A 60,948-nucleotide genomic window follows, 5' to 3' on the forward strand; every position below is an offset into this window, starting at 1 on the left:
ACATCCTTCCCATGTTCCCCTTGCTGACCTGCTTTATTACTATTGTCATAATGTACAAAATTTCTTAAGTACCCGCAACGGATGAGTCCTTCTATCTCGTCGCGAAGATTATTACATTGCTCGGTGCTATGACCGTGATCTTTATGAAAACTACAATATAAATTTTTGTTCCTCTCGTTTGGGTTGCTCTTCAGGCGAGGTGGCCACTTTATGTAGGGGGCGTCCTTAATCGTCATCAAGATCTCGGTCCGCCTTGTGTTCAATGGCACGTAGTCTGTCCGAACTGCTAAGGGAGCTTGGGACGGTTGGCTTGTCTTCGCCTCTCGGTTCAGGCTTCTTCTGTCATCGGGGTTAGAGGGCTCACCTTCTCTTTTTCTTTTTTCAACCCCGCCTTCGTTTCTCTGGTTGATATTTTCCTCTGTTCTCATAAACTTGTTCGCGAGCTTGAGGAAATCGGCCATGGTTGCTGGCTGGCTGGCCACCATGTGCCATTTGAACTCTTTGTGCGTCACCCCTCTTTTGGTCGCGGCGAACTATACCGCGGGGTCTAACCAAGGGATCTGCAAACATGCTTCACTGAACCGTTTGATGTAGCTCCGGATGGGTTCCCCCTTTCTTTGGATTACCCCGAAGATACTTTCCTCGGTTCTGGGACACCTTTTGCTGGTAACAAAATGCGCAGTGAAGATCTGCATGAACTGGGGCCAGCTTCTTATTGACCCGGAAGCTAGGTTCTGGTACCAGGTGCGGACCACCCCTCTGAAGGTGGTGGTGAAGGCCACGCACATGCGCGACTCGCTTGCCCTAGCGAGGTGCATTTGCAACTGGAATGCGTCGACGTGGTCATTGGGGTCAAAGGACCCATCATACTTGTCCAGAGAAGGGAGTTTGAAATCTCTAGGCAAGGGGACTACCAAAAGTTATGCTGAAAGGGGAGAAGGAACTTAGAGAATGGGGACGATTTTTACCTCGCCCGAGCTCGTTTCTTCCTTGCCTCTGAGCTCGGGTAGCACATGGGTAGCAGTTCGGCGACTTCGCCGGCGTCTTCTTTGAGTGGGCCTGGTGCTGGCGCTGCTGGCCTCCGTGTTGCCGAGCTCGATGGGCCCGGAATGTTGGCCTGCTGCTAAGGCGCTGAAGCGGTTCTCCATGAGTGGGAACTCGGGCTTGGAGCATTGGGGTGAATTCGTGGGCGAGGTTCTTGACCCACCTGCGAGCTGGGAGGCGGGGGTGATCTTTCTTTGCTTACGGCTTGGGGATGAGGCCTGGCTATTAGGGGGGTTCTGTGGTCGGGAAGCCTCTCCTTGGTGAGGTCGTCCACCTTGAGGGGAGGCCTTGACCGACTTTGAAACAGGGTGTGGGGGGGGGGGAAGCAGTGGTTGGTTCAATGGTAGCTGAGGGAACTATTGTTGATAATAGTGTTGGGAGAGGTGGTGCAACACCTGGTGTTGCTGGAGTTGGTGCTGCTGGAATTGCTGCATTTGGGCCTGCATTGCCCGCATGCATTGCATGAGATCATCTATCTGATTTTGGCGGGCTGCTAGTGGGACAGCAATTGGTTCCGCGAAGTTCGTTTCGATGGGGAGTGGGAGAGGAATGTTCAACGAGGGAGTGTTCAAAGGTGCCACCACCTGTGGCACATTCAGACTTGGAATCCCATCCACTGAAAGGGGGATGGTGAACTGCCCAATGCACACCGCTTGAACATGAAGTTGTTCTCCAATAGTGGTTGTTTCGGTTCCATGTTCGGCACTGCTAGAGGAGGCCATTTCGGTGTTGGAGTGGGTGTTGGAGTTTTTTGAAAGAAGCGTAGGTAAAAGAGATTTAGAGGGAGGCTTTTAGAAGCGTTCCCACAGACGGCGCCAATTGATGGAGAGCGATCCAGTCGGTCTTAGCTATCAACGAATTCGCCTTTGAGCTAGAGCGTTGGGGAGCCTGAAATGGGAAAGATGAGAGAACTTCGGGGGGAACCCGATGTGATAACTCCGAAGCTTAAGTCAGTAATCTCTCTAAGGCAAAGTGTAGACCAGATAGCGCAAAGTTCACACACCTTGTTTGCTGGGGGCAGGGGGCTTTTATAATCACTTCGCGCACTCGCTCCGAGGCTCTTGTCAGGTCGGGTATGACTACCCTTGCGTCTGTCAACTCAGGCATCGTCATTTTTGCTGGGACAGAACCGTCACTGCCTAACCGTCTCTCTAACTGAGATGGCGGTGTCAGGAGGCGGTGGCAGGTGGCCGTTTAGAGTGCGGCCGTCAAGCGTCAGATCCCAAGTCAGTCAGGTGTGGCGCCCTCGGGTACGGACTTCCTCGTTGTCAGGCATAGTGCGGTTTACTTGGTTTTGGTGCCCTGAGGGCGATGTGGAGTGGTGAGTGAGGCGAAATCCTGAGTTCGGAGGTATGTATAGGGCAGGTCAGCTCGACGGGGTGTATCCCGAGCTGTTACAAGGCAGGCCAGTTCGGCGAGGGGTATCCCGAACTGTTATAAGACAGGCCAGTTCGACGAAGTATGTCCCGAACTGTTACAAGGCAGGCCAGTTCGGCGAAGTATGTCTCGAACTGTTACAAGGTAGGCTAATTCGGTGAAGTATGTCCCGAACTGTTACAAGGCAGGCCAGTTCGACGAAGTATGTCTCAAACTGTTATATGCAGGCCAGTTTGGATTACCTTTCTGGTTTGGGACCAAGGGTGAGTTCGGGCCCCTAGTAGGGAGTTCTGACCGCTGGTTTCTCCCCTTGGTGCTCGCGCCTTAGGCTTGCTTTTGTGCCGAGCTGTTACCTTTGCCACATGTCGCATAACTGTGAGGTCGGGCCAAATCTTCCTTCATCAGAGGTGTTCAAGGGTTTGAAACGACGTCAGGGGGTTCCCACTCTGGCACCTCTCGCTGGTACGGCATCGGCGTCGGCCGGTGAAACTCGAAGGGATTAATCTTCGGTGGCTGGGTTACCGAAGGGCCGGGGCGCCAAAGGTTTTACTTCGAAAGTAGAATGGGAGAAGAAACTCTTTTGGGCGGGAAGAAATTAATGGAGGTGTTTGAAACGGAGTGAAATAGAGTCCGCACGCATTACGCCTAATGCGCGTGTGTCATGACACGCGTTGCGCTTAAATTTGGTAGAGAATGTGTAGGAAAAGTGAATAGAAAATGTGGGTTCCATTAAACACATCCACGGCTTTGGCAAGCTTATTAATTGCAGACACGTGTTGAACTCGAACCAACTACGACCCGCGGCTGAGAGACACAGAAGAGGCCCTTTAATGTCCCTCGGCCAGTGATATCAGACAAAAGATTCCATTTGAGGAACCGGACGCCCTAAACTGACGTTGCAAATTAATAATAATATAAAAGCCACGAAGCAAGTGAGCTGGCAGGATGACATGGCAACCTGGGACTTAGCTTCAGTATCTATGTTTAGAATCACCAATCACGAACTTGCATCCACTCTGATTATGCACATGGGTGTGTAGGCAATCATATCCCATCTCTCTCTCTCTCTGTGGATGTACTGTGTGCACCGCATATTGCCTGGAAAGCTAGCAATGATTAGGTGAAAACATGTGAAGCAGCTCGCAAAAGACATCTTCACCTTGTTGAGATAAAAAACGGAAAGAATGGTGGATGGGAATTAAAGAAAGAAAAAGCTAGGTGGGCGTAGAGGTGTTTTCCTTTAACATTTTAACTTATATTTTACAGTTGTGAATTCAATTACCTCCCGACTTGCCTTTTTCAACTATAGTATATAAATATATTTGATAGCAATGGTCAATTCTATTAATCATCATATTTCGTGGAGGTTTTGTTATTGTACCCTCCTAGGAAATAGGATCTGTATTCATTACGTGATAGCAACCAATAAATGGCGTGGTGACCTTGATATACTTTGACCATTGTTGTCTCGTCTGATTGCCTCTATATAGCTCGCGAATTAGCAAGAGTGGACCCCCCACACAGGGGAAGGTGGATGGATGCCATTGCCAGCTGATTGGATCGTCCGGATGATACGCAATCAACATTTTGCTTTTATCATATCTCTATTCTATGCTATCTAACATGTAATAAGCTTTCTTTTCTCCTTCCAATTTTTTTCCATTCTGCTCTTCGACAGGTTTGTAATAGGTTATTATTATTATTTTATTGGTTACTTCACCAACATGACAGCCTTGGATTTATTATTATTATTATTATTATTATTGGTTATTATTATTGTATGGGAATCAATAAAGGAAGCTGACGTCATTTTTTCATTTTTATTATTTTAATATTTTCCTTTTTCTTTTTCTCTCTTTCTCTTCATCATCTCAAGTATTTTTTTTTTACGAGTGACTCGAGATCGAACCCCGCCAATCCCTTATTTTAAGCAGCGTTTCAAACACGGAATGACACGATTAGCGATGTTAAATGTGCAATTTTGATATGACTCTGATAAAGTAGGAAAAAAAAAAAGAAACTAAACTAATATTAAATCTTTATCCATAGCCTAAGTTTTATCAATCTCACAATCTGGGCCGTCCATCCAACAATGCACCAGCACAACTACCCAAAAAAATCAGAGTTCGATTCGTCTACGGTTCTACTTGTAATATTTGGGTCAATTTACAACACCCCCACCTTGTCTGCTCCATAGACGTGGGGCCCATGCATCAGGCTGACATGCTGAACCATGATTGGTCCAATATCCTAATATGTCACATTGAATTTGAATTAGTGGAAGTTTCCATCCGACCAACAAACCCATTTAAATCCAGTGGCTAGAGAAATTGCAAAATGCAACTCTTCAGCATGCCGCTCTTCTGTAAAAATCTATGATGCCGGAAATACGTTACATGATACTGAAAAGGTTTTGACCAGCCAAAACGTATAGAGTATCAACGGGTTGGATTTTGGTCGAGATAAGGTATTAGGATAAAATCATAGACCCAGATAGGGGTGCAATCGAGCCGGTCGAACCAAATTTTGGTATGTCTTAATTTCGACTCAAAAGCTCAAAAATAAATATATTTGTATATTTTGTAAATGATATTTTTTATAATATATAATATATTCTTATGTTATATATAAATATAAAAATATATTTTTATAATATATAGTATATTTTTTAGGTATATATATATATATATATATATGTATTAATCAGGTCAAGCTTGCAAGCTTTCAAGTCAAACTTTTTATTGGTTGGACTCAAACTTGAATAACTAATTGAGCTTACTCCAAGGTTCAAAATTAACTCAAATTTAATTAGAACTGAATTCAAATCAACCTAATCAGGTTTGAGCCGAATTATTCAATTATAGCTTGATTTAATTGCAGCCCTAGACCCAGAACCATCTTGGTTAATAAACGGGTTTATTAGCTTAAGACCCGATTATACTAAAAATCATATTTGTTTATTTAAAAAATAACTTAAAGTTTAAATTTTGATAATATAACCTTAATAAATAAAAAAATACAAAATTATTTATATGTTAATATATTAAAAACTTTTAACTAATACTATCTTATATATATATATTTTTTATTAAATTTATCATTTCAAATATAAGATATGATAAAAATTATAAAAAAATAAAATCTTATATATATGTATGTATATAATCGATTATGGGTCTGAATCGTTCCAAACAGGAAAGAAACAAAGCCAACCCAATTAAAACAAAATTGTATAACTATAAATATTATAATTGATCCGGCTCCATCGGGTAGACCCGATTGATTGACAACCCTTTCAAAACCCCTTGCGAATTTTGATAAAAAGTTAAAAACCCACCGGCTACATTGGCTACCATTGTGATGATGCCAGTTGATTGGTTATAAGCTTATCTAGTATCATTTTTTTTCTGGCATCATGAACCCCACACTTATTTGCTGGTGTGTCAATTGTTTTTGCTTTCTAAAACAAAATCAAAGAAATGCATTGATGAAATGGGAGGGCCTTTTAACTCATCATTCGACTCACTTTAAATAAATTAATCACGTGCACTACATTTTGATCAGCATACTTTGATCATAAACAATAATCCAAATTAATAAAAGGAGCCTTTGTGTGCGGATATCAATGCAATGATGGGACAGGATAAGTTTAGAGGGTGTGCACTGTGCTATGCTTTAAATTAAAATTAATCTCTAAAAAGTAAAAATTAAATTTAACAATTTTTATGTATTATTTATTTGTATTAGGGAAAACTAAAAAAAAAAAGAAAAGAAGAGGTCAAACCCTAATTTTGGGGGCCGGGTGTTTGCACTCCGGATCCGGACGGAAAGGCCCGGTTCTAACGGAGATCCGGACGTCGCAGAAAACGTCTACTTCATTGGATCTAAAACGAGATTTTAAACTTTTAATCATTCAACCATCAATCGCCAACTGCCTGGATGTGTCTCTCACATCGGGCGTTGACGGTAGTCGGTATTCCGCCTCTATTCATGCCGGTTGAACCGGTCTTTCCAATCTCCCTAATTACCGTAGTCCTTCCTCAATTACCAACCTGCCCTTATCCTAATTTTCCTTGTATTTTCACTAAAAATAATAAATTATTTTCAATGAAATCGGATAATATAGTTGAGTTGAATTGAAGAAGCCGTACGTTAGCAAGACAGGAGGAGAACAAGAAGATGAAATAAGCACATAATTAGTAATTCACAGTCCACACGAGCCCTGGAGGCTGAAGCCCATCATAGAACGATAATAACCATTTTCATCATCCAGACCGGACACGTTTTATTTAATTTTTTTTTAGATCGTTGACCACATTTTTTTTCATTGACTACCCAAACCCAAAATGACATAGATAGATCGGAGGAAGCATATTGAGAATTGATTCACTGATTGCGAGACACGTGGTTCCTTTGATAGCGCTGATATGAATTACATACAGTGACCAGTGATCCGTGAAAGGAACCCGTACAATCCAAACAGAAGGTAGGACCCACGCAGAAGCAACAAGGAGAGATGATGGGGCCCATGAGCAGCAAGTGGGCGTGTTGTGTCGTGATTTGTTGGACGCCTCGTCACCCCCTCAGTGAAACAAACGGGGCTCGTATACAAAACAAGTTGCCTCTGTAACATCTAGCACCGGATCTTCTCTCTTGTAAGTCGCCTTTCTTTCTTTTTAAATATAAGCGCTGCAGCTGCAGCTGGCCGACATGTGCGGTGGAAACTCTTTGAGCGCAATGAGCGAGGGAGAGAGAGAGAAGGGAGAGAGAAAGGTGGAGAACAACTCGTCTGCTTAGGTATTTCCGAATGAGTATATTTTCTTAATAATATAAAAATTTTGGAGAAAGAATATTTCATCGACTATTTCTCAATTGATTGGGGGCATTAATGTCATTTAATTCGGCTAACTGTTCTCACAGTATTCGGAAATTCAGTACCATTTCCATTTAATTCGCGTAATTTTCTGTAACGACAAATACAACCTGTAATCTAATTTCACAAACTAGAAATGATTTCGAATTTTACGAATTTAGAAAATTCGAAAAGAATTAAATAATTATATAAAATTGTTTTTTTGATATCAGCATTTTATTTTTGCGTTTATTTATATATTTATCTGTTGATTTGAACTCAAGACAGGCGCCCTTAAAGCTATCCTTTCTGTCATTTTGCTTTTTAGGATGATGTCGTTTTTGCAGAGTATTGAAGGCATGAGAGAATAGAGAGATAACGAGAGAGAAGGTAGAGTGTAGAGAGAGAGAGAGAGAGAGGGAGAGAGAGACTGAAAGAGAGAGAGGGAGTGAGGGAGGGAAGGAGAATCATGGAGTTTAAGGCTTTGGATTGGTTCATCTGACTTATTATATCTGCAGAAGAAGCCGTAAGGTTTGGTGGGTATTTTAGATCTGTGTTTTTAATAACGTACAATCTGAATATATTTTTTTCTCCTCCGCCCTCTCTCCCTGTTCTTCCTGTTTCTTAGTCAATCCGCCTAGCAAATCAGCTTCTATTTACGGGTTCTTTAGTGTTCAGAAGTTGATTTTATTTTTCATGGACGGGTATTAAGACGTGTCTGCCTCAGTCGCTTCCTTCTTCAGTTCTTATATATTTATCAGGTTACGAGTTTTTTTCCTGAAGAGGCGTTTATGGGTGCTTGCTCCTCCACTCTCATGAACTAAAAATTTCAGCGTTAAGCCCAACTTTTGCTTCAATTTGTTTGAAAAGATGGTCTTTGCAACGGGTTTCTTCTAAACCATGAATAGTGTTTTCTTCCATTTCTTCGTTACTGTAAAACCATATTCTAAGCTCAGGGAACCCGTTAGAGTGATGTGAAGCTGGGATTATGATGCCAAGGTTTTGTGTTCAAAAGTTTTCATTTAAAAAAAAGTCTCTTCTTTTTTTTTTTTTTGATCAATAAAAAAAAGTCTCTTCTTTATCTTCAAAGCTGATTTGGAACACTATTTAACATTCTTTTGATTCTAAATACTGGGTTCCTACTAGTTTCTCTTACTTATGATTGTTGGTAAGCTGAGAGAGTGCTTTTTTTCTTTGGTCCAGGAAATAAAAAAAAGGATTCTTCAATTTTATTCTCTTCATTTGTTTGAAGAAAAAGAACTCCTTTTCCATGCGGGTTGTTGGTTCAAAACTTCAAATCGTTTCTTTAAATATCTTAGTTCCAAATAAAGAAATAAATGCATATTTTGGTTGCTGAAACCGTTCTGCAATTGTTGATTCTGGAAGCTTTTTCTAGGGTTTTCAGAGCCTTCATGTTGTAGTTATCTTTCCTTAAAAAAAGCTACAAGTAATTGGGTAGTGTTTTAAAGAAGCTTATGCGCCTTTTAACGGGAAGTTCAAATACTATTTATGGTGTGAATTTCAGAATTCGAGAGAAATGATACAGATAGTGGGAGTATGAAAGGTTTTATTTTCCGTCTCTCTTTTTTCATCTCTACTAGGTTTTATGGACCGGGGTCTCTTTCTCCTTGGTTTTAAGTGTTGAATCCATTCATATCCTTCTTCTTTTACTAGATCTGTTACTTTATTTTGTTTGCCAAGCTGCAACAACCTTTTTTCTTCTTTTTGACCTAATATTATCTGCAACTTTTTCTTTTCCTTGTTGAAGTTTTCGTTTCTGAGTCTCTGCTCGTAGGTTGTTTATCTTGTATTGTTGCTTTGTTTCTCTTTTATCTTACAGGGAGATGCAGTGTCTGTGTTTGAGGTGGTGCTTTTTCAATTTCAGAGAGATGCAGTGTGTGTGTTTGAGGTGGTGCTTTTTCAATTTCTTTTTAGGTGAATCTCTTGTTTGTTTTGTATTTGGTTGCAGAAAATAGGTTTGAAATGGATTTTTCAGAGTCTACACGAGTTGTCTTCAATAGAATTCAGAAATTAGAGCCCGATAATGTGTCCAAGATTATTGGCTATCTTCTACTGCAGGACCACGGCGACCGGGAGATGATCCGGTTGGCTTTTGGTCCTGACAATCTGATCCAGGCCTTGATCAACAAGGCTAAAGCCGAGCTCGGTTTGTCCTCTAAGCCAGTGTCCTCTGCTCCAGTTTCGCCCTCTTCCATGAATGCGGCCCCTGTTACAGATTTACCCTTGCAGTTCACCCCTTTTTCGCCAGCTTCATCGCGCCCTTTTACGTCTCCGGCCACCTTCCGGGTCCCTGCTCCCTACTGGGACCCCCAAGTCACAACGGACCAGCAAGCCATAAGTGGCATGGACTTCATCCCTCCGGCTTATTCAGATTCCATCTCCGATGAATTTCGCCTTCACAATCAGGCTCAGTTCTTGAGTTTGGAAGAACAGTTAGATCCAAACTCGGTGGGTCTGGACTTTTCTAGCAATTACTACTATCCAGAACCTGCACTGGGCGGGCTAACTGCAAGGACAAGTAGGAGATCTCCAAGCCTACCTGAGTTCCCAGTGAAGGCTTGTCATTACTTTAACAAGGGTTTCTGTAAGCATGGAACCAACTGTAGGTACTTCCATGGTCAAACTATTGGAGATAATTTCTCTCAGATATTCACTCCAAATCCTAATGAGCTGGTTAATGAAGATCATCTCTTCTCCCCTGGGTCTCTTGAAAAGCTGGAGTTGGAGCTCACAGAGCTTTTGAAATCTAGACGAGGTGTCCCTGTTTCAATAGCCTCTCTTCCGATGATGTATTATGAGAAGTATGGGAGAACACTTCAGGCTGAGGGGTACCTTACAGAGAGCCAAAGACATGGGAAGGCTGGTTTCAGTCTGACAAAGCTTCTTGCGCGTCTGAAGAACAGCATTCGACTTATTGACAGGTGGAGTCTTTGATCTTTGATTTGGTTCTCAGTTTTAATAATTGTTTTAAGCTTTTAACGGTTGGATCTTGTGAATGAGTTTCAGACCTCATGGACAGCATTCAGTAGTTTTGGCGGAAGATGCTCCCAGATACATGGAATACAGGAGTGAGAGGAATGATCCTGGTGCCATTGTTGCTGGGTCTCGTCAAATTTACTTGACTTTTCCTGCTGAGAGCACATTTACTGAGGAAGATGTTTCCAATTACTTCAAGTATATCTCAATGCTGTTATCATGTGAAGTTCCAGCCATTTTCGGATTTTTCATATTGGAATTTTAGTGTGTGTTTCTCATGCTGGTTTCCTTTGTTTGTAGGAGCTTTGGCCCCGTTCAGGATGTAAGAATTCCTTGCCAGCAGAAAAGGATGTTTGGTTTTGTTACTTTTGTCTACCCAGAGACGGTGAAGATGATTTTGACAAAGGGGAATCCCCATTTTGTCTGTGGGGCTCGTGTACTGGTGAAACCCTATAGAGAGAAGTCAAGGATTGTTGACAGGTAAGAGAGAAACCCTCTTGGAATTAGCTGAATGAGCATAACCATGGTTGTTGAGTTTCTTTCCTGATAACTTTCATGTTTGCTGGCAACCTCATAAAGGTAAAGTTATTTTGCATCTGTAAAATGCCCAACAACATTAGACAAAGGGCATTTCATTTTCTCACTACAGTCGTTTAGATTTCCGGTGAAACAGATCTGGGATATGATTGGAAGTTTTTTGGGCTATGTTTTTTTAACAGCCTTTTTCTCACCAGTTGATGCAATACTGGTGAATTTAGTATTTTTGAGAGTTGCCTGAATGAGTTCACTTGGGATGCGTTGGGTTCAAAACTTAGCTCAATTTACAAAAATATGTGGGAGGGGGGAGGGGTTCCCAATACACCTATGCCCTGTTTGGAAGAAGTTATTTCCTGCCATTTCATGATTATCTTGCTTTGGAAGGAATTCCCGCTTCTTTCATTCATGTGCTAACTCCTTAAAATCTTACCTTTGAGAGTGTTTCTTTGTTTCAGGAAATATACAGAGAAAGTCGAACCTCCAATGTACTACCCTTCTCATTTGCTGGAAATGGATCCCGAGTTTCACTCAAGTAAGTATATTCATGTATGAAGTTGTGGTCTTCTGTAGTTATACTAGGATATATTGCTATATACTTAACACGCCATGAGAATATTATCTTGTCTTTAGTAGTTGGCACATAAGCTTGCACATGCAAGTTCTCGGCTCAAATCGAACAAAATCCCACCTAGGGGACAAAATACCAAATCATCTGATCTATCGCATTCTGGAATGCTTGTAAAAGAGGAATAACCCACAAAATTGCTAGATTGGAGGCTTTTGTTCTTTCAGTTGGGCCTTTTTGCCTAGTAAATCTTCATGGAGCTAAACTGATATTGAATACACCTTTCTTGCCTGATTGAGCATGTGCCACAGGCTGTTGGTAAACACTTCTTACAATTTACCCAGTGATTGCCTTTCTTTTTAGGTCTTTAATGACAGTCCTTTCCTGTCATATCTTATGTATATTTTTCTCCAGTGCCTCGACTCTGCGATAGTTCCAGAATACTCAGGAAGCAGATCATGGAAGAGCATGAGCAGGCCCTTGAACTTGAGAGAAGGCGGCTCACAGAGTTGCAGTTAGCACCTAAAGCACTGTCCCACCAACCTTATTTTGGTTACATGGATGAGTTGAAGCTCTCAGAAGGTATGTCTAAATAATTCTTCTAGAAAGTAATTCAACATTCCTTTTAACCTTCTTTCTGTTGTGTACTGTTTCTCTGGTTATTCTCCTGACATTTTTTCCATTTTTGTTCTGCATTAAAGCCCATGCAGATCACAATGACTTTCCATCTGCAGACCGTTTCAATTATCTGCTGGATGTTCTGAATAATGGTTCAACAAGCGATGATAAAACCAGACACACAGGCACCAATTACAGTGATCAGGAAAGGTAAGTTATTTAGGGAAAAAATATGAAAAAATGCATGTCATGGTGTCATTAACAACCTTCTGTAGCTCAATTGGGTTCTGCTTAGGTTATCTGTTGTTTGCATGTTTCTAATCCAAGTTATGGGCTTAAGAATTACTAGGTGTCAATGACCTGCATGATAAAAAGACATGTTTGTGTATGATATTTGTGTCAGCTTTAAATTATTGGAATCAACTGTAGGCTGAGATTTTATATTCTAATTAGTAAGAGGGAAATTTTAGAATTGATGTGCTCTACAATTATATTTCCAAAGGTGAACCTAATGTGCTTGGTCAAATTTAGAGTTGATAAAAAGATGAACCTTGTGGGGTCTAGAAACAAGCAACAAGAGGAAACATAGATTTTACTTTTATGGCACTAAATATGACAGTAAAAATAATGTTTCCTAATAGAATTAATAGAGGATTAAGCAGTGATATTTATATCGATTGATGCTTCAAATCGTTTAACTTTCATGCTTTTCTAATTCCTGAACTTTTTTCTTGTTCTGACTTTTTCTACAGCCAAGGGATTAATCTCCCGGAGAGTCCATTTGCATCTCCAATAGCAAGCAGCATTTCTACAGTAATATAGAATTCAGAAACAGAGAAGAATTATAGAGGTAGACTACTGGATTCGAAAGTTAATTGGTTCGACTGGATACAAAAGCACCTTTTTCCTTTGTTTATTTGTCAACTTATCTCAATGGATAGATCAAGCTCATCGTGAGTTCATACTAAACTGAAGAAGAAATATTGAAGCTTCTCCTCCTGTTACTTGGGGTGGAGCAGGTTCCAAAGAAGAATGATATAGAAAGCTACATGTAACAAGTTTCTACACTTTTTTTTAATGTAATCACAGAAAGCAAGCAAGAGATATGGGTCTTAGAAGAGAATGTAAAATATAGTCTGCCCTATTGGTAGGAAAAAAAATTACATGACAGTGCAGTGTTCAGAGAAAAAAAAGGTGTAGAATCTCTGCAATACTGAGAAACAGATGGAAATAATTTTACTTTAAACGAAAGGTAGTTTTTACTGTTTATCACAAGTGCATTATATAAAAGCTTCTTTGGATGTTAACTGATTATTGAAGATCAGTACCGTATCTGATTATTGAAGATCAGTACCGTATCCAAAGAAGAATGATATAGAAAGCTACATGTAACAAGTTTCTACACTTTTTTTTTTTTTTTTTAATGTAATCACAGAAAGCAAGCAAGAGATATGGGTCTTAGAAGAGAATGTAAAATATAGTCTGCCCTATTGGTAGGAAAAAAAAATACATGACAGTGCAGTGTTCAGAGAAAAAAAAGGTGTAGAATCTCTGCAATATTGAGAAACAGATGGAAATAATTTTACTTCAAACGAAAGGTAGTTTTTACTGTTTATCACAAGTGCATTATATAAAAGCTTCTTTGGATGTTAACTGATTATTGAAGATCAGTACCGTATCTGATCAGAGGGGTGTAACCAGATCATGCCGCCATTCCCATGTGCTCGTGTGCTCAAAATTACCAGAATCTCGGCTCTCTGACTCTGATGTAATTATGGACCATATAGATAGATTGGTGTAATTTGACTAATTTCCCATCAATTTCCAATTGGGTTGGATTCGACCTTTCAATTATCCAATTATTTTTTAGTGAGCTGGGTTTTTCCCATCAGCTTATTGCTCCAATGATTACAAGTATAATACATTTGACGAATTGATACTCTGAGTCTAATAGACATGGGCTACGCTTGTTGTATCACCATGAATCATGGTCCGTGATCGTCAATCAACCTATAGTCCATAATGGGTAATAAGGCTTGGCTGAAAGTCAAACAGGAGGAATGGTGGGGAGATGGATATGAAAGTGAAAACATAGGAGAGAGAAACCCCAAGAAAAAAATTGGCTTGACTTTGAGAACATAATAATGCCGGCAAGAAAGGGAACAGTGGCACTGATGATTTTATTTTCATGTTAAATGAGGATGATAGTGATTGTTGGAAATGGAAGAGGCAGGCTACGGCACTTCTGTTCTGCTCTGTTTCTCCAGCTGGCTCGGGTCGGGTGTCCTTTATTTTCTTTCGATGCTAATGCTAAACTTGTTAAGAGTCCTAGAGAAGTGAAATTTGAATTGATGAGATTGCACAATCGAGGAGGTCAACAGTCAACACAGCAGTAAAGAGTTGATACTCTCACAGGCATCTTGGGAGATGGAGGAAGGCTATTTTCTGGCTCTGACATTTGATCATTTTCCAATCTTTCTCTCATCTCTGTGCCAATGGTTAGCAGTTACATCATCACGTATTCATACTCGTAATAGATCAGTGAGATATTGTTCTCTAGAGAAAAAAGTAATCTCAAGTAGTAACCAGTAATGGGTGTCGATCATCTCGTAAGCAGCGATTTTGGCGACAAGTCATGAAGAATTACGACAGCGACAGTGCAAGGCTCAGCTCTCACACTGGGGACTGGGGATATTGGAGGATCCTGTTGATAGAATAGCCAACTAGCCAAGGTGGTGACCGCATCTGCCAAGGTTTGGCCGAGAATTAAACGTGGATCACAGATTACTTTTCAAATTCCGAACTTCTGCTATACAGTGCACAAAAAACAAACAAATGGGTTTCAGAGTTTGGCCACAAATTAAAAGAATGGAGCTTACTTAAATTCATGGTGTTACTGTTAACGTCAAGGGTTGATCGCTCATAGAAGGACAAGTTGTATTATCCAAACTTTAACCCGTTATTTCTATTTATTTCTTTTCTATTGGCTCCATTTCCAAATGATCTTTCGAGTTTTGAGGGGCAGAGAGGTGCCGGAAGTCACCCAGATGGAGATGGGTTCCCACTGCAAAAGTTTTCTTGGCCGAAATGAAATTAATAGTGACAATCAATCTCTTAAGATGACACCGATCGATGCCCAACCAATCAAACCACCGTGTGGGGACGGGGAGGCTCGAACCGTAGAACGACATGCAGCAGAAGATAAAAGTTGTGGTATCCTTTTCACATCGGAACTCTTTTTATATTTTTTTATTTTTTGGGTAAAACACAACGGAACATCACATGCAGCAACATAGAGCGTGAAGTCATATTCCGGGACAAGAAGCAAGCAAGCTGGGTTTATAACAAAAGGAATATCCACAGGTTTGCCTTTGTCAATGAAATGATTTTCAAGTTTCAAGTTTCAACCAAAATGTTATTTTTTCAAGGGATTACTTCTGTCTCTCTCTCTCTCTCTCTTTAGTCTATTTTTTTCTCTCTCTCTCTCTCTCACACTCTCGTAATTGCAATTTTGTTTTTTTCATTTTTCCAACGGAAAGTGGCCTCTAATCAGGCATCAAAGGAAACTGAGGTATCTCAAAAGTTGTGCTTAAGAAAACTGTACATGGATCATTATATAACCTAGAACCTTTCAGTACGGAGAAGAGAAAACTGATCGAAGTAGAGAAGAAGGTGAATGTGGTACCGAGTACGTGGGAAAACAATTAATCTCACAAGATATTCGTAGTATTTGTCAAAATACTGTTGCCCAGTAGCACCACCAGTACCTTTAATACCTTTATTCGTACCCAACTTGACTCCGTGAATTGGAGTTTCCACTTTTCACCTTCTCTGTCCTTACAAGCCTCGATATTCCACAGGCTTTTGTAAAGGGGGGTTAGTGCTTGCATAACATCTGATCTGCCAGTAAGTTTTTCAGTGAAGATAAATGGAACCCAGCCCCCAGCTCCAGGCTAAAATTTTAATTTACAGCAGCAGCAGCAGCAGACAGGTTTTTTCCATGCGAATTGTTCTCCCAATCCCAAAGGTTGATAGGAGTTTCAGGCAGCATTGAAGAGTCAGAGTTTGTCATAACATATCACCGCTGATGGGTTTGAGCTCATTACATCTGTTTTAAGTTAAAAACTGAGCGCTTGGTTTCTGCTTCTTTCTGAGTAGCACGATTGACTTATTAGCTAGTGCGATTATTAATTGTTGGCCAAAATTTTGACCTTGAATACTAGCTAAATGGGGACTTCTCCTTAGCGTCAGCTGGGAACAGCTTTGATCGGTGAAGCGGTACAGGTGGCGCCATGTCGAGGGGCTCCCACCAGGGATTGCTTGGTGAACAGGCTCCTTTCCTTCTTATACATTTATATTCATGTTCTCTGATAAATGGTCTTTGACATTTATTCTTGGAAAGCATGGTAGATCCTATACATGAAAATTGTAATTGACTGGTGGGTCTTTGAGAGAGAGAGAGAGAGGACTGGGGAGGGAGTAAAAAACTAAAGAGATTTGTACGTGAAGAACTGTTGCTTTTCCAGAGTTTCCTTGGTGATCTTATCTGGATGGATAGGGGGCGAAGACATTGGGGTGTGTAATTAGAATTTCCGCTTTCCTCTCAAAAAGCTTTCACAATGATTTAATGGATAAAAGCTCAGAAATCCTTAGTGTCTTTCTGTTTCAACTCATAAGAATTTGGAAGTATAAGAGAAAGATTCAAAATTCAATCCAGTCACAAAGGAGAGCTAACAAAGCAGATCAGTCAATACTGTGAATTTAAACAAAAGGGGAAGTATGTCCATGTTTTATTTGCAGCAGTTGTTAACCCAAGCAGGAAAAACAAAAGCGGTAAGAAAAAACTGGGGACACCATTAAATGACTTTGATATTGTATTTCATTAAGTGTCCGTTAGCATTTCCGTAAGTTATTTATCCGGGTAAATGCACTTATCCAGGTAATTGTTTTCTATACGAAAGATTTATCCCAGTAACTATATTTATTCATGCTCTTCTATTTCCTCATGTAAATAAGGCAATACCCATTTTATACATAAAAATCTATTGTTACAAGGGACATTTTTGTCCCTTTCAAGTATTGGCAATACCCATTTTACCCACCTAGGGGTAAGGGATACTCTGGAAAATAAAATTTTCCTGTTCCCTAAGTAAATCTGAAAAAAGAACACGAGATCTTTGGTCAATTGAAATCCAAATCCCTTTGATTAACTTTCTCCCTCTCAAAATCCAGAAAAAGAATATTCCCTAAAAAAATGAATTGAAAATAACAGCATAGAACTTGATTACGTGACAATTTAGTAAAAATAGTACAACATTTAAATGGCTCATTTCCTCTTTTGCTTCTTCTATATGTTTTGTACGTATTAGCAGACAATACAATCAAATGGACCATCTTTTTGCTTATTTATCATGTAAGGGTCAGCTTAGTTTACAGTACAGATCGACAAACTCATCTCATGTAATCGTCTCTATATAAATGAAGCTTAGTCAGTTTTGTCTTTTTTTTTTTTTTAAACATAAATTTAAGTATATATATTTGAGCATATACATATACAACAACAAATCAAATTGGATTTTATCGGAACAAATGGGGGTGGATTCATAGTTGATCCGACCCAAATTCGAATTTGGATAAACGGATAGCATTTTAATTGCAGTCTTATCCGGAGGTCAACTATAAAAGACACATTATAGAAATGACATGATGTATAGGTCTAATTTGCCCAATTTGTCTTGTTGTTTGGTTAGCTTCTATCTAGTTGAAAATTTAAGCTACACCTACTACTTGGAGGGGGCCACGAATAAAGTAACAGGTGATCCTTTTATTTTTATATTGAAAGAGATATTTCATTTGTTATGGTGATTAGCAGGCATTTTCCACATCAGTAATCCAACTTTAATTTGGTGATTTTGCAGGGTTTAAAATCTGAGTAAGAGGTTTAGATGATGACGATGATGATGATATTCCTGTCTACCAAAAAAATTAAAATGTAAAAAATCTTCTAGTTCTTTATCTAAGTCTTTTGAATTTTCATTCATTGCGCACATAAACAAGAATTTAGAAAGTTTATGTATGCTCTAAATTATATTATCCCCCAACCATGATTCTTAATATCTTCTTATACATCACAATGGCCCCCACTATGTACAGGTCTACATTAAGTATTTTTATAATAAATATAATATATCCCATCTCTATTTTTCCTAAAAGCAAATCAAAGCATTACTCAAATCTATAGGATGCTCTCATCCACATTATGCATTTGTGGGACCATATATTATCTACAATGAACTTGGTCCAAGTACAATCGCTGTTCTCTCCTCTTTCTCTCTCTCTGTTCTTTACTCACAACTACTAATACTGAGAGTTCATTATGGTTAACTACGAGAAGGGGCGGACATGCTCATGGGACCCCCACACTAGAGGACGATCAAGTTATCAGAGTTGCAGATATTTGATTCAAGAAGTCAGACTGTATCTGATGGTTGGTAAGATATAAATTCCAAAAAGTACTTCAGTAATCACTAATAGGATTGATGAAAACTTCTGATTGATCTTTTAGGCGATTTCTATTTGATGGGTATCATGGTGGGCCCAGATTCTTTCTAAATGGGAAAGGTGGTAAGTAAATGGACGACACCTCATGCTACTTATCACTCATCAGTGCTATAACGACGAGAGCACCTTCACTCTACAATGCTCCCATGGACTTTAGTGGCGTCGTGCAGGGAAGAGAGAGAGAGAGAGAGCAGAAGCTCGTATATATCAAACAAAGTCCTCAATCTTGAATTTTTTAATCAGAAATCTAGTTCAGCTGCTGGTGAGTGGTGACGACTTGTTGAGGGAACCAAAGCGAGCGAAAGATGACATGACAACAACCGATTTGAGTTTAGAACTATTTTTTGATTGCGTTCCCACTAGAATTTACCAACCGTGGGGCATTTGGTTGTATATATATATAAAAAAAAGCATGATTAAAACCCCAACACCGTTGTATAATGACAATTGTTATAATCGACGATGACATAAATAATGGTCATGTCATGTCAGGACTGAGAGACATACTGTAGTTTATTCCAATCATGTCACACAAGAGTCCAAACTTTCTTTTCAAACAATACAAGGGTTGCACAAATGACTACGTGATTCACATCTGTTTCTTTGTTCTAGAAGATCTCAATTATTTCAGAGGACATAGATGTAGCAAAATTGAGAACTTCTGCGTATTTTGTTGGTCCCAGGGCCAAAATTGAAGTCATGAACTCCAACTATGCCTGGAAGGAGTATTAATCAAATGATCCATTATAGGGATCGGAAGATTTAAGTGCAGCAAAGAGGCCCAATCAACAACAGTCATTGGATTCTTAACGATTGTCGAGCTTTTCTCAACAGATTGAGCAAAGATTTTGATCTCAATCATTTGAGTCTTTAGGATGAAGGGAAGCAACACGTAGTGTTACACCATCGTCAACGAAACAAACCTATTATCGTCAGTTTTATATTTAATTGATGTGGGGACCCATGAAAGTTTATTTTCCTCAGTATCTTAGGTGGGTAAATTAACTTTCCTATATAAGGGAAAGTTGCCAATACTTGGATAAGACAAAAATGCCTCTTTTAATATAGATTTTTTTTGTTAAGATGCTCATTGCCTTATTTATATGGGAAATAAAAGAACATGGAAAATAAAAGAACATGGGAAAATGCACTTATTCAGGTAAGTCTTTCTTAGGAAACACTTAACCAGGTAAGTGGCTTACCGAAAAGTGAAAGGAGCATTAGTTTCAATTTTCAACTGTGATGAATATTTAATTTCAGCATGTTTAGTGTCTTTTAGTTCTCTTTGCTCTAGAATTTCTACAAGTTGATCATCCAATGTCAAAATTTCCTAACCTCTCATTTGTGGAACCCAAATTACAGTTAAAAAAGATGATAAAGAGAAATCTACCCCAACCCATTAGAATCGCTCACTTAGGAGTGTCAATCAGATCCAAACCAATGTGAGTCTATTATAAATGGACCGAGTCCAACCCAATCCAATAAATATTTTGGACCGGTCTAACTCAATGTCTGGACCGTCTAATCTGTTTAAATCTGTTTTGACTTAGATTGCTTTCAATTTAAACCCAGTCCATTGACACCTATATTCTTATCTTATATCAATGGACTAGATATTTGCTTAATCCAACTCAATCCAATATAAATTTATTACTGACGTACCATGTCTAATCCAATATAATAAATATTTTGGACCGGATTGGTCCAATCCAATATGTCTTATTGGTCTGTCTAATCCGTCCAAATTGATTTTGAACTGGATGGGGTCCATTCCAAAACCAGTCCATTGACACCCTTACACTCACTTCACTGGTAAACCAACATAAATGGATGGATGGATGGATCATTATTGGGATTTGTTCAGATTTTGATTTAGTTACGTCCCTTCTTACTTGCCACACTAAGCTTTGTTTCAATTATATGGGGTTGGCTAGGAGAATCCTATTTCCTCATTCTATTCTGTTTAATATTCCATTGTTAAATTATGAGACATTAAATCAACTTTTACTACCTTAATCCATGTACTTTTTTGGTTTGTCCTATCTCTCTCCTAATCCCTTCAACTTGTGACAGATAGCTTGTTCTATGCATCATACCCAAGGTTCAAAGTATCGATACATATTGGTCGATATGTATCATGACGGTGGCTTCCTGATATGCCCCTACAAGGGGTGTATCAGGGTTCTGACCGATTCAGAGGGTAGAGGAATCTTGAACTGCCCCCCCCCCCCCCCCCCCCACCTGAATTGATTTTGAAAAAAAATATAAAAAAAGCAAAAAAATACTATCGATATTGCCTGATATGCTCCTACCGGCATATCAGTTGTATCGATATTTTAAACTTGATCATACCAACTTATTCTGTTTTCTCTCATTATACCACCTATTAGAGATACACCTCGGTTCCTTCAAATGGGTTCAGTTATGACCTTGCCATTTCTAAGCATCTTAACTCACCCACATATCTCAATATTTCCATTTCTCCAACACATTTTTTTTTGGATATTTTGTCTCATACCCAATGCTTTGCTCCATGCGACATGTCTGGTCTTACAACTCTCAAAAATTTCTTACCGCATATCCCCCCAGTCATAAACTCTTGCACGCATACCTTTCCTTTACTCACGGTAAGACCCTTTTAATCGTGACTCAGAAATCGTGGGGCCAACCAAGACCATCCGTCAGATAATCACATGGATTGTCAATTTGTTCATTCCCAGGTCTATATCAACTCGGTATCTTACTATTGTTTTGTTTATACATAGTTACATACAACTGAACTGACGAGGGCTGAACGGCCCTTTATACGGATCTGCTACTGCCCACTACTTTTTCCCACATCCCACCCACGGGACATAACAGCCGCGCATTGGGAATATCTCCCTTTTCATTCATAAATTCATAGAGAGATGTGGGAACAAGTAATGGGTAGCAGATCCCATCTATCCGTTCACCTGAGATCAATAATATGCAAATTCCTTTTTCATTTGGCGACTAATCACCACCAAAATCTGTATATAATCAAAACCAACCGTTTCTTTCCATTCAAAGATAATTTCACAATTTAATGCATTTCTTGATAACAAATCTTCAATTTTAAGCCTCAAAATATCCATCGTATCTGTGCATATCGTACAATACATATCACTTTCAGGGTCATCGATATATAGAATTGGGTGAAATCAACAACTTCAAGTGTTTATAATCATGTTAATAATTAACTTTAAAAGCTTTCAGATTAAAGAAGTTGAAAGAAAACAGGTGAGTTGAAGTGTTTTCATGCTTGAGCATATTGATACTTTGAACCTTGTTTGATTCAAAGGGTCATTACTTGGTGTAATGGTAAAACCTCAAGCTGGCAAGCATGAGAACACTCTGGTTCAAGTTTGAAAGCAGCCACTTTGTGTGAAAAATTGTCTAAGGTTAGGGATCATAAACAGTACCCCTCCTAAGACCCTAAATAGCTGGGACCAACATTGGGTAATGGCCTTTTTACTTTTTTTAGTAATCTTTGATTCAAAGTCAGTTCTTCAATTACAATAAGAAAGCCATTATAATATGGGCCAGAGAGAGAGAGTTTAATGATCATGGCGTATCTGATGTGTAACCCGTTAATAGAACACAACACCTAATCAAATGAAACAAATATGAAATAATTCCATTGGACTTGTGTGTAAGAAAAAAATCAAAACAAGTCACTCTCTCCTCTCATTTACGATTCTAAGGTGGCCTAAGTCACATTTATGTAACAGAATATATAGTATGAATTAAATTGATAAATAGTAGTATAAGTATTCTTAGCCAAGATAATTTGCAAAGCACAAGTTGCTACTTCAAACCTTTTAAAGATGAAATCCCAAGTGATTGCAATTAGAACACAACCTGTACACACGAAGGTAGTTATATTACAAAGCCTAACAAATCATAAAGAAATTGAACACAATTCACAAATACATCATCAGGAGCAGTTATAGATCTACATGCATTTCACTATCTCACTACTTGCAAATAAAATGTCATGTTTAAAGAATATAAAGGTAAGGGACCATTATTTGGTACAAAGGTAAAACCTTGGGCTAACAAACTGAGAACATGGGCTTGAACCTGAGAGTGGCCATTTTGTGGAAAAAAAAAGAAAAGAAAAAGAAAAAGAAAAAGAGAGAAAATGCCAAAGTCAGGTCTGCATCCAGTCTACCCAAGGGGGTGCAACTTGGGATGGAGCCCAAACCCAAACCCAAAGTAATTGAAATCCTTCAACTCAGGCAACGCAACTTGCACCCCTAAGTCTATCCCCACCCGCTTCCAAACCCAAATAGCCAGAACTATCATTGTGCAATGGCTCTTGGAAAATATGAGGTAAATCACTTGGCAGACAATAAAGGCAGGCTTACAATGGCAGAGGCATGTGTGGTGCACGTACAAGTTTATGTAATCACCTGGTTCAGTATGCTTTTGAAAGAAGGGGCACATGGTGCCCACCAAATGGGGTCCAATCCCCTGAGTGTATGCGACTAGCAAGCCAAATTGGCTCTCTTTTTAGATCTGTTGATTTTCTCCCTATTAAATTCATTTGTGTTCATCTCTACTTGAATGATCAATAATTTAGGAGCCAACCTCGTACTCTTAAACTGGCAATCTGACACCTGGAATCTCCAACCACCACCAATTAGCTACTGAAAGATAACCCACTTCTACATGCACAAATTGATTGAGATACAGACCGGAAATCTGCACAAATTATAGTGCTGACAATATGTAAGAAACATGTTAACAAGCCAGGAACTACATAATATATAATACATAATAAAGATTCAAACCTATGTTTTGTGATGCAGTCGACAGGCTTTGAAGAATAACCACATATGTTGAGTAAATTGATTGAGATCCTCCACTATTCAAACCCTCGAGTTAGGACACCTAATACTTGATTAGAAGGAACTATAATGGCTACCTTTTTCTTTCATACTTCTTTGCAAACTCCTTGAGTAGCAAACTCTGCCTGAATGCCAAATACCTGTCTAAACTAGTTCCAGCCCACTGTTGACAAAAGCATTCATCTGTTGGAACCAATGAACTTAGAGGAAATGGTCCCTTTGGCGCCTTTTTCAGGGAAACCAAGAATCTATGCCGAGGCCGAATTCTCTGATCTAAAGACAAGCTTAAGTACATAGGATATTTAGTCAAGGACTGCACCTCATTCTGAAGTTCATTCACCAAGTACAAATACTTGGGCTTCAGATTCTCCTCTAGTGATAAAGATAATACCTGTGAAAATAGTTGAGATATTTACTCTTAGATTTCATTACATTTACAGGGAAAATGTACAGGAAGAAACTCAAAAAATCATTATAGAATTAAGAATCTTCTTCTGTTCATTCCTTGACTATCATCGGATTCAATTATACTAATGATATTTGATGAAAACATGGAAAAAGTAAAAGAAACCATGGAAGAAGAAATTGAGTTTCTATAGATTCCTGTGCTGATTGCAATTTTGTAAATTTGGGTGATCACATATTCAGTCAATGAGTTTCTCTGGAAGTTATTTTCTAGTTTTTTGATGTCATAGGAATAGGGTTAATTGTTTTAATGAATCAAATTTAGAGAGTTCTGATCATCAAGTCTTCTCTCAACTATATGGGTTGGCTACATGAATCTTCTTTCACCATTCCATTCTGTTTAATGCTATATCCATTGTTAAATTATTGGCACGTAAATCATTTCTTACCACTTCGATGTCCTTTTTGGTCTACCCCTAGCCCTTCTAACCCCTTCAACTTGCAACTAATCACTTCATATGGGTGCTGTTGATGGTTTTCTATGCATGTGACCAAACCATCTTAATCTACTTTCTTTCACTTTAGCACCTATTTCCTAGGTTCCTTTGAATGATTTCATTTCTGATCTAATCCTTTCTAGTTTTTTCACTCATCCATCTCAGCATACACATTTCTGCCACACTCATTTTTTTGGACACCTTGTTCTTTACTGCCCAACACACCATTCCATAGAGCATACCTGGACTTGCAACTACTTTATAGAACATTCCTTTTAATTTAAGTGCTATTTGCATATCACATAAAACTTCAGATGCACCTATCCATTTTTCCCATCCTGCTCAAACCACTTGGAAAGTTGAATATATAAAGTTCAACACTTTTCTTGCTACCCAAGTTTAAGAAGTCAAAAACTTATCCACTTGACTTGATTTTGGTGCAGTTAAGTAAAATTTTCAGTTACCCACCAAATGAGACCAAGATTTCATGAATCTAATATGAACCAGGAAACTTCCCACCATTTTGATAGTGACCATGTATTTTTCTATGTGAAGAAAAAGGATTAAGTGCAAAGTGAAATATGTGCCTAGTTCTCCAGAAGGTTTAGGCCAGTTGCATCCTAACACAAAATTCCAATAATTTACAATGTACTCATGTTCTCAATATTAATAACTCCACAATCTGGGTCAAGACCTTTAATCTCTTCTCAGATTTTAAGGTTGGTGATTTTTTTTTTAGATCTTGGGGGGCTATAGCTGACTCATCTTCTAGAAGACAGCTGGTAACAGTGGACTGATCACCTCCATCTAGTGTCTGGCTGAAGCCGAACTTTGATGGGAGTTGTGTGGGCAACCCGGGCCCCTCCCGAATCGGAGGGGTAATCAGGGATTAGGAAGGAAACATACATGCATTTTTCTCAGCCCCAATTGAGCAAGGTGATGTTGCCACAGCAGAATTCTTGGCAGCAGTTTTTGGGGTTGAAAAATCCAAAGAATTGGGCTTTGAAAGGCTAATTATCAAAGGTGATTCCAAAATAGTGGTGGACTCGCTAAAGAAGGGGGGAAGAGTGTGTCTTTGCATCTAAGGAATGATCTCAAATGGTTCAAATGGCTTTCTACGGACATGTTCATTTAAGTTAATCGGTTAGAAGATCTGCCAACAGTTTGGCAAATGGTCTAGCTAAGCAAAGGGTTCAGACACAGTCTATGTTTTGGGCTCAGTTGTAATATTGGGGGGGGGGGGGCGTTAGACTCTTTGAGTCTACTTGTTCTTCACAACTTCTCATTGTTCTGTTTTCTTATAATTTTAATAAAATTCTTTCTGAGTTACTGATCAAAAAGAAGATTAATAACTCCACAATACAACTATTTCTGCTCACCCCTGCCTGGTCAATGCATCTATTATGCTCTTTGCTGATCTGCAAGTCCGTGTGAAAGATATCCATGGTCCCTAGCTTCCTAACCAAAATGTCTGGCCTCTTAACATGTGTCTACACTGCCATGTTCCTAGATTGAATTTTTAAGCCAATCAAGTACTACCATAAGTTCCCTTCCACTGCAATACCTCTGCAATTTAGGGAATTCCCCAATTCAACCCTTGAAAACTGCTAACAGTTCAGATCTAACTGAATTTCCTCGGCCAATATGTCCCAAGATGATAGCCGTTATATTATCATGGTCATTCATAACCACCCCTACCGATGTTGAACCGCCTAAGTTACCCAAACTACATACATCAAAATTTAATCTTATAAGGTCCAATGTTGGGGGAGACCAAGTGATGACTACTTCTAGTAGATGAAGATGATGCAACATATTGCCATCTCCTAAGGATGTCACATGTAGAGAAACAGCTAAAGAGGCTTAAGGTTTTTATACAATGAGCACCTTCATCTACCTTCATCTACTAGAAGTAGATGAAAGTGCTCATTGGATGAACTGTTAATAGGGGTGGGAGACTATGGTCCCCTGCTTTGCCAAGCAATGGGGACTCTAAACTGTTAATAGGGTGGCTGCAAACAAAGAGGTTGGGTATATGGAATTTTAGACAGCAAATAAGGGAAATAATCTGCTTGGCAAGGGAAGCTGGAGTAATTTACAAATGGGTAAGGAGGTCAGCCAACTCTGTTGGCAAAGCAGGGGACATTCAGGGAAAACATTTTTTGGGCTGTACTGTAATTCTTGAAGTTGTTTGGGGTCAACACTCTGTCTGAGTGGTTGGCAGTGTAAGATGTTTATTTGATATCCTTAATGAAAGCTACTGTTTACAATAAAAAAAAGCGATAACCTTTACTGAGATATTCTCAATTACCACTTCCTTGCAGATTGCTTCCTCAAGTATTCTATCATTTCTCCTCCAAAACCAGCCATATGACTACTGCCCTTGTGCATCTCTATATAATGTTCCCTCTCTTCTTCGAAAGTGTTAGAAAATATGCTAACCATATCCCTATGGGGAGTATACCTGCATCTACATGGAGAAAACTGAAAGTAAAAACTCACAAATTCTAGAGACAGAAAGGCAGGGGATTAATAAATGGGAAGTAGATTTTTGATCTATAACTGCAACTGAGTATTTCTACATTTGAGGTCTATTTTGGAGTTGCTGTTGGTTTATATAGTTTTAATGGGATTGTTAGAGTTGTTTTAAGTACATGTTTGAGTGTCCTATACTCCTATATAGGATGTCTATGGTTTTTCTTAGCTTTGAAGCTATTAGGTGGTGTTGTTTGATCAATCTTCTACTCAAAATTAGAGCCTGTAAAGGGAGATCATACCCCTATAGCAAGTCTATCAGGAATAAAGCATAAATAGTGGAATAAAAGTTTGTTTTGAAGTTACCTACAGGAAAGAGTGTCTTCCTCCACCCCCCTCTCTTCCCTCTCTTTTCAAGGTTCAATATTTTCTCACTATGTTTCTCTCTTATATTTGTAGAGCCACAAGGGGCACTTTAGTCTTTTTCTTCTTTTTTATTTAGCATAGTCGGCCTACACTATAAATATAAAGTCTGGCGCTGCCAGCCTATCTTTTTGGCTCTCTAACATCTTTCTCCTCTTCTTCTCCCTCCTCTCTCCTCTCTGGATCGAAAGCTCTTCTATCTGTTCCTTTGGATTGAGAATGGAGGATGCTAGTTTGACCTAACCCTGAGAACACTTCGGCTGTCACTTCTTCAATTTCTTGATTGAAACTCAACAAAATAGATTCCAAAAGTCAGCAGATGATTGATTGAAGCTTCCTAAGAGGCCAGTGATTAATTTTTCCTCATTTCTTATTATTTTCTTGGATTGGAACCTCCAGAAACCATAGTTTTCAAGGCGCCAAGGCAACAGGGAGGAGCCTAGTCACCTAGGCGATGGATTTTTTTATGTAGAAAACATAGATCCTAGGGTAGTTCCCTAGGTACCATAACCATATTTCCTTAATAATTATTCATAATTTTCATAAGTATAGAGTTCATGTTAAAGTATAGAAAATCAACATATTAATGAGAAGAAGAAAAAGAAGGAAAAGAACATTCAAGAAATATAAGGGCTGAACCCTTATTTTTGTTATAGGAAGAAGAAAAGTAGTAGTAGAAAATGTGTTGATTAGACAAAATTTTAAGTTCTTCCTTATTGGTTCAGGTTTTAAAGTCTTTGAGGGTTCAAAACAGCATTTAGCAATGTTTGTATTGATTAAACCCTAACAAATAAGAAAATAATAAAAAGAAATTAGTATATAAACACACAAAATGAATATTTTAGTTTAATATTGCCTATTTTATAATTATAATGTCAAAAAATAAAGAATAAAAAAGTATTTTATAATACATAGTACAAAACTGCTTGGCGATTAGGCGAGGTGAGACTCAAAGGGTGCCTCATCGCCTAGGCATCGGCTTGACAACTATGCCAGAAACCTCTCAGACTAAATCAAGAGAGAAGATGAGCCTTTTTTTCTTGGTTCTTGCTATTGTTATCAAGAACAGGTTAAGGTCTGTCTTGACCAAATGGTATAAGGGGAGTTTAAACCCTCTTTGTGGGTCTGAAGATCCAGAACTGTGTGCATGTGGAACCTTTGTAGGTCATGAGTGACCTGGTCAGTGGGCAGGGTACTGCAATAGAGATATTTTTTTGATTGGAAACAATAACTTCATTAAGCAAATTAGGATGTATTGAGTACAACTGTCAACCCCAGAAATAGGTGCTGACCCCAAAAGGCCTGTTTTACAATTCTACCCCAGAAACAGGATCACCCGATCCACAGTTCTAAAAAAAAACACCACAGTGGTTGCAGGTCATCCAGACCTCTAAAACCCACTTACCTGGGTACAAGAAAGGACCACAGGATCCACAGGATTAAGAAGTCTTGCCTTCACATCATCAGAGTTCCCTTCTTTTAGGGATTTCCTGGCACACAACCAGGAAAGAAGAGAAGAGAACCTCAAGGAAAGCCCTTCAGATCAGTTCGGCCTACTGCCTAATCAGATTCGATCCACAGTGGAGGAGGAATTGAGAGATTGAGGAAGAAGAAACTGAGAGGACTTTGTCGCACTGCTTCTAACCCCAGAAAACCTGCTCTGATACCATGTTTTCTGGGTTAGACATATAGAGAAACAGGAATAGAAAGGGAGAAGAAAGGAAGAGAGACGAAGAGAATTCTGGGATCAAAAGTTGGGACTGGCGGCGCCAGTCATTAGCATTTATATTAGGGCATCCCAACTAATAATAAAAGAAAGTAAAATTACAAGAATGCCCCGTGGCACTAAAGAACAGAAATATAACAAAGAATTAAATTAAGGAGACTAACTAACTAACTAACAGATTTCAACAATATCTATTCTTCTTTATCATATAAGGCTTTTCTCCTCCTATGCTACATCAATATTGCCATAGGATTTTTGCAAGAGCAAAAGAACCAATCACTTGCAAGATCTTTGGTTGCAAGAAACTAACAGCTTAAGCTTTTAGGTTGAATGGCTTCTTTGAGATGGTATCAGAGCCACTTTGACAAAGTGGTCTAGTGTTCGACCCTCAGTACCCCCATTATAATTAATTAAGTTTCAGCACAAGGTATGGGTGGGCCTGTGCTTGTTCACACTTCAAGCTCAATGGGTTTTCATGTGAGGGGGCGTGTTAGACAATATGAACGTATTCAAGGACCTCACCTAACAGCTTAAGCTTTTAGGTTGAATGGTTTCTTTGAGAGTTATCATATTTTGAAAATCTTAAAATATATGATTAGGAGCCTCCAAAGTGGTCACTATAATATTTAAAAACACTAGTAGGGATTCTTTTTCTTTTTGTGGGGTGGGGTGGGGTGGGGGGGTTGGGAGGGCAGGAGGCCAGGAGGGAGCCTTTTTATTAATCATTACTGAAAATGCATGGTTTAAAGGAAATAAACACCCTGCTGTATTGATTCTTGTAGTTATAGACCAAGGTTTTTTTTTTAATGTTGTTTTTCTCCTAAGGATGTACCCTTTGTCCTGATTGTACAAGTGTGCACGTAGGGGGGTAGAGGTGTTACAACATATGATACATAAATAGAGCAAAGACATGGCTGGACAGGACATTGGAACAGATATGATGTCTATGTACAGGCTTGCCCACTCTGTAAAGCCAAAAATTTGAATGCTGGATTTCAAACATTTTATTTTTTAGAGGGATATCAATCACTATGAGAAGATGAAAACAATTACCTGTGTAAGACTTGTTATTACTTTTAAGATGTCAGAATCGCGCATCCCTATACTCCTAAGGAAATTGATCCTTGGAAGTATTCCATCTTCAATGCTGTAATGAAGAAGCTGGGGATGTTTTGTGACCATCTTAACTATGCAATCCTTGGGTGCTCCCAGTTCCTTTGAAAGAAAGCCAAAGCGGGAATTCCATGAGTTGTCAATTCGCTGAACCAGAATTTGAGGGCTCAGCTGCACAACTTTACTCAAATCCTTTCTTTTGATACCAACCTCTTCAACCAAATACCTGACTGTGGGTTTTAGGGAGTGCTCAACACTGTACGAAAACAGGGAGGGAGCAGCAGTAATTATTTGTCCTATTCTGGAGTCAGGAACACCCAAACCCTCCAAAAATGCAACATGGGACTTCAGATTGTTTTCTACTCTATACCCTAGAATCTGTGGCTGCCTCAGAAGTATCCGTTTGATGTCTCTATGTTTGACACCGACACTCAACAGAAACTCCAACCTTTCTTGCGCAGAAGCCACATTTATCTGAAGGGAAGGCATGTGTCTCTCATAGATTTGGATGAAATGTGATTCCTTAAGTCCGAATGTGCTCAGGTAATCAACAAGTGGAAAACATTTTTCATCCAAATCTAATTCTTCTGACAATTGGTGAAGCATACTCTCTGTGGATTTCCCAGTCTTTAGCTGCAATCAACAAAAATAATGTGAAACACTTCAATGCTGTCTCTAATATCCCAGATAATAATCAACAGACAATACCTTTTCTCGACCAGTTGTATCTTCAGAACCCATTTCCTGCAATCTGTAATAAGAATCTCTTTGTTTTCTCTTTTCTTCAGTATTCTTGCCATTTTTCACATCCAATTGGCTGCCTGTCACATTCAGATTCTGCCCAGTTTTTGATGATATTTCCTCCGACCCCTTTGAAGGTAGGCAACTGCCTGAAAGATCAAAAGAAAATTTAATTTTATCAAACTAGATCTTGATGGGTGTTCAAAGGTCAATCTGGGGGTGCTTTGGTAGTGGAGGTGGCAATAGTGTCAATTACAAGCCTTCTTCGGCATTTTTAGAAAAATTGATGACTTGCTTGGAAGAGTTGCTTGGAAGAGTTGCTTTCTAAGAATGGGGCCAATACAGACTAAAGACATTTTTAGAAAAATTGATGTTTTAGTCCTAATCTTCTTTCATTAAGTTCCCATTCAGGCTGAGGAATTCTTTTTGTATTTCTTTTCCTAATTAAGCTTTCCTCGTTGACACAACATAGAAGGATTTGATTCTATTTATTCGCAATTTTTAACAGAATAATGGGTGGTGTAGCATACCTTGTTTTGAACTGGGTTTTTTCACTGACTGAAAGCTCCATGGATCAGCCTTGAATTCTTCCATTTCAGAAAATCCATCCTGAGCAGAAACAACATGATTAAGCAGTTACCTCACTTTCAGAAACCATTTAGGCCAAAGAATATACAATGTAAACCAGTTCAACATGGATAAACCTTTATGTTAATTGAGCTAGGCTTGCAAGTTTTCAAGCTGAACTTTTTATTGGACAAGCTTGAGTTTGAACAACTAATCAAGCTTACCTCGAGATTCAAACTTGATTAGAATCAAACTCAAATCGACCCTAATCGAACTCAAGCCCAAACTATTTGATTAGAGCTCGGTTCGATTGCAGCCCTAGTCTTGGGCACATGGCTACTCTAGAGGATTACCTAGTTGTGAAAAGTTTAGTCTAGCCACATCATGACGAAGAGGTGGGTTTTAAAACTTTAAACTTCACCACATAATGAGATTCTTGTTAGCATTGAATTACTCAACTAGTTCTTTCAAGGGTGACATCAAATCCTCCAAAATGGATTATTTTATTAATGAATTTAATAGTGGATGTCATGCCATTTCAAAAGAAGCTAATAATACACATGAGGAGACAACTAACATAATCCATAGATCCAGGAAACAAACCAAATAGATGATCAACAATGCAAACAATTAAGAACATCAAGCAATTGCATGGGACCTACCCATGATGCTCATACACCTTGCATAAAGGAAGTCATGTAGGATGGGAAGGAGGAAACAATGTTTAAAGACTTGGAGACGTGAGGTGAGGCACCAGGACATATAGATGCATGAGATGTAAGCATGGAGGAACATTGCTTAATCTTCATGAGTTACCACTTTTTAAGAGAAACATGTTACTAAATAAGGAAAAGCATTGAAATATGCACAAGAGCAGTTCATGATTATAGAGAAGGATCATATACAAATGAACATATAGTTACCTAAACATGGACTACTATAAGGATATATCTTAGAAACCATTTAAAAACTACAGGAAAACTTTAAAAGCTAATATTTAAATGTAAAATAATAGCTTAAACAGTTTTAAATACATTGAAGCATGTACACATGCACATACATACATATACATTAAGGCATCCCAAGTTGTTAGGAATATGCCTAATACTCACAAGCATGAACCTCAAGGCAAGACTCAAGACATAAACCTAATATGCTTTATGAAACACATTTAGATCTAGAACGACTGAAAACCAACACCCTTACTGAATGGGCTAAAATATATCTGTAACATACAAAGTCCAAGCATATTCCATGTTGGAGCTATACATGTTCAATAACTTAGTAACACAAAATTTCCAAACAATAAAAATTACTAATAAACTCAAATCTATCTTACTACTTCACAGTTTGATTTCGCTTTGACAATACTGTTCATGGATGATGCAACGCCATGCCAGTTTTGCCAACAAAATTCTCAGAATTATTGTCCATGTGTAATTTAGTTTGTTACAGAGCTGTAAATTCAGTTACACGTACATCTCTCAACTTGCACATGCAAGCTGTCTTAAGTCGATTGTATATCTATAAATACCTTTGTAATCGTGGAAAGAAATAACAAACTCTTTTTCTTTTTCATTTATTGTCTGAAAATTTAAAAAATCTTCATAATTCATTCTATCTTTGTAAAATTGGTAACATGACAAAATGGTGAAGAAAAATTGTATCTCCTTCATTAAACTTATCAAATATATAGACATTTATTACAAGGAGCCAAGGAAGATGACGTGGCATTTACCAAAACAGACTCATAACAAACTTCATCGCAAGTGTAAAACTCATCGCAACTTGCTTCAACCGGTATTCTCCTAATACCCCCCTTAAAGTTGGAACATGAGGATTAAAAATGCCCAACTTGGGTAATAAAGAAGCAAACCTATCTCATCCAACAACTTTGGTAAAAATATCTGTAGGTTGAGTTGATGTAAGAAGATGAACAGTAGTTATAGCTTTAGACTGAAAGTGCTCTCGTATGAAGTGGGAATCTATTTTTATATGTTTGGTACGCTCATGAAGCACTGGATTAATAGCTATGTAGAGTGTTGCCTTATTGTCATAGTATAACTTCATGGGTTGTGGATGAGTGAGACCAAGATTAGAGAAGAGTTGTTTCAGCCACAACAGTTCACTGGTGGCAACTACCATTGCATGATACTCGGCTTCAACAGAAGAGCGTACCACTGTTGCTTGCTTCTTACTCTTCCATGACAAAGGAGAGTGTTCTAGAGTTGTGAGATAGTCGATGACGGATTTCCGAGTAGTTGGGCAACCAGCCCAACACGAGTCACAATAAGCTCGCAATTGGAGATCACAATCAGCCGAAAGAAGTACTCATTGCTCAGGTGTAGCCTTTAAGTATCAAATTACATGCATTGTAACATCTAAATGTTGTTATCTAGGATCACTCATAAACTGATTTAGAATATGAACTGAATAAGTGAGTTCTGGTATCAGGTTGAGCAATTGGCAAGCCAGATTCAGGTCCCAAATGGTGTTGTTGCGCAATGGGAAACATATTGGGTTGGAACCTAGCATGCCTACATCCTTAAGGATGTCAAGGGTATCTTTCCGTTAACTGAGAAAAATGCTGAAAGAAGACCGAGAGATCTCAAGTCCAAGAAAATATCGAAGGACTCCGAGGTCCTTAATTGGAAAGCACTGTCACAGGTAGTCCTTGAGAGCAGAAATGGGAGCTGAGTCATTTCCGACAATCACCAAGTCATTGTATTGAAGTAAAAAGGGAATTATCAACAACTGATTGCTTGAAACCCCGCTGGTGAAGAGCATGAGCTAGAGTTTCAAACCAATTGCATGAGGCTTGCTTGAAGCCATAAATGGATCTGTTCAAGCGACATATACGCTAATCCTTAGGAGGCAAAAGTCCAGGTGGAGGAACCATGCAAATTTCTTCATAGAGGAACACATTGTCCACATCCATCTGATGTAGTTCCCAATTTCAGGCTGCAGCCAGAGCTAAGAGGCAACGCATTGTTACGAGCTTAGCAACTGGGGCATATGTCTCTGTATAATCAATGCCTTTAGTTTGAGTGTAGCCTTTTTCTACCAATCGGGCTTTGTAACACTTAGCAGTTCCATCAAATTTAAACTTGACTTTGTAGACCCAACGACACCTAATGAGAGTCTTTCCCGATGGTAAGTTAGTCAATGTCTAGGTATAGGTGTGCTCAAGTGCAACTAGTTCGGCCAACATAGCTTGCTTCCAACAGTCATGTTTGCGGGCTTCATCATAACAGGAAGGCTCAAGTAATATAGAGGGGATTGAAATCATAGTTAGAAAATTGGAGATTGGGTAGTGAATGTTGCATGAATCTGTTTGTTACTAAAGTGTTGGACAAATGTAATTAGTCAGGTGAAGAGGTCTCTTGGAGCGAAGTGGGCGATGGTTATGTGAGGTTGGTGGGCTAGCAAGAATAGGTTCAGGAGTTGGCAAAGTGATAATGTCCATGTCACTAGTGTGTTCAGGTATGAGCTGTCACAAACTGGTTCAGTTCTAGGTGTTTGATTAGAAATTGTGTTAGCCATTATATCATCAACGATTGGCAGAGGTATAGTTGAGGTGTAGATGGGTCCAAAGGCATGTCGCCATCAACAAAAGGAAATTTGCATTCAAAGAAAATCACATCTCTAGACACAAATATCCACTTAGTAACCAAGTCATATAATCTGTATCATTTTTTACCATTAGAATATTCGACAAACACACATTTAATGGCACGAGCATTAAATTTATCACGCCCACATCGGGATGTACTTGCATAGCACAGGCAGCCAAACGTATGGAAATCATTATATGAAGGAGGCTTGCGGAAAAAAAAGTTCATATGGTGATTGATTTCCTAGCAAGTATTGGAGTTAACAAGTGATTAATAATGTAAGTTGCTGTCAGGATACATTCTCCCCAAAGCATGATTGGTAGGTGCTCTTAGAACCATAAGGCTCTTGCTATCTCAAGTAGGTGTTGGTGCCTATACTCAACGACCCCATTTTGTTGAGAGGTGTCTATACAAGATGTTTGATGTAAGATTCCATGTGCTGTCAAGTAATCTTGAACAGGTCCAGAGAGAAATTTGGACCCACTGTCCAAACGGATATACTCAGCTTGAGCATTGAAATGTATTTTGACCATTTCATAAAACATTACAAGAAAGGAACAAGCATCCGATTTATATCGCAACAAATGCAACCATGTAGATTGATTACAATCATCTACAATTGTTAAGAAATAATGAGCTCCAGAATGGGATGGGGTGCGATAATCGTGCGATAACCATTTGAGCACATCCCCTCATATGAAGTGGGAATCTATTTCAACATTTACAGGATATGGTTGTCCTTGTCATGCTACTAGACTGGATTATAAGTGAAGGAATGGAACTGCTATTCCTGTAAATGTTGTTTTGACTCATCGGATTACTAATCATTGTTGTCAAAACAAAGAATAGCAGTTCCCTTCCCTCACTTATAAGGAAAGGAACTGCACATTCTTCTACCATATTTTATCTCCCGCTAAATCCCAGATTCTCACCTATGGATCCTGAGTTTTATACAGGCCAGCATGTAGAGAACTTCCTCAAACATGCTTATCGACTCATCCGTTCAAAATCCAGGAAAATCCGGATTAAACTTGACCTTTCTTATACGTACAGTACAAGTCTACAAGAAAATTCAGTCAAAAGTTGATAAAGTCAGGAAGCTTAATCCCAAAATTTATCATTACCTTGTTTTCGTTACGCCTCCAAACGCTGAATCTAAACTAAATTGGCTTAAGTGGAGGCAAAAATATGTAGAACGTTAGACAGAAATGTAAAGGCGGACTTGAGAATCTAGAGCTCAAAAGACGAAAGAACTATAGGGAAAGATTTTAAGAATATAAACTCACATCAGAGTACTCCTCGGAGTCTTCATCGTCCCCATCATCATCATCGTCATCACTATCGTAGGGAGAGAGGCTTTGTCCGTATCGAGATCTTCTATTAGATTTCAGTATCCTAGGGTTTGAATGTGTAGAGAGAGCTACAAAAACACTGGTACAATTTCGTCTTCCTTTGATTATGCTGTTAACGAGAACTTCACTACCGAAGTGAGACCGAGAGAGATTCCGAGCAGAGGAAGAATGAGTGGATGACGAGAAAAAATATGAGTTGAAAACATGGAGAGAGACAATAGCCATTGAAGATAAAAGAATATCCAGAAACCCTAATCCGAATATCCGTTCACGGAAATCCCCGCCTTTATCTTCTTCAACCTGTGCTCTCCTATGTTTCAAGTTTAAGCTTTCATTTAGCTCCCCGCCTTTATCTTCTTCAACCTGTGCTCTCCTATGTTTCAAGTTTAAGCTTTCATTTTAGCTAAACAAGGAAGCTAATGATAGTAGTATACTATTAGGCTATTAGCCGTTGTTACTACTTAAAGCAGAAAAATAAAATATCTAAAATTATCGCGGGAACGGGGAACCTCTCTCTCTCTCTCTCTCTGTGTAATATCTCTAACATGAGGTGAGGCCAACAGGACAAGATCAACGTTATCCATAAGTCTGTCTGCTGGCGGCAACAAGCCAACAACCAACAACTACACTATTACACACTACGGCCAAATGGGCCGTAATGGGCAGTGGTATAGCATGTGACTCATATTTCTAAGGCCCAGCTTCAAAGCCCAAGCCCAGTGATACCATGTCTTGTATAATTAAGCCGACGTGGTCTAATTTGAACGACCCTGACTATGTGGCTCTGCTTACGCGCCAAAAGCGACAGATGAAGCACAGATTAGAGATGTTTTCGTGCGACGAAGACTAAGCTAGAATAGCTCTTCTCAGACACTGGAACATGGAGACTCTAATGTCTTCTTCATCGGTTCTCGTCGTCAGGATGTCGAAGGGCATTTCCACGAAGGGTGTAACGGTAACCTCTGACACTCATCATTGTCAGAGAAACAGAAAAAGGTTTTCCATCGGAACTCGCAAGTTTCCGGCAAGAATCCGGGCGATCAATGACGTTTCAACAGCCGCAGATCCCGCTCAGGCGGTTGTCACTTGGCAAATTGTCGTGGGCACTATAGGTTCTGACTCTCTCTCAAATTGTTTTCTTTCTTTGATTTTATTATTATCGACTTCCTGTTTCTAAATCCGTTTGGAATTATTCAGCTGGAGTCACTCCTTTCGTGGTGGCAGGAATCGAGTTCAGCAAACGAATTGTAAGTTCAATAATATTTATGTAGGCAAAAATAAATTGACATAATATGATAATACTTTATCTCGTCTAGGAGCATTCTTGCATAATAGCTATTAAAGAATGGGTAAGGCTGAATTTAAGTATTGATAGGAAAACCTTGAAAATTTTGTCCTATATTCTCACAACATTTCTCGTCGGTCTCTCCAATATTTGTTTCTATCCATTGGTGCCATCAAATGAGTGTCTTCCAGATGAAACAATGCCATCACCAGGCGTTGATAATAGGCACACAAAGGCAATCAATTAAGAGCAATGCCCATAAATCCAAATTAAAGGATCCTCACCTTTGACCTTGGAAGTCCTACACTTCTACTGAAACGGCTCTTGTATAGATTGATGGGACCAGTTGAGAAGAGTTTTGTGCCAAATATTTAACCTTGGGGCTGGCATGTAACCAAGCTAATCGTGCCCCTCTGAATATCTTCTCCTTGAAGGGCTTGACCTCACTTCCATGAAATAGCCCCTAGTCAAAATAACTCAAACAATCCAAGCAATGCTAGAATTTCTTGTAATCCTGTTTTAAAACCCAAAAAACTTGATCAATTGAACAAGGAGAATTCACTCCTATTGTTTCATGAATTGATTCTACAAATAGAACTCCATTGGTTTTTTTACCATCCAAATGAACTCTCTGGAAGACCCATTATTGAATGAAATTTATTGTCTAATGCAATTAGAGTTAGAAGATAAGCATTCTGACAACTGCCACAAGTTAGAACTTTTTTTTTGTCACCACGTTTAACTCAATTCAGTATGCCATCTGATTTCCAAGGTCATACCAGAGAAAAAGTACATCATCCATCCACCATCAGATGACTGCTGAATGTTTGAAGTATCTTCTACTTCTAGATACTCATCTTAACCAAGTCTTATCCCAAATTCCTAACTGTCTGTGGTCAGGCACATGAATCCTGTTTCCCCATTTCTCTATATCAATGACTGTATCGTTTAGCCCTAAATATGTTTTGCTGAATTGAAGAACAGTCTTTTGAGATCTTTGAAGTCCATAATTAATTTTTTATTCTGAAGTCTGAACCTAGAATGCATCTATTGGATCCACAAAGAGTCATTTTATGAGGTGCATTTGGCATATGCCTCAGTGTCACGAGGGTAGTTCTACAGTGGAAGAAACTCGTGCGGCGTCCAGGCCAAGGTAGGCCAGGACAAGCCTTTGTGTGCTGCAAGGCTAGGAGTTGCCCGATGAGATGGCTCCAACAAGGCCAATAGCACTGGATCATGACCTCAAGTCGCATGGCCGGGGCACTCGGCTGGCTCTGGTAGGTCCATGGGAGGTGCCACTTACGTGCTAAAGGGGGACGACCATGATGTGAGGCAACTGCGCACCGAAGAGGTGACTTGGCACCGATGTGAAGGGTCTCTTGTATGTCGATGATGTGGGCACCTGTGTGCCATGATGAGAGGCAACTGCTTGGGCCGGAACACACCTATGCGCTAGAGGCAACGGGGTAGCTCACTCAGCCAGGCCCGCATGCCAAGCCTCCCTTGAGTGTCAGTAGCACAGTGCCGGTCCATGCACTGTCCCCATGAGCATGTGTGCGCCCATGAGGAACCCTAGTAGCCATGCTAGCCATTAACCAGGGCTGCCCCGCAAGGGAAGTTGGTCTAGGAGTGCCAAAGTTAGGCACCCAAGGAGGTCGACCACCCCTCCTCAAAGTGTACGTTAAGCTTTTGATGGTCTACTTGAAGATAACATCAATTCTCCCAAAAAACTTACAGGCGAAAATGACGGTGATATCCCTTAACGTAAGCTTGCCAAGCGTAGGTAAGGCTAAGCCTGTGTCAGACTGTAACATCAGGGCGTTTTGGGGGCTGCTCCCAAGTGTACGCCTCCCATGCCTTTTAAAACACTACATAGGAACTGACAAAAAATTCAGTACTTTGCAGTCTCCCAAATTCAAAAAACATTAGCATAAAAAAAGCATGATAGTTTGATAAATTAATCCAGCATAACAAAGAAATCCAAAATTCTCTCCTAAATTTCATTCTTATAGTTGAAAAACAGTCCTAGAAGTAGGGACTGTGTTTGAAACAAAGAAAACTAGCAAGAGAGGATTAGAGAAGAAGAGAGAGCTGCGGCAAGAAGGGTTAGAGGATGAGGAGTTCGAACTTAATCTCCCTCTAACTCTCTAATACACTTTTATTAAGTTAATCTTTTAGTAATTACAAGAGAGGTCCTTAATTGGACAAGAAGTTACAAAAGAGGAACATAAAAGAGTATGGGCCCAGAATAAGGCCCATTACAGAGAATAACATAAAGATAATATATAGTAACAGCCTATGGGCCATTCGGCCCATCTTCTCTACACTCCCCCTCAAGCTAAGCATAGATGTTAATCATGCCCAGCTTGCCAGTGTCATGATGAAGTCTTGCCTTGGAGATGCCTTTGGTGAGAAAGTCTGCCAATTGTCTTTCAAAGGTAACGAATGGAAGGCACACTTCTCCGAAGGAGACTCTTTCTCGAATAAAATGTCTATCAACTTTAATATGTTTGGTTCGATCATGTTGTATCGGGTTGTGAGCAATGTTGATGGCAGCCCGATTATCACAGTACAACATCATGGGTCTGTCATGATCAATCCCAAGTTCTTCCATTAAGGACCTTAGCCACAACAATTCCGAGACCCCATGTGTCATGGCCCTATACTCTGCTTCTGCAGAAGATCTGGCCACAACATATTGTTTCTTACTCCTCCAAGAGACAACATTACCAGCCACCAGACTGCAATATCCTGAAGTAGATCTTCTGTCATCCATATTTCCAGCCCAATCAGCATCAGTATAGACTTCAAGTTTCAAGTGGTCATGCTTGGTAAATAGGATTCCTTTCCCTAGAGAGCCTTTCAGATAGGACAAAATCCATTATGCTGCTGCCATATGAGTATCTCTAGGAGCATGCATGAATTGGCTAATGTAACTGATAGCATACGCAATATCTGGTCTAGTCATGCACAGGTACAGAAGCTTCCCAAGAAGTCTTTGAAAAACCCCTTTGTCTTCCAACATAGTTCCATCTGTAGCCGAAAGTTTGTGACTCATATCAATGGGAGTTGCAGCTGGTCTTGCACCTAGTTTTCCAGTTTCAGACAATAAATCAAGAAAATATTTCCTTTGGGAAATAAGGATACCATCCTTGGATCTGGCAACTTCTATACCAAGGAAGTATCTCAACTCCCCCAGATCCTTAATCTCAAATTCTGTACGGAGGAAAGACTTAAGAGCCAGAATGCCTGAGGCATCATCACCAGTCACTATAATGTCATCAACATACACAATGAGATACACTGCCAAAGATCTACTTTTCTTCACAAACAGAGTATGATCCGACTATGTCTAGACATAGCCGAATTTAACAAGCGCAGCTCTAAATCTCTCAAACCAGGCTCTAGGAGATTGTTTAAGACCATAAAGAGATTTCTTCAATCTGCATACCTTTCCTTGCATATCTTTTCCATACATCCCTGGGGGAAGACACATGTAGACTTCCTCATGTAAGTCACCATTCAGAAATGTATTCTTTACATCCAAATGATAGAGAGGCCAATCAAAGTGAGCTGCCAGAGATAAAAGAACCCTCACAGATGTCATCTTGGCAACAGGGGCAAAAGTCTCCAGGTAGTCAATCCCATATGTCTGTGTATAGCCTTTTGCAACATGCCTAGCCTTGTACCTCTCAATAGTTCCATCAGCCCTGTATTTAATGGTGAAAACCCACTTGCACCCAACCGGATCCTTCCCTTTAGGCAAATCCACCACCTCCCAAGTACCATTTGCATGTAGAGCATCCATTTCGGTTTCCATGGCATCTCTCCATTCTGGAATCCCAAGAGCTTCTGAGACAGACCTAGGAATGGGGTTAGAAGCAACAGAAGAGAGATAGGTAAAGTATGAAGGAGAAAGCAGGTCATAAGAAAGGTGTTTGGAAATGCAGTGTGCAGTACATTTCCACTTCCCTTTCTTAACAACAATGGGGACATCAAGGTCTGGAAAAGATGATTCCAAAGGAGTTGAAGCAGTACCTGTTATCTCATCTGTGATTGGGAATGTATGAGCTTCATTTGTTGTAAAGGAAACCACTTGCTCATTCCTGGACCTCTGCCTTTGATACATTTTGGGATTATGGATAGGGCGAGGGGATTAAAGAAATAGGGTCCCTGGGACAAGAGGTATGAAGTGATTGATCCTCCTTTGACTCATTTGGTGATGATACAGGTTTGTTAAGAGACTCAACTAGGACAGGAAGAGGAAGAGCAAAAACTTGTGACAGACTCTCCCCCTGTGGACAATGTCCATCATGAGAGGAACCATAAAAATGAGAAACTTCATTAAAGGTAACATCCACAGAGACATGTCGGGTGCCAGTCTGGATCAAAACAACAAAACCCTTTTGTGTGGGGGAGTAACCAAGGAATATACATTTGTGGGCTTTCGGTTCAAACTTGTGTCTTTGCACACTTGGAATGTGAACATAGCAGGTACAGCCAAACACATGAAGAGGAATTGGGAAGAGATCCTTGTCTGGATGAAGAAGACTGAAGGGGGATTTAAACCCTAGTACCCTGGATGGCATACGGTTTATGAGATAGGTAGCAGTAAGTACAGCATCACCCCAAAATCTTGTGGGAACATGTGAGGCAAACAAAATGCTCCTTGCAACTTCAACAATATGTCTATTTTTCCTCTCAGCAACTCCATTTTGTTTAGGGGTTCTAACATAGGAGCTTTGATGAATAACCCCCATGTCTGAAAGATACAAGGATAAACTCTTCTCAAAATATTCTTTTGCATTGTCAGATTTGAAAACCTTAATTCTGGTACCAAATTGAGTTAGAACAAGCTCATGAAATTGCCTCACAAGTCTTGGGACTTCATCCCGGGATTTCATTAAGTATATCCAGGTGAATCTAGAGAAGTTATCAATAAACAAGATAAAATATTTGTAACCCCCCATAGAGGATAAATGGTATGGCCCCCACACATCAGAGTGCACAATATGAAAAAGAAAAGAGGATCTTTTATTGCTCACAGGGTAATTTTTCTACAATGCTTTGACAACTGACAGGACTCACAATTGAGACTGGACACACTGACTCCCTTAAATAGTTTTGGAAACAAATGGCTTAAAGCAGAAAAAGGTAAATGACCCAACCGACAATGACTCAACATAATTTGACTAACAGACTCTGAAAAAGTAGAACCAAAAGCAACATTCTTGGGATGATCAAAGCATTGGCCAGGGGTGTCGAGCAAGTATATTACATTCGCTTCATGGCCACTCCCAATCACCTTCTGAGACTTCAGGTCCTGAAACACACAGTGAGAAGGGAAAAATGTTACACAACAATTCAATGATTTGGTCAGGCTACTTACAGATAACAAATTGGTATTTAATTTAGGCACATGAAGAGTGGAAGATAAGAGTAAGGAGTCTGTAGCCTTGACAGTTCCCTTGCCGGAAATAGGGGCAAGAGAACCATCAGCTAAGGTGATTTTGTCACAGCCAGGAAGTAAATCATATGAAACAAATAAAGTGGAAAGGTTGGTCATGTGATCAAAAGCACCTGAGTCTATGATCCAAGGGGTTTTGTGTTTACCTGAGGTGGATGCATGGTTAGCGGAAGCCCTTATACCTGAGTGAGCAAATGCAATGGTGGCTGAACTTCCAGAAGGGATGGATGATGAAGATGCACCTTCAAGCTGACTGATCATCTTTCCAAACTTCTCATATTTAGCTTTCATGGCTGCCAACTGTGCACTGGTAGATTCAACCTCTGTATCTGTGCCTGTGGCTGCATGTGCACTTCCTGTCTTTCTACTATCATTCTTCTTTTGGAATCTGATAGGTATAAGATTGGGATGCAATTTCTAGTACTTGTCCTTTGAATGTTTCGGCTTCTTACAATATTCACACACCACTTCCTTCCTTCCTGTGCCACTGTGAGCTTCTGTAATCCCTTTGGGTTTAATTCCCATATTTGCAAAATGATCATTAGTACCAACTCCTTGAACCTGCACTTGCCTTCTACTTTCTTCACTATTGACCAGAGTGTATGCTTGTAACAATGAAACATCTTTCTTGGACAAGATGTTTTGCTTTGTAATATCATATTCAGAATTCAGCCCTGTCAAGAACTCAAACACCCTATTCCGTTCAACCAATTTCTTGTATGTTTCAGCATCCTTAGGGGTATCCCAAGTCACAACCTCTATCAAATCAATCTCTTGCCATATAGATTTTAAGATTGAGAAGTATGCTGTAAGTGACTTCTCCCCCTGTCTTAGATTCTTCACATCACTTCTCAGTTTGTAAGCTCTAGCAACATTCAACTTCTGGGAATAAGTCTCTGCAACACTATCCCAGATCTCTTTAGCCGAATTCATCCACAGATAATGTTGACTGATCTGTGGATGCATTGAGTTCACAAGCCACCCAATCACAGTGTAGTTTTCTTGTACCTATCTCTTATAAGATGGATCATCCTCTAAAGGAGTTTTCTTGCTTCCAGAAATAAAACCCCATTTTCCTTTGCTACAAATATGGATTTTCACTGATTGTGACCAAGCTAAGTAATTGGTCCCATCAAGCTTAACTGTAGTTACAGCCAGCATAGAATCGGTTGGGGTTCCCAAAATTTGCCTATATTCAGCAGTATTCTTGTTTTCAATGTTTGAGAAATCCATCATGCAGAGTTCGGTGGTAGTTCTTTCTTTACTGTTTTAGCCTTCAAAAAAGACACCCAGCAACTTCCAAACACAAGGTATTTCAGATTCTAACAACCGATGTCCCCAAGAGGAAGACAAAAGACCACAGTCCTTAAGTGACCTTTTGTCGAACACTCAGTGTGCAATACTTAACAGCCCACTGTTTATTGTTTCAGCCTTCAAGAAGGGGTTGGAATGAAGATGAGACTAGTATCACTTAGTTTTAAAACAGTCTCAGCAACTTCCCAACCCAATAATCAGCCGAATAGGACCTCCAAAGCAACCCAGAAATTTCTGAGTAGGAGCAGTCCAGCAACAGTGGCCGAATGAAGTAGTCTCAGCAGTAGTGATTCCAGAGGTATTTCGGCTACTTGACAGTCCAGAAAAGAAATAAAAAACAACCCAGAAATCTCTGGATTAAATCAGACTAGAGGATAGCCGAATAGTTGTACTGTTTCCAAGGAAACTTCGGACCTTTTAACAGTCCAGAATAGTGAAAAATTAACCCAGAAACAACTGAGCAAAGACTTACAGCAAGAGAGTCTCTGGTTTGAACAATAAACCAGGCCGAACACTTGTCCTCTAGGATGACTTCGAAAATCCTTTTCTCTGATTTTAAATCAGGCAAAGCAACTTGTTCTCTGATTCTTCCTGGTCACCGAACCCTTCTCCAAGTGTGTAGAAGCTTGGGAACCCTCCAATGACCTCCAAGAATCAGGCGGATGACTGTAAATTCTCAGCCCTAGAACCTCCTCATGTAGTTGGCTGAACTAGAACCACATGAGGGACACGCCAAGCAGTGGTCTGCTCTGATACCAAGTTGAAAAACAGTCCTAGAAGTAGGGACTGTGTTTGAAACAAAGAAAACTAGCAAGAGAGGATTAGAGAAGAAGAGAGAGCTGCAGCAAGAAGGGTTAGAGGATGAGGAGTTCGAACTTAACCTCCCTCTAACTCTCTAATACACTTTTATTAAGTTAATCTTTTAGTAATTACAAGAGAGGTCCTTAATTGGACAAGAAATTACAAAAGATGAACATAAAAGAGTATGGGCCCAGAATAAGGCCCATTACAAAGAATAACGTAAAGATAATATATAGTAACAGCCTATGGGCCATTCGGCCCATCTTCTCTACACTTATTTTATCAATAATTGCTAGCACCCAAATACTAGATGTATTTCAAGATGTTGTTGTTGTGAATAGCTATCAATACCACTTTCTCCCATTTGGTTTTAGTTCTTTGCGTTCTCAACTATTCATTCACATGTTACTATGATTTGTCAGAGTGATAACTGAAACCAATCTACAATAATGAAGGTGATGAGGGCGGATTTGGCCCTCTAATGATATTGTGACACATGGCACCTTGGAACAACTAGGTGACACTCGGAACCACTTAGGCAACAACTTGCCTTAACCAAGTTGATGGTGTCCCACCTGGCGGCCTGACCCAGGTGCGAACTGGCGGCCTGGCCCAGGCACCGACCTGGCGACCTACGATACGTGCTCGCCAACAAATTCGACATGCTACACTAACACTCCCATGATCCTTGGAAGTTGGCCCACGTATCGAATGTTCCGGAGGGTGGTCAACATGCATGTAGTTGCCTCCGGGAATCTCGAACCACTTAGATGGCCTCGCGGAAATCTCGGATACGGTGTGTGAAGCCCACGCCAAACAATGCTTATATAAAAGCACCAACCCCCGTGACATGGGGGGGCAAGTAAGCATATTCTAGATCTCATACTTTGTGATTTTTAGCTCGTAGTCTACTATGAGAGTACTGACTTAAGCATCGGAGCAACCTCGCCGAGTTAGCCACCCCGGGTCCTCTGACATTGATTCCTTGCAGGTCTCTAAAGAACTACGAAGTTCAACGATCAATCCAGCTCGCCACTAGGTAGCTCAGCCCTCTGGTCAGCTCGACAACTAATAGGCAGCTAGGCCCTCTAGTCAGCTCGGCAACTAATAGGTAGCTCGGCCCTCTGGTCAGTTCGTCACCTAACTTGCCTAGCTCGGCCCAGTTAGCTCATCACCTAACCTGCCTAGCTCGGCCCAGTCAGTTCGACACCTAACCTGCTCAGCTCGACCCAGTTAACTCGGCACCTAATTTGCCCCAGCTCGGCATCCAGGTCCTCATCCAGCAAAAGTTTACTTCGGCCTCTGAGTCATTAACCACTTGGAAACAGACCAAATGACGAGGTACTTAGCACAAAAAAATTGATACATCACCAAAAATTGATTCATCAATTGGCGCCGTCTGTGGTAAACGCTACAAAAAGCTAAGTTCTCATCCTTTGAAAGGCTAAGTTCTCTTCTTCCAGAAAACTAAGTTCTCACCTTTTAGAAACTAAAAGCTCTTAATTTCTAGTTTCCATTTTTTATGAACTCAAAGACTATGCAAGAAGTTGATGGCCAACAAACTAAGCAGATCTACCAACTTTATTTCAACTCGGATAAAGCCTCACCAATCCTCTTCGCAAGGTACCCTCTACAAAGATGAGCTCTTCTTGGCTTCCGCGGGAGTAGGCGGCCAACAGACTGCATGGACGCCCTTGCCGGTCGAGCCTTCCAATGCTCCCGTGCGAGCTGGTGACCTAAAGTCAGTAGTGCTGCCCCCATAGGTCGAGCTCCTAGTAGCTTCTTGTAGGAGTGGGTAACCGACGTCACTAACTAGGCTGATGCAGTGTAGCCATAGCTCTAAGGTGCTGAGCTGATAAAAGACCTCGGCACCACATACTAGTTGCCTCTTCGGCATGGGCAAAATCAAAGATCAAGGAGAGTGGACTACGAGTTGCTCCCAGAGACTAAGGGCTAAAGTGTCGAACTGGCAAAGACTTCGACACCACATAAGACCCAGTCGCTTCTTTGGCATGGGCAAAATCAAGGGTAAGGAGAGTGGACTGCGAGTCGCTCCCAAAGCCTAAGGAATTGAATCGACACTTACGGGCTCATCGAATTAGTCATTTTAGGCCAAAAGGAGCAATCTACTCCCTTCGCCGAGTTACTTTCAGCTCGGGAGTGGGGGCAAATGATGAAGGCGGATTTGGCCCTCCAATGATATTGTGACACATGGAACCTTAGAACAAATAGGTGACACCCGGAACCACTTAGGCAACAACTTGCCTTAGCCAAGTTGATGGTGTTCCACCTGGCGGCCTGACCTAGGTGCAACTGGTGGCCTGTCCCAGGTGCAAACTGGCGGCCTGGCCCAAGCGCCGATCTAGCGACATGTGAGACGTGCTAGCCAACAAATTCGACATGCATATCCTAACACTCCCACAATCATTGGAAGTTGGCCCACGTATCGAACGTTTCGGAGGGTGATCAACGTGCATGGCAGTTGCCTCTGGGAATCTCGAACCACTTAGACGACCTCGACGAAATCTCAGATACGGTGCGTGACGCCCATGCCTAACAATGCCTATATAAAGGCACCAATCCCAATGACATGGGGGGGGGGGCAAGTAAGCATATTCTAGCTCTCATACTTTGTAATTTTTAGCTCGCAGTCTACTATGAGAGTACTGACTTAAGCATCGGAGCGACCTCACCAGGTTAGCCACCCCGGGTCCTCTGACATTGATTCCTTGCAGATCTTTAAAGAACTACAAAGCTCAACAATCAATCCAGCTCGCCACCAGGCAGCTTAGCCCTCTGGTCAGCTTGGCAACTAATAGGCAGCTAGGCCCTCTGGTCAGCTCGACAACTAATAGGCAGCTCGGCCCTCTGATAAGCTCGGCAACTAATAGGCAAATCGACACTCTGGTCAGCTCATCACCTAACCTACCTAGCTCGGCCCAGTCAGCTCGTCACCTAACCTGCCTAGCTCGGCCCAGTCAGTTTGGCACCTAACTTGCCTAGTTCGGCCTAGTCAGTTCGGCACCTAACCTGCCCAGCTCGGCCCAGTTAACTCGGCACCTAATCTGCCCCCAGCTTGGCCTGGTCAACTCGGCATCCAGGTCCTCATCCAACAAAAATTCACTTCGGCCTTTGAGTCATCGACCACTTGGAAGCAGACCAAATGACGATGTACTTGGCACAAAAAATCGATACATCACCAAAAATTGATTCATCAGAAGGCAAGAAAAATGTCCACTTGTAGTTGGCTCATCTACTAAACAAGAATCCTGGCAAGCATGAAGAAATAAATTAAGTGGATCTCTAGAGAGCTAAACTCAATTACAGATGGTCTGGAAAAATCAGAGTTGGGAGGTTCTATTTGTATGGTGACAACACTTTAGTGAGTAATTTCTTTTAAACGATAAAGCTTTTGATCTATGGCTCTAGTTTGTTCCTTCATATCCTCTTTATGTGCATATCATCGTGATGCAGCCTGAGGCTCCTGTAGCTACAATGACAAGTAATCTGGCCATGATGAGACCATGTTTAGTAGATAAGCAGAGGAGTAGCCGTGATGTGATAAGGACGAGAGCCAAGTGCAATATAAGTGAGGAGAAATGAGTCAGAACTCATCCCATGAAGTTGTGAAATCGCACTGTCGTGTGATCACATGACTCGTGCCTAGGTTGTGATAAACACAACCCACTCATCACACTGACCTTTCTCGCCAAGACCCTTGTGGCATCCAGACAAGCACCAATGTTCAAGTCTCCGTACTTGCCTGCCAATTTCCAAAGTTCTGCTATTATCTCCCAGTATGTGGTGGGCAAAAAACTGACTCACCAGCAGATATCTCATTGAACAACCTCCTAACAGCAGATCGCATATTAGACGCTGTTAGTTGCCAATTTCCCTTTCGATCTTATGCTTGTCTGCTTATGCAAACCACCCTTTTGTTTAGCCATTTTGGTAGAATATTTTAGGTGTCAAATTTGTAGAATTTTCCTTCTCTCGGCATTATATAAACCAGGCCAAGCCTTGTAACAAACACTTTTTGAACATTGAATACAACTGGTGTCCTTTGCGCTCAAGGCATTCCTATCTTCTTCTTCCTCATCCTTTCTCTTGTTGGTTTCATTTTAGAGCCACAGAGAACCTCAAAGCCTTACCATCTTCTACTTGTGTAGAGGTTAAGATCGCTGGGCCTTGTCGGGTTGTAAAATTGGAGGTTCAGTGTAGTTGTTGTTGGTAACCCCTTGTGAGTCTTTCTCTGTTAGAGGACTACCAACCACACACACACCACATCGTCATCATCATATAAGCCCTATCCCAACTATATGGGGTCGGTTACACAAATCTTGTCCGTTCCTTTATATCCTTTTACGTACATATCATGCTGCTATATATTGTAACACAAAGTTAATCCTTAAAAGAAAAAATGTCTACCATTAAAGAAGAGAGTGCCAATTATGAAGCAGAATCTAATTTGCATTCAATACATTTTATTTAACAAGGCAGGTAAAAACCTCATTAACGAGATGGAGGGCATACCATCTTAAAATGGTGTGCTATATATTAACAGAATATTGGATTGAACATAAAATTTCCACTATATCAATCTGTCTTTAAAAGTTTTAGGGTTAAGGGTAAGAAATAAGAAAGAAAGAATCTTAAACATTGGTGCCATCAAATTTAATGGCTGCTACAGAATAACCTTAGTTTAACTGGAGTTTCAGAACCAGCTTATGAAATAAAGGCATTCCTTTAAGCAATGGATCTTAAAGTGAAGTGCTTGAGTGGTAAATGGATGATATGTAGGGTTTTGTAATCATCTTAGCAAATCATAAGGAAACTAAACATATATTTTTAATTACATATTGGTCAGTAGATGCGATTTGACAAAGATTAGGGGATTTGGCAGTTGGGTAAATGTAACAAATGAATACTATTACAATTATTCACCAAGGTTTTATTTGTCACTTCTTGTGTAAGATTGATTAGTCATAAGATTACACTGTTGACTTGATATTCTTCGCATATTACTGTAGGTGGCACAGAGAAGATGTCAGTTTTGTGGAGGCTCAGGACTTGTTTTAAGGGGCAAATACTACTTCCGCTGTCCTGGTTGTGGTATGTCTCAGAAACCCTTTTCTTTTTTATGTACTCCTAGCACTCTGAATATTTTGTCTATAATAGGGACTTCATTACTTCTTAGATAACTATAGAGATGCTTTGTTCTTTTTCTTTTTCTTTATTTTACCGATTTATCATGTCACTTAAATGTGGAATATCTTCTTGATGTATCATCTGCCTTCGGATCTTTTATCATCTCAGGTGGATTTCTCCCATGGCAGTCATGGAAAAGATTTTTTTCAGGTTAGCTGACTGAAATTTTCAATATTCTAATTTGTATTTTGAGTACCATATAATGGATTAAGTCGACAATTTTTTGTTGTAGCATATAATTCGGTATATATATTTTCTGCAAATAAATACATCCTGTGAGAATATGAACAGAAATATGTACCATAGCATGCTTGTGAGATTAGTATGCATGTATCTAATGCTGTTATAGAAGTATAATCAGGATCAGGTATCAAAACATTACTACCGGAACATATATGAATTATTTTAGTAGTACACAAGTACACATAAATGGTTGGATAAGTAAGAAATAACAATATCATTTTGCTCCAACCAATATTCGCATCCTCCAAATGCCCAAATCATCCACTGGACAAGAATGAGCTTGTGACCTCAGACCCCAATATTGATAATTTTGGTGGAGGCATAACGAACTGGAGGTTTGAACTGTGACCCCATAAAGAATCAAAAACTTTATTTCCTTCTTTTCTTTTTAGAGAATAATACTTGGCATTCTAGTAGTTTGCATGTTTTCACCTTACTAAGTGATGTATATGACTTGCAAATATTAAAACTATTGCAGTTACAAGTTTTTTTAATCAGCAACAGTGGTCAAGACCTTTATTGTCATCATCGTCGTTGTCGTCATCACCATCATCATCATCTAAGCCTTGTCTCACCTATATGAGGTTGGCTACATGAATCCTGTTTTGCCATTCCATTCTGTTCAGTGCCTTATCCATCATTAAATTATAGGAGCTTAAGTCATTTCTTATTACTTCCACCCAAGTCCTTTTCAGTCCGCCTCTCTCTTCTAGCCCCTTCAACTTGTAACAAATCAATTTGTCTAACAGGTGCTCAGGGTGGTCTTCTATGCATGTGACAAACCATCTCAATCTATTTTCTCTCATTTTATCACCTACTGGGGCTACTCCTAGGTTCCTTATATGACTTCATTTCTAGCCCAGTCTTTTTAGTTTTAGCACTCATCCATCTAAGCATTGAAATAATTACCCCTCTTAGTAAATTCTAGCGAAACATTTTAACTGCTAAGCTTGATTGTGACATTATAATTCTGGATGGTAGCTCATTCTTTGTTTTGTTTCACTGAATAGGCTAGTGGCTTATTAGTTGGCTGGTATCCTTATCTTGGTAATTAGATGGAAGGACATTTCTGAGAGAGACTGGATGAATTTTTGTGTTACAAAGGGGTTAACATCTCTTTGCTCTATGTTATTATTTTGTTGATTAGCATTTGATATAAGAAGAATTGAAGGTTGCAGTTGGGTGGGTCTTGTCCTACAGATTATCTCAAATTTATCTTAAGAATCATAGCAAAAACCCTAGCAATAAAGAGCAAGCTGCTGATGAACTAAAGCAATTGGGTTCTGGGAATAGAAGCATACAATATCACTTCAAGGGTATTCAAACATGAGCTCAGATCTCCTACCCATGTCTACCCACAGGACACTACAGCTGTACATTGGGAGCATCTTCCGAATTACATGTTACCATTCATGGGGAGATGTTCCCATTGTACAGTTGTAATGTCCTGTGGGTAGGTGTAGGTAGGATTACTGTTGGTCGAAGATCCCGGTTGCTCAAACACCCCTCTTCTAGTAAATCCTTTTGAAACATTCCAATTGATGAGCTCGACCTGAATCAAGCTATAAAATAAATAAAGAGATCTTTAAATGTGGAATACCAAAAACTTTGCTTCTTCTATGTGGTTAATAACTTTCATTTTATGACATCCAGAATTAGGCTTCCCCATGAACACATAAAACTATGAAACCTATGTTTGATTTATACATTTGGAGTAAAACAGAGATGATGAGATTCTGAAGAGTCTAAAAATTTATAAAACCCAAGAATATGTGGGACAGTATCTTTCAGAATATGTACAGTTATTGGGTCCTATGCTAGATGTCTTTTCCCTCTCTTTACATGCATTTTTCATCAAGGCATGTTGGCACTCGGTCCTAACTATATTTCTTGCAATTAGTATCATGCTTATCAGAAGGGGAAGACAAGAAACCAACCATCCCCCACTATTATTGATCGAAACATAGTTTGAATTTCATTTCAAGTCCTATCTCTTAGATAGTTTGGCTGCCTCCTGGGCAGTGGACTCAAAAAGTTTAATCAAGTCAACATAATTATAGCTATTTCTTAAGTATCCTCAAGGTGACCCTTTACCACAATATCTTGAAAGTGTTGTCTTCACTGAAACCTAATATTCAATTCCTGTAGTGATGTTAAAGTTGCATCAAGTATTTGGAATCTTGGTCTCAAAACAATTTATACTGTAATTAACTGTATGCTGAATGGTAAAAGTCTTCTCAAGGTCTTAAAATGAAAGTCAGCATGTTTAGAACGCCTATATTGAATTAGATGGATATTCCTGATGGCCTTTTTATGGGGGTGTTGGACTTCTCAAGAAATTGACATATGTTTTAATATATTACCACCACATCATAATTAATATAAAATACCTTTCTTGCATGCTTGTAGTTTACAAAGATTAAACAAATATTGAATTTTTTTAAATATTATGCCAATTGTGATGCATATTATTTGGTTATTGTTAGTAGGGGTGTCAATTGACCAGTTTTGGATTGGATTGGATCCAATCCAAACCTTATCAAATTGGATTTGAACAGAACATTATAATTATTGGATTGGTCCAATCCAAAATAAATTGGTCCATATTATTATTGGTCTGAATTGGACCTAAACCAAATTCCCAATAATCTGATGAGGCCAAACCCTTGTCCAATTTGAAGTGGATCAAAACTGAATCTGGCATAAGATTACTTTTATGAAAATATTTTTACGAAAACACTTTTACAAAAGCACTCTTACAAAAATATTTTTACGAAAGCACTTTTACAAAAGTACTTTTAGCACTTTTATAAAACCAGTTATAAAAGCACTTTTACAAAAGTACTTTTACGAAAACACTTTTACACAAGCATTTTTATGAAATCACTTTTACAAAAGAACTTTTATGGAAGTACTTTTATAAAAGCACTTTTATTAAGGAACTTTTACAGTACTTTTATAAAAGCACTTTTGCAAAAGCATTTTTAGAAAAATACTTTTACAAAAGCACTTTTATAAAAGCACTTATACGAAAGTACTTTTATAAAAGCACTTCTATGGAAGTACTTTTATCAAAGTACTTTTATGAAAGCACTTTCGCGAAAGTGCTTTTTTTATGCCAAAAGGGTATATTTTTTGTAATTTTCAGATTTTTTTCATTTTAATATATTTTTGTAATTTTTATATGTTCTGTTTTTATATATAATTTTTGATATTTCATCCGGTTTGGTTTGGATCCAATCCAGTCCATTTACATTTTAATGGATTGAATTGAATTTGGTTTGTATGGGATTTGGACTGGATTGGATCCAGTCCATCTGTAGTGGACTCACATTGGACTGGATCAGGTTGGACTAAATCAGTCCAATTGACACTTCTAATTGTTAGGCAAAATCTATGGTGCATGAATTGCACAATGAAGCAAGAAACTTGAACCAGTGATAAAGCAACAGGTCACAGGTGAATCTTTAATGTTGTTAAAAGTCTTTAATGTGCACCTTGTCAAACATGAACCACTGAAAAGTAGATCATATAACACAAGATTGGTTGAAATTTTGATTTAACATGCAACAAATATTCAAAATGCATGGCTGTTAATATCCTTACAATTATTCTAGCAATATTCAAAATAGTAGTGGCTTGAAAGTCTGACTAAAGAACTACTACAAACAAATTGAAAGAAGTCTAAATGAATGAATCTTAGCATGTACGGATGTGATATATTTGAAATTTTTTCTTCTTAATCATGACTCATCAGAACAAATGAATGAATCTTTAACATGTACGGATTTAATAGATATGGAGTTTTCTTCCTGTCCATGAGAACAATAGAAAGAACAAGAAGTCGATTTCATGTTAAGGCCAGGTTTTCAAATTTGTGATGATGGTGACAAATGAATTTTAATGGGAAAGTACAGTGTAGGCCAACTTTTACGTTATAATTCCACTTTAGGACAATCAACTTTAAATATTACAAAAAAAAAATCCCCATCTTTTAAAATCTAATTCCATGCAATGTCAAAAGAAAACACGGCCAAAATACGGGGTGCTTAATTTTTAAATATATTTTATAAAGTAAAAATACAAAATGACAAATATATTTATAATAACCATCCGTTTGACAAATATGTTCTTCCTGCTTTTCTATATTGTTTTTCTGTCGTATATGCACTTTTTATTGTATGATCCATATATATTTATTATGCTTAGAATTGGAGTAGTACATACTATTTTGTCCTAATTTGGAATAGATTCTAAAACATGTCATCTTCCTGCATGTTCAAAGTTGAATATATCCCAGAGTAGAACTAGACCTGTAAATATACAAAAAAAAAAAATCCCCATGTTCAAAGTTGAATATATCCCAGAGTAGAACTATGGAATTATATATTCGCCTCTGTGTCGTGTATACAACTTGCAACTGCACACAACTCATCGCAAATTGCAAATTACAAGGAAAAAAATGCTCCCATAATCCATGGCTTGGAATTTTGGAACTCGACAATTTGATACACATTTTTCTATTAGTTCGCTCCACTTCCACCAGCTGGAATGGCTAGACAATCTCCAGTTTGTCTATTCTTTTCTCCTTAAAGCAAAGCATACTGACGAATGGTCAACGAAGATTAAAAAAAATACATACTCAAAAGTAGACCTGTTTATGGGCTGGGTCAGGCTTTCACTCTGTATTAACAGATTTTTCTAAAGCCCGAGCCCGAGCCCGGCCTGACCATCGGGCCTACAACTTGGGCCCAAACCTAGCCCTTATAAAAAGTCCAAAGCCTGAGCCTGGGCCCGAGCCCAAAATTTAGCCCATACTGTTATTACTGTTGAAATGGCTGAATAGAGAGAGAGAGAGAGAGAAAGAGAAATTATACAGAAAAGAATAAAAAATATATATATTAAATTATAAATATATATATATATTAATAAATATTATATTATTTATATATTTTATATAATATATAATGTGAATCGGGCCGGGCTTTTTTGACAAATCCCGAGCCTGACTCAAAACACAGTCGGGCTTACTGTGTTAGGCCCAAGATCAGGCCCGCGGACCTAATTACATGACCAAGCCCAACCGGAATGCGGCTGGGCAATCGGGCTACCCGGCCCATGAACAGGTCTAAAAGACTCCCATCGACCAGAGACACGGACAATCAAGATTCAAGCAGCCCTATCGTCTTTTTTGGATAATTATCCAGTCGGGGATGCTTCAATGGCAGGTTTTTTTAAGACAGTTTCTTGCATGGTGTGGTTTACTTTGTTTGGGAAACAAATATAATACAGTAGCCAATAAAAGGGCACTATGTGAGTATTGAAATGAACTCATTATACCCTGCTTAAGCTTTCAAAGGTTTTTGAATCTTTAAGCCTGTCATCTTTGATTGTTGAGAAAATGGAAAATGAATTACTTTGTTCAAATGTTGAAATGACCTCAGATCGATCTAGCTTAACAAAAGGGTGGGTGTGAGGGTGTGTCAGTGTCAAGTCTTGTCGCTTCTTGTTTGAATGGATCTATTTTCCTACCCAAAAAAAATAAAGGAAAACCTGTCAACGTATTCCAAATGCAATGGTAAATCGCAATAAGATTATTTCATTCCGGCCGGCTGGTTTCCAAAAGCCACTGTTAGTTTTTCTATGTATAAATCCATCATAATTATGAATACATTATAAAAGAATTAAGGTTAAGATGAGTTCATTTTTTAAACCATTAATCTCATATATGATTTCAAGTTTCAAGGAGAATCCAGAAACTATCTTATTTTGTCTAGGTTTTAATGCCAACCCATAAGTATCACATCATTAGCAATTGATTTAAATAAAACGATGGGGAAGAAAGAAACGTTAAAGAATACTGATCGATTGCTCATATGCACATTTACTTGCTCTGCAGCGTCAGTCAGTATAATAATAATGCTTATGGCATTGCTGATGATAGGGTGATGTCGGTATGAGCAGTCATTTTAAGACTTAATCTGATATCTTTAAGACTTTCGAATAATTCAAAATTGCTTCAGAAATTTCTTTTTGTGTTGGGGGATTTTATCTATATTTTTCTTCACCACTCGAAGGACACCAAGTTGGACGTTTGGAGCCAGAGGAGACTTTTCAGATAAATTGAAAACTTCAGGATGTGTCCAAGGATACTGCGTGAAGGTTGAAAGTGACCCTTAAATATCAACCTGACCCACAGAATGGCTCGAAGCCTCAAATATGACAAAACTGCAGGGACCCATCCCTGAAGCCTTTTACTTGGAAAAGTGAAGACAAAAGCTGAGATTGAAACTCTTCTCTCGCAGAACTTTGGGGAGTCAATTTCTTAAAAGCTATAAACTGTCGGCGAAAAGATGGGATGGGGAGTGAGGATTGGGGAACGCATTCTAGTCAAGCATGAAAATAGCTTTGGCCCTCTGCCCTCAATATCTTACACTTGGACTTACCCTCTAGTATCTTCTCTAACAATGTCATAGTTTTGATTGATTTCAATCGAGTAGGTAGGATTTGAAGGATTGCAATCAAATAATCAAAACCAAATTAATGACATTTTGTTCACTTGCAGGGCCATGAGTAGGATTCCAATGGGAACTAAACACCAAATTTCATAAGTTATATAAATTTTTGTTCAGGCTCAGTTTAAAAGGAATATGATACAAATATTTAGAGTGAAAATTCTTGTATTTTGTATTATGCTATATGTATTTACATTGTATATATTTGACTATTTGTATTGGTTTGTATTCTTTCTAAACTGAGCCTCAATAACAATGATTTGGTTAATAAACACAGATCCCAATGTCAGGATTCAAGCCTGGTTATGTAGGAGGTGTTTGGTATAGTGGCGTCAATCCAAAATGCAACCCCACTGCACCAAACACCCCATGGCTGTAGCTCAAATCTCCAGCCACCAAGATAGAAAGGGGTCGATGGATATTGAAGTGTGTAGATAGATTGAAAACATTTCTCAAAGTGAAAAGCTGTTCCTAATAATAACATTATAACAATTAACTATATCTTTAGGGCGCCCTAGTCAATGGCGGCTTTGTGTCAATTGTCCAACTAATTACCTAACATTTCTTCCTATCATCTCCTACAAAAGTGACTCTTTTTTCTTCACTATGTGGCTGAAATTTTTGAAATTTGTCCAAATTATTACTGTAATGTCTCCATAGTGACGACTATTCAGAAAATTGCTGCATGCATTATTGGTCTTGTATTTCACAAGGATGGGATTTCTAAACAAGTTGGGTAGCTAAGTTATGATACAGAAAAAGAGCCCACAAGTCTTGCACATCAGTGCTCAACCCAAGCTTTAAAAAGCTCCATGTTCTCCCCACATAATCTTTATTCGTGTAGGAGTGCTTAGCAAATTAACAAAGTCATCTTTAATATATTATGTGCTTAAAATAATCTTAAATTAATTACAAGTTGCTAAATTAATCAAAAGAAAGAAATTGTCTAAAACTCATCATGAGTTTTTAGTATTTATCTGACAACTTTTCAAAATGTCTAAAATTCACCATGTCAGAAAGTTTTTTATTTTTCAAAATTCATATTCCGTTAATGCACCATTAATGCTTCTTAACAAATGTGTCAATATCAGCATAAATAACAATTTTCATGATCAAATTACCCTTGAACAGTGAGTTAGAGGAAAAATGGTCTTTTCAATTTTCAATTTTCTTGTTTTTTCCTTTTGCATTTTTAGTGTTTTATTATAATTTTCAATGTTTTTTATAATTTATTTTTTTTACATTTTTCTATTTTCTACAATCTATAAATTTTCCTGTATTTTTTTATTTATTTGCAATTTCCATGTTTTTCTATATATTTTTTGTCTTTTTCTACAATTTTTATTTTCTGATTTTGTTTTTCAATTACTATAGTTTCTATAGTTTGAAAATAATTTTTATTTTGTTTGCAATCTCTATATTTTTTATGTTTTTTGTAATTTCTATGTTTTTATGTATTTTATATTTGAAAATATTTTTTTGAACTTTTTTCTTTTTTCATGTCTAAATATTAAAATGGTAATATATTAACAACCGTTGATTTATTTTGTATATATTTTATATTTTTCTATGAAGTTTAAAATGGTAATATATTAACACCTGTTAGTCTGTTTAATGTCAAGTTAGTGACATGGTGAGTTTTAGACATTTTGAAAAGTTATAATGAGTTTTAGACAATTTCCCAAAGGAAAATTACAGTGGTATATGAAGGCCCCGTTTGGCAATATTTTGTGAGAGTGTTTCTCTTGTTCCCAGCATTCTCACAGAACAGAAACGTGTTTGGAAAAATAAAAATAAGAGAAATGAGTCATTCTCACGTGAGAACAACACCCAAAGAACATGTTCACCCAAAGAACACATTCCTAGAGAATATGCAGTTCTCACATCGTCCTTCAAATTTACAAACATGTATGCCTTGTTTCCCACATGAGAGCAAGGGCATTTTAGACATTTTTCCCAACCTAATAAACTCCACCTTGATGGATTTCCTCTTCCTTTGACTTCTCTCTACTGTCGCACAACCAAGGAGCAGTGAGCATTGGATTTTGACTTTAGTGAGCACTCGGTTTTGCTCATTGTCGACGGTGAACTATGAAGGTGAACACTCTTGTTTTGTACTATTTTTGCTTATTGTCAACGGTAAACACTGCTTTACTTGTCTTCCTTATCATCAATTTTTCTTTGTTACTGGATACCCTGTTTTGCCTCTCATTTGATTTTCCTCTCTACTAGTATTATTTCAAGGTGAACGTTACAACAACTCTTTGACGTCTAACCATATGAAACTTTGTCTAAATACTTCCTAACAATATGAAACTTTGTCTACCCTGAAATCCCTAATGATTTAAGCTTCCATCTACTCCTTTTCCCAACTCCTAACTTAGGTTCCCTTTAGAATGGATCTTGTAGTTCAGTGTTCCTACTGAATATCTGTAACGATTCATTATTTAATAGATCAAGTCAAATATAATTGGAAAATGAACCCTTATGATTCATGTGACTTGAGACTCACAATGACACCTATTTTTTTGTTAATTTTAGGCTTAATGACTTGCAACAAATGCAAAATATGTTGATAGATTTGTAAAATTGATGTTAAGAAATACTTGTTCTATCCAAACATTGTTTCTGTTTCTATAGAACAAAAATTTGCTCCCACGGAACAAATTGCCAAACACCTCTATTATTCTTGAAGAGCAAGAAACAAAATTCATGTTCTTTCCTCAAGAATAGAAACAAGTGGGAACATTGCCAAACAGGGCCGAGGCTGCCATGGAATAGAAGATATCTTCTCTCCACATGCATGGCTGAAAGAAAGGAAGTTATTTGGATTAATTACATATCTGCTTTCCATCAATATTTGTGTTGGTTTTTGTGTGGGTTATATAAGATTTAAATTCAAGGGCTTTTTTTTTTGGATTTTGAGAGGGGGAAAGTTGGTCAATGGGAATTCGGTTTCTATTGACTAAGATAATCATATTTTTTTTTAGATTTATGTGGGGTTCATGGAAGATTTATTTTTCCCAAGTAAGCGATACCCATCTTCTAGGTGCATAAGTAATTTTCCACATAGAGAAAAAGTAACCGACACTTGGATGGAACAAAATTGACTCTTTTAATAATGACTTTTTATGGCTAAAATGGTTATTGTCTTATTTAGTTGGGAAATAAAAGAACATGGATAAATGCATTTACCCTTATAAGTAACTTCCCAAAAGTGAATAGGCCCAAATACTATATATTATACTAGCAGGGGCCCATGCGATGTACAGGATTGGGCACCCTTCCTTGTCCCTCACCCCTGTAAGTCAAGATACTCTATTACATCACTGCCTCGACTCTAGTGGTGGGGCGCGGGTTCAGGGCGAGGCACCCATTCCCCATAAGAGATGGGGGTATTTTATAAATGAAATTATGGGATCTTAGGATTATAAGATTACGAGGAAAACTTAGAGATATTTTAAAAATCAATATTAAATTTACAAACATTTTACTAATTTACCATTGAGTTTAAAGAATTATATGCAAATTCCATTCCTAATTTAGGGCAAAAATATTTTCCCTATCCCCACCCCGTCTCTACCCTCTCCCCGTTTACGATTGAGAAAACTTGCCCTATTTGGGATGAGGTAGGGTAGGGCCCCAATTTTATAGGGAAAATTGTCATCCCTACAATTCTAATAATTTTTTTATATCTAATTAACTAACAATAAATTACAATATTTTATGATAAATTTCAAAAAATTATTGAAATTGCTATTGATTAGTAGTAATGTA

General features: G+C 38.9%; 3 protein-coding genes and 1 long non-coding RNA gene across 15 annotated transcripts; 3 read left to right on the plus strand and 1 right to left on the minus strand.

The window, feature by feature from the left end:
- The first annotated feature begins 7,041 nt into the window (after positions 1-7,041).
- LOC148875111 (CCCH-type zinc fingerfamily protein with RNA-binding domain-containing protein) lies at positions 7,042-13,259 on the plus strand. Of its 7 annotated transcripts, none has more exons than XM_088964182.1 (9): positions 7,131-7,218; positions 9,114-9,137; positions 9,243-10,215; positions 10,301-10,468; positions 10,571-10,750; positions 11,263-11,339; positions 11,787-11,954; positions 12,074-12,200; positions 12,743-13,259. In XM_088964182.1, exons 3-9 carry the CDS (start codon positions 9,257-9,259, stop codon positions 12,810-12,812), a joined length of 1,749 nt encoding a protein of 582 aa, XP_088820308.1. In that variant the 5' UTR covers positions 7,131-7,218; positions 9,114-9,137; positions 9,243-9,256; the 3' UTR covers positions 12,813-13,259. The 7 variants fall into 7 exon arrangements, with proteins under 7 accessions (XP_088820307.1, XP_088820308.1, XP_088820304.1 ...); XM_088964179.1 differs by lacking the exon at positions 7,131-7,218 and adding an exon at positions 7,555-7,809; XM_088964181.1 differs by lacking the exon at positions 9,114-9,137 and having other exon boundaries at positions 7,042-7,218.
- Positions 13,260-22,188: 8,929 nt separating this feature from the next.
- On the minus strand, positions 22,189-36,896 carry LOC148875112 (Mitochondrial transcription termination factor family protein). 6 transcript variants are annotated; one of them, XM_088966956.1, is made up of 8 exons: positions 36,273-36,773; positions 31,336-31,414; positions 30,773-30,954; positions 30,005-30,697; positions 26,639-26,797; positions 23,369-23,816; positions 23,166-23,279; positions 22,189-22,433 (listed from the first exon to the last, which is right to left on the minus strand). In XM_088966956.1, exons 1-5 carry the CDS (start codon positions 36,561-36,563, stop codon positions 26,777-26,779), a joined length of 1,266 nt encoding a protein of 421 aa, XP_088823082.1. In that variant the 5' UTR covers positions 36,564-36,773; the 3' UTR covers positions 22,189-22,433; positions 23,166-23,279; positions 23,369-23,816; positions 26,639-26,776. The 6 variants fall into 6 exon arrangements, with proteins under 6 accessions (XP_088823082.1, XP_088823084.1, XP_088823081.1 ...); XM_088966958.1 differs by lacking the exon at positions 26,639-26,797 and adding an exon at positions 36,111-36,155 and having other exon boundaries at positions 36,273-36,337; XM_088966955.1 differs by lacking the exon at positions 26,639-26,797 and having other exon boundaries at positions 22,988-23,279; positions 36,273-36,896.
- Positions 36,897-37,101: 205 nt separating this feature from the next.
- LOC148875113 (uncharacterized) lies at positions 37,102-50,707 on the plus strand. The gene is made up of 4 exons (XM_088965606.1): positions 37,102-37,450; positions 37,536-37,585; positions 50,236-50,317; positions 50,522-50,707. The coding sequence occupies exons 1-4, from the start codon at positions 37,219-37,221 to the stop codon at positions 50,566-50,568; spliced, it is 411 nt and encodes a 136-aa protein (XP_088821732.1). The 5' UTR covers positions 37,102-37,218; the 3' UTR covers positions 50,569-50,707.
- Positions 50,708-51,128: 421 nt separating this feature from the next.
- LOC148875114 (uncharacterized) lies at positions 51,129-51,831 on the plus strand. Its single transcript, XR_016105323.1, has 2 exons — positions 51,129-51,240; positions 51,406-51,831. It is a non-coding gene; the product is annotated as an uncharacterized LOC148875114 (long non-coding RNA).
- Positions 51,832-60,948: the final 9,117 nt, after the last annotated feature.

Source organism: Nelumbo lutea, chromosome 1 (assembly GCF_056320005.1).
Source record: "Nelumbo lutea isolate HS-2025 chromosome 1, American lotus-T2T, whole genome shotgun sequence".
NCBI classification, from domain to species: Eukaryota; Viridiplantae; Streptophyta; class Magnoliopsida; order Proteales; family Nelumbonaceae; genus Nelumbo; species Nelumbo lutea.

Coding starts and splice junctions, on each gene's coding strand:
- LOC148875111 (XM_088964177.1), top strand. Junction 10,216..10,300: donor AGCATTCGACTTATTGACAG/GTGGAGTCTTTG, acceptor AATGAGTTTCAG/ACCTCATGGACAGCATTCAG. Junction 10,469..10,570: donor GATGTTTCCAATTACTTCAA/GTATATCTCAAT, acceptor CTTTGTTTGTAG/GAGCTTTGGCCCCGTTCAGG.
- LOC148875112 (XM_088966955.1), bottom strand. CDS start 36,563: ATGGCTATTGTCTCTCTCCATGTTTTCAACTCATATTTTTTCTCGTCA. Junction 30,955..31,335: donor AAAACCCAGTTCAAAACAAG/GTATGCTACACC, acceptor TTGATCTTTCAG/GCAGTTGCCTACCTTCAAAG. Junction 30,698..30,772: donor ATACAACTGGTCGAGAAAAG/GTATTGTCTGTT, acceptor TGTTGATTGCAG/CTAAAGACTGGGAAATCCAC.
- LOC148875113 (XM_088965606.1), top strand. CDS start 37,219: ATGGAGACTCTAATGTCTTCTTCATCGGTTCTCGTCGTCAGGATGTCG. Junction 37,451..37,535: donor AATTGTCGTGGGCACTATAG/GTTCTGACTCTC, acceptor GGAATTATTCAG/CTGGAGTCACTCCTTTCGTG. Junction 50,318..50,521: donor CTTCCGCTGTCCTGGTTGTG/GTATGTCTCAGA, acceptor TTATCATCTCAG/GTGGATTTCTCCCATGGCAG.